This window comes from Oreochromis aureus, linkage group 15 (genome assembly GCF_013358895.1).
Source record: "Oreochromis aureus strain Israel breed Guangdong linkage group 15, ZZ_aureus, whole genome shotgun sequence".
Lineage (NCBI taxonomy): Eukaryota > Metazoa > Chordata > Actinopteri > Cichliformes > Cichlidae > Oreochromis > Oreochromis aureus.
In genome coordinates, this window is record NC_052956.1 from 38,081,888 (window position 1) to 38,153,976 (window position 72,089).

Below are 72,089 nucleotides of genomic sequence, written 5' to 3' on the forward strand. Positions count from 1 at the left end.
GTTGCCTAGCTTGCTTGTTGTCTAGTTTCCATTTTAACATTTTCTGCTAGTTCTCACAGTTGGTGTTTTTGTAGTTGGATGTTCAAACATTGCTGGTTTAATCTGTAAACAAGCATTTTTTTAAATATTTGGGATGGGTTTAAAGTTTTTTTCTGTTCGTTAGTCTAACAAACATATATCTTATGTGATTTAGAAATATATTGAGAACATGTGCATAAAAACTTGTTTATCATCATGTACATGTATCCTTCATACAGTACAGCATAAGTCTCAGTCATGACAGCTTTCTGCAATGGCAGATTAACTCTTGCCAAGCAGAGTTATAACAGATAAGATGTTTGAATTACCAAGCAGTAATTTCTGTCATCTTTATCTTGTGCTGACACCCAGCCTTGGGTGCTTTGATTGTATTTTAAGTACGAGTGCAATTCTGATGCAATATTTCAATTTGAAGCGAGCAGTAAAAGCCTTATGAAAAACACATGCATCACTGCATATTACGCTGCCTGAATGGCAGCTGCACTCCTCCACATTTGGTCCATCGGCATGCAAAGCACTGGACAAGAAGCTCTAGAATCACAAGTCTTATGGGAGTCCACCACTGGGGGATTGTGGACATGCAAGTATCTTTCTCACATTTTAACTAAAACATTCCTTTTCTCAAAGCACAGGGGAAAAAAGGGAGTTGCGTAAAGAGATGTCAGATCTAAAGAAGGCCAAGAAGATATGCAATGTCACCGCCAGACTATCAGAAACTTTTTCTTTTAATCAGAGACCCATATCATAATATCCACACGTGTCTGCGTGTTCATTGGCAGTGGTCTGAGCAGCACCTCTGACATACTGAACGCTCTCGCTCTTTCCTTGCTATAGGTCTCTGCTGATGATGTTGATTGACCCAATTAGACAAGTCCACCGGGTGATGCTTGCTGCTTATTAGTCTTTCTCATTCATTGGATGTAGTATGTGAAAGAGGTGTAGAGCAACCTGGATAAAGGCTGACACAGGCCTGTTTTCAAGGGCAAATCAAACCACATGATTGCACCAGCTGTGTTTAGTGTCCATCAATACAAAAAACAAGTGTTTAGTAGGTCACTGGTTTGGAGAAACCTCAATAAGTGCAGTAGGACTTTTGCATATATACGTGTGTGTGTGTGTGTGTGTGTTTGTGTGTGTGTGTGTGTGTTCTCCCCTGTGTCCTTCACATGCGGAGCATTTGTGACATTATTTCAAGACATAATGAAGCAATATTTTATGAGATGAGCTGTAGAGAGGTGGGATGTTAAAGAAGTGAGCAGCAGAGCATTGTGCTACAGATGCAGGTGAACTCCCTTGTGTGACGGATGGAGGGGAAAAGGTAATTTGTGAAGAGACCTACCTGCCAAGATGATGAAGAGTTCTCCTTTGTTGATTTTCCCAAAAGTGTCTCCCAGTCAGGAGTCATAAGAGAGCAGAGCTTACAGTGACACCTTGACTGGCATTTAGGGAGGGCTAGTCCTTTCTTGAAGCCTTGTGTGTGCATTTAAAATAAAGAATATCATTATGTTTTGATAGAAATTCTCTGTCACTTGCAGAGGTAATTCTTCTTCTCAGCGTGACATTGTTGCCTTTGGGCTTACTGTATGACAGTATTTGTAAATAGATTAAACTTTCCTTAAGGATTGCAGTAGGCATTCAGTAACGCAGACAACAGTTCCCTAATTTGGTGTAGAGAATACAAGGTGTTCGTGCAGCTTGTTGTTTAAACCATGTAGAGTGATTAATGTCTGGAACTTTAACCCAGAGGTTTCAAATATTCTAATGATCATTATATAAACAGTCATTATCATAAAATCTGTAGACTAAAGCTGTGTTGAAGAAAGTTACAAGCATCAGTTCTCGTCTCACTGTCCAAAGATGCTTTCTGAGATATGTGCACAGAGCAAGAGAAATAATTTCAGCATGCGTTTTAAAATTCTCTTTTGACCGCTCAACTTTTTCATTTCATTTTCTGAAATAATATTTTCTCTGGTTGCATCACGACGTGACTCACAGACAGCTTGAGGCTTTGTCTAAAGTCCAAATGTATTTTGGCCACTGCATTTTTGTTTTACTGCAATGAGTAAGGTGTTTACTGAGCTGATGCATGGTTGCATTTTTACGTGTTCAGCAAGGAAGAAAAGTGGAAAGAGGAATAGGCTTTTTTTTTTCAGAAATATGCGTGTGGTATCAAAGAATCTGCAGAAGTTACGCCACTCTGCTATGCATGTTATGTAGGTACTTTAAAGCATCTCCGTGCAATGTGATAATCTTTTCTATTCATTCTGTCCTCGTGTTTCTGAAGAAAGCGGACGCAGGTTTGATGTGAAAATTACACTTTTCTAGTTACTGGGAATGCAGTGAATTTGATGTGAACTATTTATTTAGGTCACTGCAATCTGCTATTCTTCAACTGTTTTCAAAATCCTTCCTCGCATATTTATTAAAGCATGAAGTATTCAAAGCTGAGCTGTTTGCTGTTTGATTTTCAGTTAAATTATGCTTACACTTGATGAGGTGACTTGGAACAGAAATGCCATAATTTCAGCTGCGGTGGTGTCACACTTGGTGATAGGTACTTGTACAGAAGTTCTTGAATACTGCTCACATGCCTAGTCGCAGACAGGTGTTGTTTTAACAAACAGCATGCACCTAAGCACACCCCTTAAGTGAGATGCATTCAGGAGCACATCAGGATCCCCATCTGTCATAAAGAGATGGAGGCTGGCCCAGAGGAACTCACACAAGTAGACTCAGTAAAATCAATAATAGGGCTGCATATGTAATGCGCTGTCAGACTCCATGATGGTGCAACATTCTCATTTGTTCCTAATCAAATTTAATTAGAAGTTGTAAAGGCTTTATGACACACATCCTTTGAGCAAAGTGTTCAGAGCTGCAGTAAAGTTAGAACTGCCTTTACCGATCTCAAACAAAATACTTTACAGCTATGCTGCATGTTTTTTATTACAATTATATCTTTTTGGAAGAGGTGGTGAAGGTTCATTCACTGTGTTCAGTGAAGCAGACAACTCAAAGCTGCCATCTGATCTGTACAGCAGCGACTGTGGATTTCTGTACTTTCCATAATTGCAGACCTGACAATGATTTTAAAAAATCTTTTTGGAATAATGAAAATTTTCTCTGCTACAGCATGAAGACAAGTATGCTTAGTAAGAGATATTAATGACTTGTGAATTAAACTATTGTCCTGTGTACTCGATTGGCACAGTCACCTACAATATATATATCATATGTTTGGTTGGCTGTGTCTCAGGAGGTAGCACAGGTCATCTACTAATTGAAAGGTTGGTGGTTCAATCCCCAGCTGCTCTGGTATACATGCCAAAGTATCCTTAGGCAAGATACTGAACCCAGGGTTGCTGGCAGTGTGTTAGCCCGAGTGTGAATGTTAGGTAGAAAGCACTTAGACACATAAAAAAGTGTGTATTTGAATGTATGAATGGCTGAATGAGGCATGTTGTATAAAGCATCTTGAGTGCTCAAGTGGAGCAGAAAAATGCTATATAAGAACCATTTATGTTATTGTATATATGAGGAGCCTATCTGTGTAGATAGGAAGTATATTTCTGACTACGTCAGACCGTCTGAGCTCCTTTTTCCTTAATGGTAACGTTTATTGACATTTACATTTGGGACATTTATTTATTTAAGTAACATTAACCAGTGCTGTAACATTAGAAGCCAAGAACACCTTAAACAGTCAAGCATTTAAATATTAGAAGGATTCAAATATTTTTCCAGCAACATGGCGGCCTCAGACGTGCTGTTATGTTCACCACACACGTGATTGTGCAGCTCTTTGTATGAAATCACATTGTTTGTACTGCAACTGTACAGATGTGTAACCTTTTAGGCTGAAACCATGAAAAGATTTATTCATTTATGTCACATTTTTGAGGCAACATTTCGATTATGTGGCCTGTTTCAGGTTTATTTGTAGTTTTTTGCAAAATATAAAAACAAACAAACAAAAAGTAAATGAAAAAAACAGAAAAAACCCAAATTTGTTTTATTTGTTACCCCCGATGCTGTCTGTCACAGGAGTGACACCCTCTCACAGTTGTCACAAGTGCTCTGTCTCGTGTCTCCCCTCGGACTGCATTAGTGTCAGCATGTACTCTGCTCCACTCATTGTGTGTAATCATTTCTTTGTCTCTGGCGCCCTGACACACACCTCACTGCATGCAACTTCCGCAGTCCCACCGGGTCCCCACCACCAAATCTCTTCCCGTCCCCTGCGCCACTGAACTGCACTCGCCTCACACCTAAAGGGATTGCTGTCACAGTGAAAAGGCCAGGCTTTCTATGCCTGACAACTTGCATATTTGTACACCGTGATGCAAATGTTTCCCCACTGATATTGTTTTGTCACTTAATGGTGACCCCCACTAGTGCGCCATTAAGAACTAGGCATTCCACCGTCGTGCAGAACCAAGGCATTTCTGCAAACTCGTCCCTATAGGACATTTTCAATACTTGTCCTTCTAGTTATCTGTGTGCTATTGTATGCTGCACAAACCCATTTTCTGCTTTATTCGTCCCCTGCTGAAAGATTTTGCTGGGAACCCATGGGGGGTGACAAGAGCCCTTCAACTCTTTCTCACTGAAAAACTTTCTGCTATTGTCTGCGGTCTTATTTCTGTGTTAAGATGACACCTGGGAATAATCCCGAGGGGGTCGACATAAATGGAATTCAAATTAACTGGATTAAATGCTATAATCATAACAGGCATAATAACTATTACAACTTTGGATATGTTTTGATTAGGTCTCTCATTTCATATTTTCTTGGTTTTTATGCTCACATCTGAATAAGTGAGCATTTTTTGTGGAATAAAACATTAAATGGAAACACCACAAATGGTGCAGCACACACATTAAATGAGAGTGGGACCACTCGTGTATAAGCTCAATTTTTATGAATTTTAGAAACCTAATGAAATAGATAAGATCCAAAACAAAAACAGCAGACTCTGGTATGGCATTTGAAATAATTTGCATTGAATATAAACTGTAACGGATCTACTTTCCAGTGCCGCGTGCAACATATGGAACCATATGGTGCTATATTCTTTTGCTGCCACTTAAGGAGTCGGCCTGTCTGCGTGCACATAGTTTACCTTGTTACCTGTCACCACCTCTGCTTTGAGAAAGTTTGTGTCAGCAATCACTGCCATTAGTCACATGGTTAGGTATAAACAGCAGCCTTTCACTTCTGTTAGCGGAGCTGTCACAGAATCACTGGCCAACATCATTAAAGCTTTTCTGGTGATATGTTTTAAATGTCATTTTAGTGTAGCTGGCTGACTGTTGACATCAGCAGCAAAGACACTGTATTTCAAACTATTATCTATGAAAATGCAAGTCTGAGAAGGTTGACTCATCCTTGAACGTTAATAACTGTTATTACAGTGTCTAAAGCGGTGTGTTTTTACATAATGTAGCGATCGGAAAAAAAAATTTACAACTTTTTTTTTTGTAAACCGATTTCAAGTTGCGATCAAGAGCGGACGATTGGAAAGCAAGGATTTCTTGTCATCTTCTGAAACATTTACCAGAGGTCAGAGGGATTAATTGAATATATTCCACTTTTTTCCATACGAGTGCTCTACAACTGTAAGAGGCCTTGTCTCAATTTTATGCAAAATTTGAGGATGTGTCGAGGGGGTAAAAAAAAGAACACTGTCTGTTGAAACTTTGCTGCTTTCAAGGACGTGGCATGCATAAAGCTTAAATACCTGGGGGGATACATTTTCTTTTTTTCCCCCCGCCTTAATTGTACATCTTTTACAGTATATAGAATGAAGTGCATCCTCTTTCCTCCCTTTTTTAATTAATTGTGAAGACAATGATACTTGCATACTTATGCGGACGCAGTTTCTAAATAGGTACAGGGGAGCAGAGGAGCCATATGGTGTTGTTTGACATGAAGAAATTAGGCCACCAATGCTGTCTGTTCATTGTCACCAACTTGGCCACCTGCTTTGCTTCTGCAGTGGGTGAACTAGCGTGGACTCCCTCCCGCTGCCTCCCCAGTCTCACTTGTTATATCTGTATGAAACAAGCCTCAACAGAAAACCAAACTATGTAGGGGCAAGTCGAATTTAGATACAAATTAGCTAGAAAGGCCAGTGGAGGTTGTCTGGCTTTACTCTAGAGAGTTCGGTGTTTTGTCTAATATGAAAAGTAAACAGGTTTGTTTGTGGCTTAATGTGACGATACAGATGGTTAGACTGGCCCCTGCCATATCCTGTTCGTTTGTGTCCTTGACGTTGAGATTCTGGATGCTAGTGCCAAAGCCCACTCACTGCGTGGCCTTACTTTTCAAATGGTGTCCAACCAATATTTTTGTGTGTACTGAAAGCAGGATGTTTTTCTTTGAGCCTTCCTCTTAAACAGACATGCACGCGATAATTTCAGCAGACCTTTGAGGCCACCTTGATACGCTGCGTTTGCATTGTATTCACTTGCTTGGATATACTGAGTTGTAAAATGCTGGTGGGAAAACATATGGTGGGACTAAAGCTCAGACTTTCAGTCAGCAGACACTTACTTAGGTCGCATTACAAGCTGCCCCGTACCACTCGGAATAGGGAAGAGAACAACCTCTGGGGACAGACTACACACTCTTCCTGAGGCACTTAATTTTTTTCGGTGTCTGAATTAATTTTTCATCGTTGTGCTCTAGACTCAGCAAGGCTCCTTGGTTTCACTGATCTACAGTGGAGCGAACTGTCATATCCTTTTGGCAACAACTCACAGGCTACACGCAGCTGCTATGTTTGTGGCTTTGGTACGATGACACAGATAGTTGTTTAGATTGTCCTCTCTCGTATCAGCTTAGAATGTGTCCTTGACTTTTGGATGCTGGGATGTAGTGCCAAAGCCCACACAACACCAGGCTACTTTACTTTAATGCTCCTTCCAACTAATGATTAACTATTTGCTGTCAATACTCGGGTCCATTTCGTTTTAGTGCACTGCAAAGTGAATGTATTTACTAATTTCAATACTGCCTGTGGTTGTATTTTTGGATTTTCACGTGAAAAGCCTTGAATGCCTGAATATACGTAATCTTCTTTGTATCAGAGAAGATAACCAAGGTTAAATACATCCTCTAAAAATCCCGTAACATATCTTTTTTCCATGACCTACCACAAAGCTCCGATGACCCTTCCCTTAAAACCTTTGCTGTAGACAAGTGATGAGTATTGGCACATGTCTCAGCCTTTGGATATGAAGCGTTAAAAGGTCTCCTCAGTTGATTTGGCCCCATGAACAAGTCTTCCAGGCCTTTGCTTGAACCTTGAATGTGCCAGATTCCGGCCTCGTTCTGGTTTTGCAGGGAGGTTTTTACTCACTGCGGCCCCACGGAGCCTGAGGAAGGATTAAAGATTGATGAGAGCTCTCAGAATCAGTTTATTGCTCCAGAGATCCTCGCTTGTGTTATGAGTGGGTAGATTGTGTTGCTGTTTTGCCTCATAGAAGTTCATGAGGCTGGCACAGCAAAGGAGTGTTTGACAATCAAGGTTAGATTGTTTTTTCCCCCCCTCTCTCTTTCTTTTTTTGGCACAGTCGATTGCTAGCCTTTGGATTGCTGGAGCACTGAAAGTAGCCAACAGTACAGTATATTCTGGTGTAAAATGTGATGAAATACTTGTGCTATCAGGAAGAGAAGCTTTCACATTCCCACCAACTCATGCATTTTCCCTGACTTCAAAGTTGATAAGGGTTACACTCGCTCACTATTGCAGATAATACCTGGGCCATCCTGAATAAATTCTCACTTTGGCCTTTCTTTGCTGCACTACATCTGTCTGAAAAGAACATGAACCGAATCCGCTCAGCTTTAGTGAAAGGATATAATACTTTTCAATACAGCTGAATTTGTAGGTGCTTACTGTAAGTTTAGACCCTGTGCTGTTTGCGATCCCTCATAGAAACATGCAATGCATCCAGAAGTTAGTGAGCCCATAATAAAGGGGAAAAAGTCGTTTAATATTTCCTCTCACCTCTGTGGAGAAATTGAAGCGGAGCAGAAAAACAAGCAAAAGAAAAAGAAAAATCTGTATGTTAATAATTAAGCAGATACAGAGATCTCCGTTGACACTGCATGATTACTGTAAGTGAGAAACTCTAAATCTAAAAAGTGGAAATAAAAACTTTAAATTAGAACATGAGGGCTTCACCCAGGACTTTGGTGGCCGATGTCTAATTACTTTTTCATGTGCCTCTCTGTCCTGATACATTTTGAATATTAACGCAAAATCTCATCTGTCTGTAATTTCAAAATTAAATATGTCTGCAAAATGTTATATCTGTCAAGCCCTATTGGACACGTTTGAGGCGGACCTGAAGCAGTGATAGAAATCTCTGTGGGGGGAAATAACACACTGTATTACAACGCGTTAATTTTTTGGTGTTGAGTTTAATTTTTCATCCATGTGCTATAGACTCAGCATGGCTCCATGGTTTCACTGATGAACAATGGAGCAAACTGTCATCTCCATTTGGCAACTACTCACAAGCTACACCCGGCTGCATCCAGCGGCACAGGCTGTAGGGGGGAAGGGGACCTGCTAACAACACAGGGGTTTATTACCTGGGAAATTAATGGTCTGAGAGACTAAGATGTAATGGCTGAACCATCTGCAAGAAATCATCCCAGAAAGGACCTATCCCCTTTACTATCTGTATCTGTCTGTTCAGCCATAATGCTCCAGCAGCATAAATCAATGAGCTAATTCATACTGTTAAGGTGAAGACACCACAGTTAGCACACACAACCTATTGATTGATTACCTGCAATTAGAGTTAAAGACCACTGATATTTTTTTCTGTGTTATTTATAAATAACTTACACAACATTTATATATTTATGTTCTAAAAACATGCAAATGTTTGCTGATTTGCGAGGTTGCATTCCTCACATTTTTGTCATTTTACTTTTTGACCTTTTGCAGACACACCGAGCACTATAGTGTGAGTTACTGGGTGAAGACTGGAGCTCAATGGAGTAGTTGATGTCATTACTGGTGCAGGCCTGGTTTCTATGGAATGGTTGAGCTGGGCCATACATGATTGGCTCACAGGGTGTTGAAGAGAGCCAATAGAATTGCTCGGTTTCTGGTGTGGAGCGCACGCTCACCAATAGTGAGTGAAGAGGCACCCCCTGTTGCATGGTTGTAGAATTTGCTCTCCTGGCTCCATCCTCCACCCTGCTGGGGCTCACTAGTCCATAGTTTTTAGAGATTATAACCTACAGTAACGGACCAAGAGGCCTCAACAGTATTCTACTTTGACAGCAGATTTACTCCATAAACCCCAAGGATGCTGTAGCTGGATTTTGCGGCACTGCTATATTCATGGTCTGTTCGGTGAGCTAAGCATTGTGAATTTAGAGTGGAGAGAAGGGACTCGATGAAAATCAGGCATTTTACCATGACAGGGGGAAAAAAACACGTGCCTTTCTTGGTGAAATTCGTTCGGATTATGCAGACGATCACACTATGGGGAGCCTGGCACTAAACTTTCACCGACTCAATTAATTGCCACAAGTGTCCACACTGTATTTGCAGTATTTGAAAGCTAATAATTCAGTCTTTAGAAGGTCATTTTGCAGAAAATTAAATAATATGTTATTAATTAAATGTGAAGTCCATTATTGCCTATTAACAATTCAAACGGTAATGGATCATTTGCTAACTTGCGAAGAAGGAAAATGAAATGATTTTTTTTTTCAAATTTATACAAAAACTGATTTCAGTGGTCATAACTTTTTAATCATTCTCACCAGCAGCATTCTTTTTTCCCTAAAAAAATAGGCGTATTTCTTTCTCTCTAGCTTCAGCTCCTGTAGAGTTGGCAAAATCACCCATTTCTCTTCTGCTGCTAATCATATCCTCCATGCCATCCACATTTTTTTTTTTTTTAGTGAAACTGCATTGTACCTGTTGTTTGCCACATATCTGGTGAACACACTCACCTAGAAATTCGTGTCCCTTTAATTGAGCCGTTAGCCAAGCTGCCATTCAGCCCTATATCCTACACACGTCTCCTCAGCTGACAGGATGCACAACCAGGAGGTTCCTCATATGAAAAGCTCTGACCTTTCTTTTGTGGTGCAATCAAATGGGGCTGCCTTGGTCCTTGGCTCTGAATAATTAATTCCTCCCCTCAGTAGGAGTGTTTGCTAAACAGTGGGGTCCTCGGCAGTTCACTTTTTCTGCACCGCTGCCACTGCACCCTAGGGGAGAGACGAGTGTATGCTTTAGTCAGACTTAAGATGTGCCTTTCAGAGAAAAGAGAGACAGTCAGGAGATATTGGAAAGCCTCTCTTTTCTTTTTTTCTTCGCAGAGGAAAAAAAATCAAACAAACAACTTGACGCATGAAAAAAAATAGTGAGCAAACTTTGCATAATTTGTTGCCATCAGTTGTTATCAAAACTGGCTCAAAATAGGAATCATTACACTTCCTGTTCTTTTTCTAAAATGAAGGTCCTTGTTGTAGCAGCGCATGCAGCAGCAAATTTACACTTGCAGTAAATCTCTCTGAGACGTATTTGCCAGTAACACGTTCAGGACAAGAGGTTAATTTAACTTTAGAGCCCTAATGTAACGGTCAGCCCAGGAGTGGATTGGTTTGCCTAATATCATGCCCCCTGCTGCATTTGCCTCGTAACAGCGTCATCTCCACCCCAGTACACACTCTTTCATCATCCACAGAGGAATAATATATTGTAGGGTGATGCTCCTGAACCATCCTCCACTGGCAGTGTGTGACAGGCACTTTGATCTCACTGTGAGAGGCTGAAGCTCCAGGAGAAATTATCAATGAGATGGGGAATGAGAGAGACAGGAAAGGAGAGGCAGCAGGAGTGGTCTGTGGTGTGCTGAGCTATGTGTGCGTCTTGGGCATGTGTGTTAAAAATAGCCAATCCAATTAGAATGTGAAATTCATAATTTAGAGCCCACAGCTTACAAATCTGGAAAATGAAAAAAAAAGAAAAAGAAAAAATCACAACATTAATGAAAAACTGATTTTCTCTTAAACTAGAAACATACAATAGAAGTTGCCTTTTGCGACATGTTAATTTCACAATGTCACGCTGCTGGCACCCTGCAATCACATAGTTTAGCATACTGCAAGAGAGCAGCACAGGACTTTATTACAGGAGACAAAAAAAACTTCAATCGAAGTGTTATTTAAGCCTAACCCTGTGATGGAGCATTAGCAGTGATCCACACTGGGTCTGCATTAAAGCCAGCGCATCTGTGATAGTAAATAATAACCTAACCTACTTTTCGCTAGCAAGTACCAGATGATCAAACACATTTACTGAGCAACAGTGTATTTGTCACCATAGAGTGGTGAAATGATGATGCAAATCTTGTTTATTTATTCATAAAAATAGAGCATTTGTTGTCTTTGAGAAGCTCATTTTTACAAATAAAAGTACATCTTTGACAGCGTATTTCAAGAAGTCTTGACACCGTGCTTTTTTTTTCAGGAAAGACAAATACTTGCAGTACAAATCATTACTGAACTGTGTTTTAAAGATGGGATTTCACATTTAATATAACATTTAGAAAATATGCAACAGTTTATTCTGGACCCTGTAAAAAAGGAAAGCCTGGAAAATATTTTTTTGCACTTGTCAAACCACATTCATACCTACCGCTGCAAAGCAGATACAGTTACATGGATATGTGGAGCGAAATAAAGCAGATCCTCCTGTAAATGGTAAACGACAACAAGCAGATTTTACTGACCTCTTTGTATTCTTGAAAAAAAAAAACCCAAATCAACTTGAACTATAAATACAAAGCATGCCTAAAGACAGACAAAGCAATAAAAACATAATTTTATAAGCAACCTCTAAGAAGTGTAGAGAGGAAAAAAAGCAGAACCAAAGCAAAACTGTGACGTGTAAAGCAATATATATCCTTTTGTAAAACTAGGGGAAAACACTAGTTGGCACATCTGCATATGAAAAATTGCAGTGTAATGAAGACATATTGGCCCGTAGAAATGTTATTACGGGTGGAAGGAGGGGGATTGTTTTTTCACTGGGAGATCAGAGATGGTGCTGTCCTCAGAGTTGCTTTCAGTCCTGATCTCATCTGTTTGGCATGAAGGGGGAGCTGTGGCTCCTCCTGTCTGACCAAGGTTAAAGCTCCGGGCTTCACTGTGTGCCTAGCACATTTTCTCACACTATTCTGGCTGCGCTGTGCCACATTGATTTAAATGTATCTGTTGAGGGGAAAATAATCAATGCAAATTCCCTGGCAGTGCAGCCAACAAATAAGACATGTCTGATTCATCAAGCGGACATTGCTATAAAGACCACTCTTTCTCTTTTGTCCCACTTCTCCCTCTTTCATTCTCTCCATTCCTCTCTCTCTCTCTCGTCTCTCTCACCTCTGGGCCACTCCACCCTTTTTTTACTCACTTCACCTTTCTCTGTCTATAAACTCTTAGGCCGAATTAGTGGAAGGAGCTTTATGTTCATACATGTGGAATTTCATCATAGCAATTCAATAAAGGTAGGTGCAAATAATTACATTTAAAGTAACAGTTATGAATATTACTTTGATAAAAAAAAAAAATCTGTGCAAATATTTGGTCATCTGTGGAAATGTTTTAAAAATTCACTTATTATTTATGTACTTGTATAAAACAGTGATGTGTGAGATTTGTGTGTATTTGCACAGTTATTTATTTGCATACACACATGTGGATAATTTTGTGCTTTATCTGAAAAGATTTATTTAAAAAATGCGCCTAGTTCTAAACGTTTCACAATCAAAGTAAGTCAAGATGTTTAGGAGGAAGAAAGTCTCACCTGACACCCAACCTTAACATTTTGTTTTGCTCCTGCTCCAACTTGGTCAAACAGTCTGGCTTATAACAAGGGCAGAGTGTACTCTGTTTATGTAAATTCACTACATGTGTGAGAGAAATAAAGGCAGGGGCTATTTGGAAATTCCTGTGTGATGAAAGGGAAAGAATATCCCCCAAAAAATGATTAATGTGGTGTTCAGGTACACAGAAGATTGAGTGATCCTGTCATCGTGCCATATGGTACCAATTTATTCCAGCAAGCATAAGGCAAACGCAGTGGAGGAGCTCTCACGACTGTGCTCCCAACACTTCTCAAAAAGGGGGAAAAAAATAATACTCTCTCACACACACACATATATATATCTATATCTACAGATATATATACAATTAATATATATATATATATATATATATATATATATATATATATATATATATATATATATATATATATATATATATATTACTATTTTCTGTGCATAAAATGCACTGTAGAAATTTAAAAAAAACCTTGTCTCGTTTCTTCTTCTTCCTCCTCATCAAAGTTTTGCATCATGTGAAAGTTGCCTGTATTTTGACAGGGAAAAAAAAGTCTGTCTATTTTCAAACTGAGTCCAGTAATTCCTTAAATCTCGTCTGTTATAGTGAAACCTTATTTTTGGCTTTTGGAGAGAACCTCCAGGTTTATTTGGGTTTAAGGTCACTTTAAAAATATATATACAGGTAGAGACGGAAATTTAGTTTGGATCTGACAAGCTTGTCAAATCAGGATGAGGGCTATAATTTGACACGGTTTGTTCATCCTCCTGCACTTGAATTGAATCCTTTCCCAGAAATAGATATTCTGAAGTGCAGAAGACTGTGTGTACCTCATTGACCGAATCATTAAAACATTTTAAATACGGTAATTTTATTTTAGCAATATAAATATCAAAAGAACATTAACCTTGGTGCCAAAGCAGTTTTTTTTTCAAATGATTAAAATACACAACTTGCAACTCTGTGTCTTTATTTTTTGTATACAGCAGTAAATATGATGCTAATTTTAATCGAATCGTTTTCTAAAATCGACTATCCCGTGAAACGTAACAATCACAGCGAGTCCTCTTTTACCAGGCAGCCTACAAAGTGCTTGACATTTTGTGACGTTGCTAAGATGCACGGAGTGCAGCATCTTCACATCACGTGACCTCAGTATCGCCTTCTAATGCTGCTCAAACATGACTTTTAACTCTCTAATCTTCTATCTCGAGTCATAAGCGGAAATGAGAGTTTTTTGAAAATGCAGATGGCCATTGGCACGGGGGAACAGGTTAGGGAGCTGGACTCCTACCACTTTTCTTTTTCACTACCTTGTTATTTGTCGCCTCACCCCTGCAGGGCATGCTGACAGGAACTGATAAACCTTTTTATGGGCTGAACTGAATTGGCTCCTATTATCCAAGGTGTGGAGCTGCTCAATGGTGGAAATAAAAGACTTTATCCACTGCCCATCTGCCCACCAGTCACTCTCTGCCCAGTTTTCAGGATTCCATGAAGCTGTGTCCAATTTGTACTTGTAATAGTTGTATACAGCTAGGTCGGGGAAAAACAACGCTAGTGTCTTGTGAGAGAAATATGGGGTTTTTTGCCAAATGCCTCATTTGAATACTGGCCTAATAGCTGCAGCTTTTGCCATGAAAAACAAATTGTGCACGTAAAAATGTTTTAAAATATGGGTGTAAGTGCAGTTTTATTATATAGGTGTATATTTGGACATGGCTCCTCACAATCAACAGAGAAAAAGCGATTGCTTTTAAAGGTGCACAGCCAAATCTTTTATGTCGGACATCTTTTTGGTACCTGTTGTAATACTGTAACGCTGCTTTTTCCTGAAGTTGGTTTTGGTTGTGAACGTTTTTGAGGTGCAAATTTTTCACTGTCTTTGTGAGAATTTGATAGTGTACCAACAGAGTCACGTGAAAGAGAAAGTACACACTCATTCATTTCGATCGTTTTAACATATCAGGATATAATAAGATATAACCTGGTCTTAAAATGAGGTATTGAGATTTTACACCATGACATCATTTATTCAACAAAAACTAAGCCAAAATGTACAAAGCATTACACCCGTAAGGAATTCAGAGGATAAACAGGCCGCCAGGTGCTGCTACGTTTTAAATGCACTTGATGAACTGATCGTCAGCAAGTGTGAGCGCCTCTGTAAGAGGAGAAGTTTTGGGTTTTCGGGTCCAGAGCATTCAGCTGTGTGTTAATGTAATGCCAAGGAGGAAAGACGTCAGCATTGATCTTAGAGGAGCAATTGTTGCTGCCCATCAACCCATGAAGGGTTATGAGGCCATTTTTAAACAAACTGAAGTCCCCTTTTCTACAGTCCCACTGCTACCTTTGGCTGCTCCCTCATTCACAACGGGTCGTCACAGTGGGTTGCTATGCATGTTTGGTTTGGCAGTTTTTTTTATTCTGCATACCCTTCCTGACGCAACCACAAAGGGATTTGTATCTCCTCCTGGGATCGAACTTGGGATTTTTTGTTTGTTAGTAAAATGTGGAAAACACTACACTGTTCTGAAAGTGAAAAAAGGTTATTTACAAGTGAGAAATGTTAAAGACAGTTGCCAATCTTCCCAGGAGTAGGCATTACAGCAAATTCATCCCAAGGTCAGATCATGCAATACTCAGAGAAATTGCAAAAAACCCCAAGAGCTACAACTGTGGCTCTGCAGGCCTCAGTTAGCATGCTAAATGTTTAAGTTCATGACAGTACAGATAAAAAAGACTGAAAAAGTATGGCTTGTTTAAGAGGTGCCAGGAGAAAGCCTCTTCTCTCCAAAAAGAACCTGGCAGCATAGCTAAGGTTTGCAAAGTTGCATCTGAACAAACCACAAGACCTCTGGAACAATGTCCTTTGGACATAACAGACCAATGTGGAGACCATATAATGCACAGCTCTGTATTAGGCAAAAACCAAACCCAGCATATCAGTGCAAACACTTCAAACCAACTGTCAGTCGTGGTGGTGGGATGATGATTCAGGCTTGTTTTGCAGCCACAAAACGTGGGCCCCTTTCAGTCAGAGTCGACCATGAACTCCTCTGTATAACAAAGTGTTCCAGAGTGAAATGTGTCCGACAGCTAAAGCTTGGCCCAAATTGGGTCATGCAACGGGACAATAAATCCCATGCACAGCAGCAAATCTACAACAGAATGGCTGAAAAAGAAAAGAATCAAGGTGTTCCAATGGCTCAAAGTGCAGAGCTCAACCCGATTGAAATGCTGCAGCAGTACTTTCTGAGAGCTCGAGCAAGGCTGTAAAGAAGAGCGGGCCAAAATTCCTCCACAATGATGTGAGAGACTGATAAAGTAATACAGCAAATTTATTGGCGTTACTGGTGCTAAAGGTGCCAGTGAAGCATGGGGTATGCTTAGTTTTTCACACACTGCTTCTTCAGTTTGGTTTGGCTTTTGTTAAAGGAATAATGACACAGTGTAATATGTTATATGTTGTTCTACTCAGGTTGTTTGAAGATTTGACACATATAAAACCCTGAAACTGAAAAAGGTGCATTTTCCTTTTCACAAGACTGTATGCCAGTCTGACCAAACAAAGATGGTGCATAAAAACTGTGTTGCGTAAGCTGCTTTTTACCAAAAACTAAGAAAAGCAGACAGACTGATGAAGTCAAATGAGGACTTGGGGGTGGCTGGATGCTTTCATCCCATCTTCTCTTGTTATGCTCACTTTCTCAACTATATTTCTTTATACTTAATATTACATGGCATCATTTGTCATGAACAAACACAGTCAACACTCACAAAATACAGTACTTTGCAAAATATTGGCAACATAACCTCAGAAACAAGTAAAATCACTAATTATATTTTACTCTCCTGTGTTTTAGACAATTTGCTGTAATGTAACAGGACACGTAAGTGTCTGGTGTGCACATGTTTAACACACTGTGACAGTTAGGGTCTGTTGAAGACCCTGGTGCTCAGTGGTGGCAGCGTTACACTGATTTTACATTTTGATTGTGATTTTTGTTTGTTTCACATTCAGATTCTTCAAAGAGGAATGAGTAACGATGAAACGTGTTCTTTGTACCGTACACTGTAAATCTGTGTTTCGAGAAGGTCGACTCAAGTTCATCCAGAATTATTTATAAAGGGTGTTTTACAGGAAACAGAGGAAACAATGCAAGCTTAAAAAAAGGAGTTATTAAAGATGAGATAAATAAATGAATCACAGACTTTGTTTTTTTGAGCGAAGAATGCTACACAGGATAGCACTTGAATGACAATGAATCAGTGTGATAAACAACTGCAGTTTATTAAGCAAAGAAAATGAATGTTAGCCAAGAGAAGGCAATGACATATAAAGAGTTTAGGCAGATGTTCCGGTGAATGTTAAACCTACAGATGGAAACATTCAAGTGTGTACGTACGACGAAGTAATCTAAACTTAATCAGCACTGACTGTAGCTGGGCTCCAGGCTGCTGAGTCATTACCCACATTCTCAAAATACACAAAAATAACAATAAACATGCTACAAAACACTGAGCAGAACCACTCGCTTCTAAATGCCAAAATAATTTTATCCTTGAATACAGGGCTAGCTAAATTTAAGACATACTTCACGGTGACTAAGGATTGCCGGCTGTTTTAAGCCACAGCATAAATTTTAGCAATTTGGAAGTGTCATTTGTGAAGCTACATTAAATACTGTATTACTTCTCAAATACTTGAGTCACCTTGAAATGAGATGGCTATCTATCAAAAGTGCTATAGATGTGTAATTGTTCTTATGAAATGGATGAGCAAAGCATTAAATTAAACTGACTGTACTTTAAAGTCATCAGTGGAAACCCAACGAACGAGGAGTACACAGCCAAAAAGCCCCTAAATTAATTAGGAGCTCACTTTGTGTATCTATTTTTACACTAATTCTTCAAGATAAAACAGGCTGTGACTAAAGGAAAAGAAGAAAAAAGTTTGTGCCATGCAGTGATTGTATTTCCTCTTACCTTGAGCAAACGTGTCTAAAATAAATGTAGGCTGACAGAGGTGTAAAAAAGCACTGCATCATTATTCAAGTCCGGTAGACGACGCTTTAAAGGAAATAAACAATTTAAAATATAAATGAATAAATGAAACAGATTTTGAAAGTTTGCTTTAATGTCACTTTGAACAGATGACAAAAAAAGTCGGGTTAAATGTCTGTATATTCAAGGTGGCTGGAGCCAGTAACGCTCACTTAACATTAGTGCCACTCGACTAGTTTAAGAAATACAGCTGACAAGGATCCAAATCCTTGAGAGAAGAGGGTTAGGCTGTGTGACAGGGAATCTTTCCCCCAAGCCGTGAGTATAATGACTCTGTTTGCATGGGGAATGGAACGCGTAGAGCCAAAGATGGATGTTTAGTTTACTGTAGCGCTATCTGCAGAGTTTTGGACCGCTTTAAGCGAGTTATCAAAGCCATCTGTTTGGGCCTACGGGCTGAGGCTGATTAATATAGCCACTGAATGAGAATGTCACAAAGAAACTAAAGTCACAGGGGCCGACAACAATGTTTTTTAAACTAGCTGAAGGATTTAAGGCCTCCGACTAAGCATTATGATTTTGATCCTTCACCTGGGTAGAGTCAAGAACGCGCAAGAACAGCGTGACCTGAGGTCATAATGACATGTGTCACTACAGTGCCAACAAAAATATGTTAAAAATATTCTTTGGGTGCTTTCAGGGTCATATTTGTTGAGCATCTTGTCGCCTCCGTGGGATGGTATCTGTGCGATGTGGTGAGAAAGAAGTGTGGAGAAGCTTCAAAAGAGATGAATGACAAAGTTTTGGTCTGAGCTTGTTGGGGCGATATATGCCTCAAAACACACTGATAACAGTTGCTGCAAAACTATCTTCATAAAAACAAAACGTTACAGGTGTTATGTTAAGTTTAAATTGCCACAAAGTTACAGTTAGTTAGCAATCAGTGAATTAGCACATCAGTTATACTGAGCAATTCCAAAACAGCCTTTTTCTTATTAGCATTTAGATGGGCATGCTAAATGGGATATTGCAAAGGACATAGTATAAAAGCAACACCCAACTCATTGACTCCGTGCTAACCACTCACAAATACATCAATAAACACAATCACAAGTAGTCCTACACTGCCCATCCTTGCCATTTGAATTATTTCAATTCAATTTAACTGCAGTGTCCCACCCTCTCAAGCACCACAACAACATTCGAAGTGCTCACTGAATTTCTATTTTGGACTAATAATCCAGAAAACAGATTTCCCTTTCAGACCAGTAAGCTAAGCGTCATTGATAGTTAAACGAAGACATTAGCATGAGTCGGTGGTTAATGACATTGTTTAATGGTGTGTTCACTTTGTTAATATGGCTGACAACACAGACACATTATGCTCGCAACTTTGAGTTGTTGTGAGTTCAATATAAAGAGTCACTTTGAAGGATAAGTTCACAGATTTTTAAATCACATTTCAAATGACTTCTTGCCTGCAGGCTAGTCTACGGGCCAGGTGAATAGGGAGTGACGATTGGGTTACAAGCGCTAAAAATACAGGGCGAATTGTGCGAGAGCAATTAGATAGATTTTTGAAAAAACAGAGTCTCCACCAAGTGACACAACTCTTTAAACTGTGCAAGCAGAAACTGATGTTTTCCTCTTGTAAATGAAGTTGTGGATGCAATAAATTACTTCAACTTCAGGTGCTCTGCATTTAAATAAAACAGCTGTTGTGTTTTAGTGTCTCCAAGGGACCCATATGAAACAAATACACTGAGAAGAGCTCTGATGCTATAGTGAACTTCCAGAATATCTCAAGTAATTAGGATAATCGCCGTGTGATGCATTTATCCCTCATAGTTAATTATAACACTTCTCCCGTGCATGAGTCGCAGCGTTCATGAATCAAATGCTACAACTGCAAGGGGAAGATAGAAGGATCCGTCAGAAGTCCCTTTCTTTGCTCTCTGTGGTCATCAAAAGCTACATCTCTTAGCCTTGCTGTGCTCAGATGGGGGTAATCATTATATAGCTCTAGTGTACTAATATCTCTCTAATTGTGTGATATTAGACTTTGAAGTATTCCTTTTCTTAAAAAAAACGGTTTCCTTGTATTCGCAGTCCCTTAAAAAGCATGATGCACTCAACCTTGACAATGCATCAATAATTCAAACACATCATCCTCTCATGATGTAGCTGTCTGAAATTGCGGAGATTGTGTCTGAGGGATAATATTGCACTCTGTCACATCCGACTAGCTGTCACCTGCTAGAGCACGAATAAACCCAGCTAATAAATGCAAAGTCAAGGCAAACACATTTCCATGATTTGCAGTACAGTAACTGCTGCCCTTAGCAGGAAATGGGACTTTAAGATTCTACAACATTCAGATATTAAATAATTGGATGCTGCATACATTTTTGGATTGCCCTTGAGTATAAAATTGATTTTAGGGATTTCCCAGCCCAACTTTTGCCCCCAATCCTGATCACAGTCCATTAGCACTCTACCAGAGTATCTACCACAACCAAGGCTGACCCAATACTTTAAAATCCCCCCTTCCCCCCCCCCTACACACAGCACCGAGCTCTTAGCATAAAGTAGACCAACATTAAAATAAGTAGAGCAATTTAAATATATTTGGCACATATCAGAGCGACTCAGTTGTCACAGGACTTTTTGATTTTGCAGTTTTCTGATTTTATCAGTTGAGCGAAACATCAGTTTGTTGTTCAATCAGCACTGATATTCAAATATAAAAAAAAATAGAGCACAATTTTTTTTTAAACTCAACGCGACTCTGCTCACAAGGTTTGCTAAAGCGTGCTGTCATATCATTAACCGAAACTGCCGGCTGCTGTTTATTTGTTTTGAATGCTCAGCAGTTCTTAGCAGTGTGGCTCCAGCATTTAGGGATGCACAACAGTGGGTTGGTGCACATGGCAAACAAAGTAGCCTATCATAAACTGATTGGAAGTGTGCTGATATCATGCACCAGAAAAAGTATGTGAATCGATCTGATCTCAATCCCTTGAGATAACCGGCTCTTTTCATCCCACTGAAGAAATAAAAAGTGTTTCTTGCACAGTGGCATTAAACTTCTTGAGTCTCGCCACCATCTTTGCAGTCAGAGGCTTAGATTGTATTATCAAACCACCGTGGCTAAATCTCCTTCCTTTTAGGAAGCTGTGTTGAGGTTTGTCTGTTTTTCATCAAATGTCTTTAAACCTTTTCTATTAAAGCAAAACCTTCAGTAACTTAAGTGAAGCGCTCGTTTGAGATTTTAAATTTTAAACTGGGCGTGATGCGAGATTTTGCTACCTTTCTGTGTCTGTTGAAAGGCTATCAGTGGATCTCATTAAACTGTATAAACTATATTAAATGATTCACCACTTGAACGGCGGGGTCTGAAAATCTATTATCTGTTGTCATTTCCACTGATGAGATAGTAATGGATTTGACTAGACTCTTCAAATTTGATTCATTCATCATTACGGTTGAAAATTAATACAAATTTTCGCGATCAATTTGGCTGCCTCCCAGTAACTTCTGGTACAAGATAACCAAACATGCAAAATTAGTAGATATGTAAAATCATTACCCACTGTTAATCATTACGGAGGTTTGTCTCGTTCATTGTCGTTCCAGTATCAGCACACTTGTGAGACAAGAATATTTCACTGATGTAATGTAATCAGAGATGTCTATCTCAGAGAAGTTTTGGCTCAATTAGTCCTCCTGAACACTCAAGGCTGAGTGCCGTGCTAATTTTGTCCTCTACTCAGCACCTGCAGTGCAGTCAATACAGTCTGACAAACTTCATGAAAGAAAATATTTAAGAAGCATATCTAGGCGAAGGTTATTAACGAGAGATACAGATCCTAAGAAACAGGTATTGTCTGAACTGAATTTAGTCAAATTCATAAAAGAAAAAACCCTCCAATGTCCACAGGATGATAAACACATTAAGGAGATTGCATCTAACATAAACAATCAGTGTGGTCTGATTTAAAGCACACAGCAATCCTCATCTTTGTCTATTTGATAATCTTGTTTAGTCTCCGCAGCGCAAACAATCCTGAAAATGAACAGTCACGAAGCGATAATGCCGTTTAGTTTCATTGGAAACGTGCTCTGCCTCCCTTGGGCTGGAAGATATTTGGATGGTCGAGTGAAAAATTGCTCCGAATTCTGACCAATGAATCGTTTTACACATGCTTTAATGCATTTCATAAATAATCTGCCTGAGAAGGTAATTAGTGCAGGTGTTTACACATATTTCTGCCATCAGGGTGCACAGTAGGATCACAGTTGGCTGAGTGAGTTTTTGGTTATTAAATTAGGCCCAAGGTAACAGGAAGAAGGATGAGCTACAGTTGGGCAGGTATGAGCAACAACATGTTTCCCTATTCATCATCCAACCAAAAAAAAAAAAAAAAAAATACACATTCAGGAAATTATGCAGGTTCAAGTCATCTCCCATTTGAGGAACGGACTCAGTGTTTGCATAATCAGGCCTGTATGCAGAAAGATTTTTCATGTTCAAGAGTGGAGAGAGGTCAGTAGCAGAGAGACATCTCCCTGGGGGGCTTTCCAAAGATGAAAGAAGGGTCGGACCTAAAAATGGAAAGAAATTAAACTGCTTAACTTCACAGGGCCAAATAGAAAAGCAAATTAATGTCATCACTGTCTTGGAAATAATGCAATAAACAATACAGCAGAGAAAGCCTAAGAAAAAAGACAACTTGAGGATATTACACGCTGCTACTACAAGACTCGCTCCAATAGAAGCGGTGGTGGCTTTTGTTTTGGGGAAATACTCCATCCAGCACCGCAGAAATCCGTCTGTCGCCTCCCTTAGAGTCACAGTGACCTGCTGTCTGCCAGATCCATACGTCCCACTGCAGTTGCTGTTAAAACATCTTTGCTTCTTAGTGCTGCAAAAACTACACAGGTGATGACAGGCCATTCCCTGAGGTGATGCTGATTGTTCCACTGACCTCACCCGGACATAGAGCAGCAGTCACACTATTGGTTTTTACAGCCAACTTACAGCAAACAGATGCCACTTTTGACAATGAATGCTTACATTCTTCTTGAATCAGTTTGTTTAGACTAAAACCAGAAATGTATGTCTGTTTTCTTTGGAACACAAGACGTGCGGATGTGAGGGGAAAATGCGATGCCATAACCAGGATCATGTGTCAGCTTATGAAATGTTGTAAAGAAACAAAAAACAAAAACTAGTTGACAGCTGATTTTTTTAACTAAAGATGCTGTCCAGTAGACGACATATAATCTGTAAAATTAGTTTTTTTTATTTTGTGTTTTATTTTTTTTGAAAAATAAAAGATATCTAAAAACTACCTAAAAATGCATTCGTGTGCAGTGCCCAACTGGAAATGCTGATTAGTACAGTAGCAGCTGACCAACTGATTTTACTAAGACAAAACTATAATATTCTAGAAATATGAAGAAGTTAAACACATAGCAAAGGCTGAAAGCTAAATTGCTGCTGAAGCCAAAGGAGCGACGTGAGTTTGTGGAAAAAGGAAAAGTAATAAAAGTACTGCATGCGTGTTTTTTGGTCAATGAGACTGGAAAAGACCTAGTATATTAATAAAGTGTTAACGTTTTAAAACCAGAATAGTATTACAGGTTTATCATTAAGACACTGAAGAATACGATGGATTATAACTTTTATTCCACTAAATTCATGTTTAGATGTGGGTAGGAGAGCCTATTGATATTACGTCCTGATGGTGGCCTGTTTTTACAGTCACATATTAATGGTTATAGAACATTAAACATGTTGTCAGCCAAGGACAAAAAGGATTTTTTAAAAATCAATGAATGTTATCAGGGAAAGATAAAGAATTTAAACACTATTTAAAATCTTCACCTATCTGCAGCCCAAGAGATGTCCCAGGATTGGTGAAGCTATTTTCCAAAGAATTGATGAGTCATACCTGTTTCAAATCAGTCGATCACCATTCACTATTAACCTGTGCCGCAGCAGGATAGGATGTTAACCCTAATGTTACCTCACTAAGCCTAAACCCCGCTTCATAGTACAGGTCTCTGTGTTACAGAGTTTTTTTGTGTAGTTTAATTTTGCTTTTCTGCCTAATCATTGTAATGTTTTGGGAATCAGTAACTGTTGATGGCCAGGCTACGACTGTGTATGTAACCCCGCCTCGGGGTAGTTTGTGAAATAGTCTCAACCTTTAATCTATTGATTTGTGTTGCTGGACATGAATTTCCCAACAGAATTTCATGTCCCTGAACACAACTTTCCATCAGCCTGCTTTAATATGTATTGACAAGAGAGCGAGGAAAAAGTTTTTTGAGGTTGGAGCGATGGCGGAGGAGCAAGTCATCAGACCCAAGCCCTATTCATACACATCATACATTTTACACTATTTCTATGATCTTGCTTGGCTTGGTTTCGCCATCAACAGCTACTTGGTTTAGTTTAGAAAAAATATGGTTTGGAAAAAATTACAGAGTTTGCCAGTCTGTTACAAATGTTGCTTTTCTGGTTGCTATGGTGACACCTACCTGCTTTCGCTTCAAAAGTACATGCTTTGGACTCAAAAATATTTCCTAAATGTGGGATTTTGTGTCCAAAGCTTGAACGAAAACATTCCTTTTTTTGTGATTATATCACAAACTATCAGAATTTTCACAATAATTGTCTGTAGTTCCCATCTTCTTTTTTTTTTTAAACTGAAAGCAGAGTCTGTTCTTACAGCCTTTCAGCAACTTTCTCACCATGTGGGAAAAAATAAATAAATAAATAAAAACAGATCCCCTTGCACTGTTTAATGCAGAGGTGATTTTGGTCTCGATGCTCACTTATTGGATGGCAAGAGCTGGCCTACAGCAAATAGTCCCTGGTTGACTCATAGCCCAACTGTGTTGACAATGAATGTTCTCTGTTTAGGAGTTGCTTGGGAGTTATAGTTTTGTTTCCTGTTGTGAAGATTCAGGTAAGAGGGTACTGCAAATTGCCCAGAATTGTGTCTCTATTAGTCCCTTGGTGTACTGGCAGCCCATCTAGTATGCTGTGAAGGGGAGAAAGGCTGAAATCTCTCGATTATTCCTGAATTGGAAAATGCTGAAAAACAGGATGGCCTTTAGTCTGAGGATGGTAATGTTAATCAGCAGGAAAGAGGTTCACAAGTTGAACACACTGGTGTAGCAGCTGGTGCTAATGGACTAAAAAGGTGGGTCTAATTAAAAATAATGAAATGTGTGGGTTGTTGTAGCAGTGGTCTATTACCTACTGAAATTATCAATCTTTGCTGTAACATTATGGATAACATTATTTCAAATCAATTGCAGTGACACGGTGATAATTTGGAGTTTTGGCAGGAAGAAGTGATCTCATTAGCACCTGGGAGTTCATATCGTGAAGGTGGCTTCCTTAGTGTTAATATTAAGACATATCTGTCTGTGTCACACATATGAGAGCCTGTCTGTGTGCTGTTGTACAGAAACGTACTTTAGGTTGTCGGGTGGCTGAAACGGACTTTTCAAAAGTGAGGCAACACTGGAAGAAACATTTTTTCACACTTGCTGGCACATCTTTAAATTTGATTCAATGATTCAAATACCTGCAAAAGTCAGTGTCAGACAAAATGTGACACAAAGATTTAATACAACTTTTTTATGATAAGTACAATAAATGACAACGCATGGACAGGTGTGATGATAGTGAAGGATTTATCTTGTGAAAAAATCACAATTGTTCAATTCTGTTCACGTCGTGGTTTTGAAAGAACACTGGATGGTTAGTTCGGGGTCCAAAATTGCTTGGCTTAAAGTGTAACTAGGTACGTTGGTGATCATGCAGTTAATATAACAACATCCTGTCCGATTTATAGTTTGACTTTGGGCCATTACAACTGCTTGATTTCTTTATTTTCAGGCATTCTGTTGCTGCTGTGCTTGGGGTCACTGTCCAGCTGCATGACCCGAATCGGGCCAAGCTTTAGCTGCCGGACAGATGGCCTCGCAGTGACTCTAGAATACTTTGGTATAGAGGAGTTCATGGTTGACTGTTAAATCAATGACTGCAAAGTGCGCAGCTCCTGTGGGTGCAAAACAAGACCAAATCATGGGCCCTCCACTATGAGATGTGCTGATATGCTGCATTTGGTTTTCTCCGAACGTGGCGTCTCCACTTTAGTCTCATTTGGCCAAAGATAACCTTGGCTAAATATCGAAAGATCAAAACTAGCTCAGAGCAGTTTTCCATAATGTGATGGGTATGATTTGCGTCCTTAACCTGGTGCTGGAGGTGAACACAAACATGAAGGCCCACCATGCATTCTGTCCACGTGCAAGAAACACAACAACGAGAAAACACCAACTTATGATTAAACAGGAATGGTTTAATTATAACAAAATGGGAAATATATGGTTTGGAAAACTAAAATGTTCCAGTAAAGATAAATGAACATGAAAATGTAGCTGATTTATAATAGATGTCATAAATGTGTGGGAACTATGTGCTTTGGTCAGTTTCCTTTTTTTTAATCTACCCAAGTAAAATTGATGTGTTAGGTTATAAACTTTGATGTATTGGCTAATCACAGAACAGTGAAGTATTGCCCACCTCGTAACAGTTTCTGGCATCTGGGTGAGTTGGGCACAGAGGCACAGCTGGTTGATTCATTGAAAATCAACAAAACACATTTAAGCAGTTATGTTCATTTTTTATGCTTTAGGGATTCAAACCTCCCAAAAGAAAATAGTAGCACCTCTTAGACTCTTAACAGTCATTAGAATTTCAGAAGCATTCATCTTTATATATTCCATTAATTTATGGAATATATAGATTTTAGTGTGCTGAGCGGCAAACTGGTGTTTGCATAGGAGCCACGTATGTGTGTGCAGAAGACAGGATGACTAAACTTGTGGCGTTTCATGCACTGGCCAAAGCAATTCTGGCATCACTTTTGGCTGATAATGGTTCACAGTCGGTTGTTTTTCTTCTGGAGGGATTTCGTATCATTTCTTTCAACGGAATGACAAACCCTCTGAGGAATGGAGGGGACAGGCGATAAAAATTATAATTTTGCTGTGTACTATTTTCAAATCACCGCAGTATGTAATTATGTGGCAAACATCTTAACGTGTGCTGTAAAGCTGTTAAGAACCTTAACTGCTCATTTATGAAGCTGTTTTCATAGCCTTGCCTTGAAGTGAAAGATGACGGGCTCGAGTATGCAAAAGCCTTTACAAAGAACATTTTTACCACTGTGTCTGCAGATACAGGCCGACAATAATGGGTTTTAAGCAGCTCCACCTTACTTGTTCGAAAGCAGCAGATGAACTCAAGTTTAATAACCAAAATACATACATCTACCAAAACAGCACAGCCCTCTAAATTCATTATTTTATTTAAACAGGACAAATTTAGAAAACTGCATCTGGTCCAGATATTTATCAGCACACACCTGCTCAGCTGATTGCTGCTTTTATCCTTCCTGGGAAAAGCACATGGATGAGTTGTGCCAAATTTCAAGTCAGACTGATCACCGTTTTATTATATTGCAGAAGCATCATGTTGGCAAAATGCTATCAGATTTTGCAATTATACTCTTGAAACTACCATGGCGGTTAAAATCCCAAGCGTAAAGTTTTCTTAAACTCCCACATCGGAGGTGAAGCCAAATCCAAGAAACTATGCACCTGTTTTCACTCATGACCAAACTCTCCATCATATTTTCTTTTAATGTGCAAAATGTAATTTGGAACATTCGGAAATTAAACTGCCATGTCTGCGGTGGTCTTGAAGTCGGATCCTTACCAAAAATGGTGTAATTACCTTTTCACTCATGACCAAATCCTCCATCAAATTTTCTTATAATGTGCAAAATGGCATGTGAAACATTCCCAAACAAAAACAAAGTCCAAACATTTTGGCAAATGTGCTTTGGGCTTTTGGTATGTAGATTTGTTGTTTTTACTTTCTCTGCTTTAATGTCTTTCTTTGTAGAACCTTAACTGAATCCTAAAAACCTGTCAACTTCTTTTTGACAGTGTTAAAAAAAAAACAGTCGCTAAATTGTGATATGTCTTTCAAACAGCCCGATGCTAGCATACTTCTTTGGAGTCAAAACAGTAATGCAAGCTATTGCTGTTCTCTTGAAGAGGCCCCATGTGTTATTTTGTCTGTCAATCACACTTTGAGAGAAACAGCCGATGATAACTGAAGGCACTGGTATTATTTCAGTTATATGGAAATGGATCATTTTCCCCATTGTCCCAATGGTGAACAAACCACTGTGATCTGCAAATAGTGTAAAAAGTCAGTTCAAACTGAAAGTAGCGGGAGGACAAATCCACTGTAGCATGTGAGAGACAAGTGTGCAGTGTGCCTTTCTGATGCTACATTCCTATTCCAGAACCACTACTATTAGATGCTAACAGTAGCTGCAGCTAGGCCACAGCTGGAAGGACGTGCATGCCCTTTGTAAGTGCTGTCACTCCAACTCTTATTGGTCTTTGTATTGTTCACAATATGTATTGCGTGGCTATTGGATTATAGACTTGTTATTTGTATTAGGTGCCTCATGCATAGCCCTAGAACAATAAAAGCTCTGTTCTCCAATAAAGACTATTATAAGCTTATGGGAACAGAAACAATGTGAATCATCTCATCAATGCCTTTTTGCAATAAAGCATTTTTCCCATTGGTGAAGCCAAAATATTTAGTGTTTCATTTTAATTTTCCAAATAAACACACGCATAATTTGTATCTTTCTAATTTATGCCATACTGTTTGTCTTTAGTGGAAATAACAAAACATTCACAATTTCCAAAAACAAATGTGCACCAAAAATCAAAACCAGGTTAGCTGAATGACTGACATCCAATGAATCCCTTGGAGATCAAAGAGTGCTGTAATGGTGCCTGGTTCATGTGAATCCATGCGCTCCATCAGATTGCTGCCTCTGGAATGTAGCGTCGCTTTGGACCAGGACTTTAATTAGAACAGACTGTTTTGAAGTCGGACGGGTCATTATCTGGCTAACAGAATGAGGACATACTGTATTTCAGGTTGTAGAAGGAATATAGTGTCTGTTTTCAAAGCATAAGCAGATATGTATCAAATAGTCACAGCGGCAGATGAATGTGATTCCGTGTCTCGCTTGACATTGTTGCTAAGCCTGTCTTCAACTTTTCATGCTACTGTGAAATTACTCGATTTACAGCTGCTGCAGACAGAGGCTCATGGACAAGTGAGTGGAACGTGATTGCAGGCACTGAAATTTTGTGCAGCACCATAACACAGCTGTGTTACAGTTGTTGAGATTTATCAGATAAATCAGGGAGAAATGCCTTTACGATGATAAATGAGATTGGAAGTTTAATTGAAAATGAGCCTTTATGGCAGCACAAATTTGTATGTTGCAAGAGTTGCTCACTGTTTATTCAAATTTCCAAATTTCCCTAAGCCTGACAAAAGAGAAAAATACAAGTAATCTGCTTTAGGTCTGCATTAGCATTTTTAAAACGAAATCTAAACACAAAAACCAAGCAGTCTTATGCAGTGCTTATGATTAGAAAAATTGGCCATTTTCAATTGCCACAGTGTCCCAAGTGCAAATTTATTGAGACACTCTTCGTGCAGCAGAATTTGAAATCAAAACAAAAGGTCATAAATGTATAAATTAAAATATTATGGAGTCTTTGATTTTAAGAAGACATTATGAAATTTGGTAATCGGCACGAGAAGCTTTTGTTCGTCGCTCTTCATAACGTTACAGTGGACAGCATGCTGAAAAAGTGTGGAAAGCCCCTTTTGGCCATGTGGCCCAGCGTCTTCAGCTGTGGTCTCTTTAATTACACTGGGAACAATGGGGTCAGTTGTTTCAATACAGTTCTGAGGGTACATCTTTACAACATGGAGAAGCTTGGAGAAAGCAGCTGTCAGCGAGGATTTCTCTCGCCGTCTCCCTTTATCTGCTCAGCTGCAATGTTGCTAAGCACCCGGTATGAAACGATGTTTGAGGGAAAAATCATGCAGATATGTTTTTCATTCATTCATCACTATTGGCTAAAACCATTCAGCATTTCAAATATAAGATGACTTTCATTTGCACAGGTATGTTGAGTGGGCGCTTGCCAAAGCCTGTGGCATTTCAATGGAATATTAAGCATGTCTGATCAAATTGTAGTCACAAAATTACTTACCAGAGATAATATTTATGGTAAGAAAAATGAGATCCCTTTTATTCCAGTTTGAGAAGAGGGAAGAAACATTGTGTTTCTTGCTGTTTACTATGTTACTGCTGTCCTTGATGACATTGGGTTCTGTAGCATTAAAGTGCTTCTCTATAGAATGAAGTCTTTGTAAGACCCGAGCAAACTGATCACTTTGGGGGGGTTTGTGCTTTTCTGGGTAAGTGAAACGTGCACAATTATTCACCAGTGAGAATGTTCATTTCATGTAAAAAGCACTGCGAGAGAGAATTCAAGGTGAAAGGAAAGTGGGCTAGCACAAACAGCTAGGAGCTGCTTCTAAGTTTGTCATGTCTGAAACGGCGCTACAGCTGGTGTGAAACCATATTTTCACGAATGCTGGCCAAGTAACTATTTGATCACAACAGTGGGATATCCATAGTATACCAAGCTGTGCAGCAAATACACAGCTCGGTGGGTAGTCAAACAGTCATACTTATGACATGCATAATTTTTTTCTTTTTTTGAAATAAGGTATAAGCTGGTTTACGCTTGTGGTTGCATGTTGTGTCGCACAGAGTCAAATTGAACAGAACAAAGTAGTGTCTAACTGTCTTCCCCGCAGTGCTGAAATAATGACCCGTCTTTGTGTGCATTGTGATCTCTCTCTCTCTCTCTCTCATTTTTTTTCTTTATTTTCATCCCCTCGTTCTCTCACATCTCTTTTTTTTACACCATTTTTAGCCAATTGAGATGTGGAGCTCAGCAGGAGGAAACATGCTGTATCTAGTGAAACAAGACCATGAATAATTTAAAACGGGGTTATTAATGAACTTCTAGACATTATGTTAATGAACGATTTCAAGTCTAATTTGTCAGCTAGACTTCTGTTGTCTTTTCTGTCACTTTTTTGTGCAGGTTGTGAGGCATTGAAATTAACATCAATTATGACAGCAGAAGAAAAGTTTTGCACTGTAATCAATCTGCAGTAAAATAATCCCAAAATATTTTTAAGTTTAAATATTTAATATTAAGCCAAAACACAGCCAATCATTGTCTTGCAATTACCACATGTATAAGAAGCTTATCAACAAAGAAACATCAGCACTAGCGTCTCAAATAATTGTCAGTATCAAAGAGGATCATCACAGAAATCACCGTAGCAGGGATAAATGTCTTTGAAATAAACTACAAGGTGATGCGCTCAAGGTGGATAAATATTTAATGGAGAGGCACAATATAGAAATAACATGGCAGCATCTTTTCCGGGCGCGACTACTACCAGTTGTGTGTTATCAACGACACAACGTGGTGCGAGTGAGTCTTCAGATCCCAAAGAGCCATTAGTGCCCTCTTTTTCATTGTGACACTGACTTCTTGGATATCTGCCATCCCTTGATATCATATTACAGCATCAACAGCCCCCCCGTTTATCTTTATTACTGGCCCCTAATCTCTGGTGACGGTTAATCATGTTACAAGTTCCTTGGGTCGCTTCTGCATTGTCTTCGCCGTAATATTTATAACTTCTGATCACTGAACGGTGCGTTATACAGGGTTTTCCCACCATCACGACTTGTGTCTTAATAAGAGAAGTCACCCGTTCTCCCACCGTGCTGCTTAGTCATGCTGTGATTAATGTCTTCATGGTCTGGTCAAAGTGTCGATATCTTAAACAGCTGGGCCCATCTGTCATCTTTTTCCTGTGACACCCCTGAACGTAACTCAGGTCCTATCAGGGAGGCCATCCATCAAAGTGGTAAACAGAGACGTCTCACATTAGCAGCCCTGAACACTTCTCATCGTATACCATAACAGACAAGCAATCATCTGGTATTATGTAGCGCTACAGGCTAATGTGAAATATTAACGGAAATATACAGCACACCAGCTGCCGATTGGATGAAGCATCTGTGCTTCGCGTAATTGGTGGGTAACAATTTAATATTGAGGAGACAGTAGATTGTAGATTTGCTCCACAGATTTGTTCCGAAGCTGTAAGACAATGGCCACATCAATAAAAAACAAAACACCGATTTCGGGCGTGTATCTCACACTTTTTCTATCTTTACTTCACTGTGTGTGTAAAATTAAAGGCACAGGGTCTGTTTTCTTTGAATAAACTGTGCCTGCCTTTTTACTTGTGTCACATAATCTGTGTTGCAAAATAGCAGAGAAGAGCATTTCATTTATAGCTGAAGTATGTGCTCTATAAGAGCCTCATAAAAATGACTGATACCTACAACCACCTTGAACGCAGAGTGTAATGATGCATTTGGATGCATTTATTACCTTTGTCATTTTGTTTCCTCAAGGGGGCAGTAGAATCAGGGACAGCAGGGGTGTCTTTTTATCTGTGCGATTGGTGATGGATTCACTACCATTGCTGCTCAGATAAATGCTGGAGGGTTGAGGCCATGGGCCAGCTTACGAGGGATCAACCTCATCGTTTTTTCCACTGCCCACAACCTTCCCTCTATCTCTCTGTGCGGCACTCACTCCTGGTAGGGATTATGCTGACACTGTAGACGGAGAAATACTGTATATGCACTTGGAAATCAAGATATGGAGCTTTTGTCAGTACTTTTGTCAAGCAATGGAGATAAACGTGGCTAAAATATGTGTTTCAATGTACGTCGCAGAAGCTCAACCTAACGCTCGGCTCTTTTCAAAAACCGAGGGCCACATTTCTATTTCTATTTTTCTCTCTGCTTCCAGCATTGATATTTTTCTATTCATAACTGAAACATAGATAATGGTCTCTGCAGCAGTGGGGTTTCTTAAGGATATACTTGTTAAAGTGGGAGATAAAAATGTGGATGTATCACAGTTAAAACATCAGTCTCTTAGCCCCCGGTTGCTCGCCATTGTGGTCCATTATTTGGATTCAACCAAAAGCAAACCACATGGTGTTTGAAAAAGAAAAACTCTGCTAGATAAAGGAGGCCAAATTAAGCACAGGTCTCCAGAAATTGGAGCAAGATAGTGTTTCTTTGACTCTTTGAAACCGAAGCACGATCTGGCACACGGTGAGGAGGGGAACAGCTAATTGCATCAGCACCTCTGCATAAAAACTCATTCGGTTATGAAGACATAATGGAAAACAGGATTCGTCCGCAATGCTTCACATAATACACACCTTTTTTATTTCCTCGCTCAGAGGGGTTTTCTTTTTTCCTCTATTTGCTGTGGTCAGAGCAAAGATACCCATTGTAACAGTAGGAAACATTTCACATGTATTGAGGAATGAAGCAAAGGAGGCCAATAATCAGGGCAGTTAAATGGAAATAGTTTCATTTCCTTTGGTGTAAACAAATACCCCATGTAGTCCTCGGACCAGAGCTGTGGGTAATCGGCTGCTATAACTCAACAGAACACTTTGCCCTGAGCTAAACATAATACTTCCTGCACTTAACTAAATCCATTTTTCAACCCTCAGTAGAGTTATGACACACCAATACATAGTTGTGCAAATGTCTGACAAACCTTTGCAGAGAAAATAATAAAGCAGTGTTTATTTAAAGCTGTTTACGGAGATATTTTAGAGCATGGAATATAAGGGGGTTAAAGGTGAATAGAAAAGGGGCTTACCGTTGAGTTAATTTAGGTTTCTCTGCTTTTATTCTCTAGTGGACTGAAAATAATTATATCAAAATATGAAAATAGCAATCCACGGTCTCCTCCTCTGTTTCTGCTCGCTTTAAATTGTCCATTTAATTTTAGTTAAGTCAGTGGGCCGTTGCTTTGTCACGTCCCACCAGCAGCGACTCTTTTCTTAATGCTTAGAATTCCCTTTTCATACACTGCGAAGCTCCGAGGATGACTGTGGGAAAGTTAAATGATTAATCACTGCTTTTAGCAACAGGTTCAGAGTGAAATGTATAAACCTACAAGTAGGAGGATGTGCAGCTCTGAGCCTGTCGAGCCCAAAACATCCAAAACAGAAGATTAGGCACCTGTGTTAAACCTCTATCTTGGATTCTGTTGTTTGCTTTTTTCTTTCCAAGTTCCCAAGTTCATCCTTTTGTAATTAGCACCTAGCGTCTCTGAGATGGGTTATAGTTGACTGCTAAAGAGAGGATGAAACCTGCATGACTGTAATAGCATGAATGCTTCTTTTCACCCTATCACGAAACGATGCAGGAGGTCTTTTTCACTCCTGCAGGTGGTGTGAATTCTATCGCCACACCTTCTGGAGCAGCATGGCTGTATCCAAAGCTGAGCTACACCTATGATAGCTCATACTGGCGATGCTGTTTGTACTACATGGCATAAACATTTTGCCCATTCGTTTCACTCAGGTTGTAATGGTCCTTGAATGGCTGCTAGGACCCGTGCAGTTCATACCTCAGCACTAAAGCAGGAGACGGGTTGGTCTAAGGTCCCGTTGCGAGGCACTGGTAGATAAAGCACACTCCAGGTAAAAGCATGCATGGCCACTCACCATTAGATCACTCCACATGATGTCTGGAAGATGGCGCTCTTAATTAGAAGGTCCTTGGATCTCGCTGTCTAAAGTCACATTTTACTGCCCACATTACCACTTTATATAACACAGTTCATTCCGAGCTAAGTCGAAACATCGCGGGGATGTTCAGTTTATTATGAATATAAGCTGTAATTGACACTACTTTGGAGTTACTTTATGGCTTCGTGTTGAACCCAGCATCGCCTGCGCTGTCTTTGACGATTAGCCTGTTACTCACCTGTACTTCATCCCCCAGACAATGGCCTGTTCTGCTCATGCAGATGATGGTGTGCAATATCAAAGCCAAATGAGATGGCTGCCAATTAGGGAGGGCTTCCAAGTGCATTTCAATGCAAACTCGCACCGGTAAGTGCACCCTGTAGTCTTTCCCATTCAAAGACACTTTATTACAGGTAGACTTCAACAGAAACTTCTGAAAGTATTTCAATTACTAGAATAAATGACAGACCTCATTTCAATACTTGGCTTTGGGGAAGGGGTGAACTTTGTAATGATGTCTTCCTAAATGTTCTAAGCTGGAGTTTAAACTGACTTTCTCTTTGGTTAACGGTGTGAGTTAACTGGAAAATTCATATAATCCTTCTTTTTCTGTGTTCTTGACGGACAAGGCTTGAAACGCCTGAAAGAGTGTGAGACCACAGAAATATTTAGAGTACCCCCACAATCCCCACGGGACTTTTTTTCTTGCGTTCATGATGTCTCTGTGCAGATGTCTCTGAGTTTAAATAACTAAAGTTTACTGTGGTTACATGTCTTACCAGGCAGTGTGTATTTTTGTTTCCTATTTAGTGCTCGGTGTAAAATTAACTGACCGTTTCTTTAAATGGACTCGTTATTTTATGCTTCCTAAAGTGCACTCTACTAAAAGTCTCCTTCACCCTATCACTCATCTGTACCTGAGCCCTTTTATCTAACATTCACTCTCTGACAGACTCCTTGGGCAGCTCGGGATTCAGTATTTTGCCCAAGGATACTTTGACACGTGGGCTGTAGGATGAAAAGAAGGTCTAATAAATTTTTCCCAAATGATTTTTTTTAAATGCCACACATTGCCTTTTAAGCATTATTGTAGCAATATATCAGGATTTCCTCTTTTAAACACCTTTTACTCAGAACAGGTTGGGTAGACAGCCAAAAAGTGTCTCCCTCTGAGTGTGTTTCCTGAATAAGCAAAAGCGCATCGGTGCACTACAGTGGCCTTTGAATCCAAATTTTTAGTTATTATTCAGATTAAATCAAGTCAGGGCAGACGGGAAGAGCAGTCAGAAGAAGCTCACTGCTCGAAATCTCGAAGCTCTACCTCTGTGATTGCTCAGGCCACCGTGGAATAAAGATTAGAAGAAAATCACTAATCACAGCGGATGTCATTAGCATATTACCAATAAGGGGTTGCAAAAGGGAAAAGAGGAATTGCCTTATAATGCTGGTTAAAGTACGAATCAATGCCATGTATGGATGCACACAGCTGCTTGACAAACAGATATATTCACTTCCAAACATGGGTAAAGGAAGTGTCTAATAATGATGTTTTTTTCAATGTTTTTGTCTGAGTCACTCGCTGAAGCACTTGATGCTAATATCACATTCCCCCTCTCTCTTTTGATCAGCTTTTGCAGCTGGGCTGCCCTGCCTCACTTGGATGCATCAACAAAGCTTGAAGTGGCCACTCTAATCTGGTTAAGTATTGCCTGGTTGGGGAGAAATTAGCCGAATTCTTTTAACTTTTCAAACAAACATAATACAGTCAAACTTGCTGGATGAGAATCAATTACATGAACTGAATATAGGTTCGGGGGGGAGATATCATTTCATTTCTGGAAATCATCTAATACGTCTATTCAGTGGAATATGCCTGTAGTATCACAGCGAAGCCATATTTCAGTCCAGTGAAATGAAGGAAGCAGTGGAGTATCTGTTGAAACACTGCCAGAATATGTTACACAAATCTTTTTCACCCCGTGGTAATATTGCCATTATCTGCTTTACTTCAAAAATACTTATATCTTGCCTAAATCCGCGAGACACTGTGAGGAATAATGGGATCATCATGCTTTCTCAAAGTGATCGGTTGGATTGGTGAATAGAAACTATTGCCCTACTTGTATCAGTCTATTAAACAACATCTGTCTAAATAGAAAAAACAGAAACCTAATGTGATTCAATAGAACGCAATAAATCTTCCTAAAGTGCGATACCTTTGCGTCACGTGTATAAATTCTGCAGTATATGTTTACAAAGTTGTTGATACTAAATCATGTTAGAAATCCTCGATATAGAGTGGAAACCACTCCAACAGCATAATTCTGATTTAATAGGTGACAGTTTCACTAGAGATTGATCTATAGTTTTGCATTTAAAGCTAAGAATATCCATCTATGTACCTGTCAAGCTATTGTTTCTGTAGATTAATTGCAGGGATAGTAAAACTAAAATACTTTTGTTAGACTTTGCTATAAGCGACTTCTTTTAAAATCAAGGAAAAAAACAAAAATGAATTCTTTTATTCTCGACGTGCCTAACAGATGGTTTCGAGGGGAAAAAGAATATGATCACAATACAGACATTTCTGTTGTATTGAACATTTTCTCCCATTAGATCTTTAAGGCAGATTGTCTCCATTTTTCAATGTGTCTAAACCCTTTGTTTGAGAGAGATCCGTTAAATCTGTCTTGCTTCTAATAAACTGCCATTATTCCCTTCAACAAGGCAGCTCTCATTAATAATGCTTCTGTCAGCTGCTCATTCTCTTCCGTGAAAATAGAAAATATCATTAATTACAGTTTCTGTCACCCTCTGACAGCTTAAGCAATTGTTCTAGTCCCCGAGTTCTGTTTCATTGTGCCCATACCTTGTGACCACCTATTCTTTACTGTCTCAATGGGGATGTCCAGCAAGTGAGAGCCACAAAGGCTCTGCGAGATTTCATCGCACATTGCAAAGCTTCTATCCCAGCAACACATTAGTCATCCGGGGAGCGATTGACTTAGGAGGTAGACTCAAAATCTAGTTTTTATTTTACTCTCAAGCAGAGATTAGGGAAAGATTGAATCGGTTTACTTTTCATTGTGGATTTGTTGCATTTTTGCCACTCTGAGAGATATTCTCCTTGGATAAACATAGAGGGATTTTCCTATTCATTTCATCAACTGGGGAAAGAAAGAGAAAAAAATCATTGACTTAAGATTGCAGCTGCCGAATGTAGAGAAGAGAACTGTTGCACGAATACACAAGGATCTCGTCGCGTATGAAAAATGGCCCGCCCGAATAGCAGGAAACATTTGCAGGACAACTCTCCCAACATAACTGCACACTGTGTTAACAGAGGGAGATGCTTGAATTTCTTAGGTTTACAATATGTAAACTACAGAGAAGCCAACAATCACACACCGGCTGTTCCCCAGAGTGTTGCCATGTCAGAAAAATATTTGGTTTGATCCGAGTTTCAGCTTTTCTTCAGCAAACTTAGTAATGAAGCTACAACACATTAGTCATAAATTCAGACCAGATATGAGTCTATTAAGTCTATCAAATACCCATTAAGTTGTTGTGTAGCGTTGGGTTATAGCGAGACGTATCAGCCTCCATGCAGAGCTCATTTCAGTTTGTTTATGTGTTTCTGGATTGGCTACAGGGGGCAAAATAAGCACAAACACAAATGGCTGTACAACACAGTTTGGCAAATTCAGTTTGAAGAATTACTTTGAGACTGTCATCTGATCCCAGTAAAGTCATATTTGGATGCCATCACAGCAATTATAATGCATTTAACCTGCAAATATTATATATATATAAATATAAAGGCACAAAGGTTGAGTAAATACAAAATAATTACATAGCTAGCAATGTGATGAGCCACACTTTGTGCTGTAAAGCACAGCAGGGAATTTAGGTCCACTGCACAAAAAATCACTATAAATAAAATCTCTACAAGTACTAATTAAGTATTAATTGGTAAGTACAAGGAGAATTTTTTCTTTGCAGGTTTATGTGTGTATATATATATATATATATATGTCTGTGTGTCAAAATTAAGAATGTACTTAAATGTACTTAAATCTATCAATTTTTAAAGCTCATACATCTATTTGAAGTTACTGTCCTAATTTAACATATATGTTAAATTAATTTAACTGTCCTAATTTAACATATATGGCTGTAACAATTTCTGTAAGCCCAAAGACAGGCATCATGTCTTTGGGATGTATCTACAGGGGTTTTAATGCAATTTTTGTTTTTTACATAAATGCCGTGCAGCGAAATTAACTGTGAAACAAAGTGTGATTAATAAACAACACGAGGCTAAAATAAAACCACACACTCGAAGAAAAAGTAGATGTTCTTCAAAGGCTTTTCAAGGAATATCTACATTCATGTGCTGTTCATTATTCATTTGCAGTTCAAGAAAAAGCCAGAGAATTCATTTTATATTCTGTGGCTGCGATAAACCGTATTAATGGATTAGCTGTCGAGATACCATACTGTTTCTTAAGTTATTGCTGAAATATTCTTTCACATATTCTGTCAAACACCGGATTATATGACACAATAACTTGGACCTTGGTTAAAGTTTCCCATGATTGATATGCTTTGAAGAATATGATACCAGACCCCATGCATGGATGTAATTAAACAAGGCCAAGTGATAGCAATAATGTATCATCCACTAGAGCTGAGGTCCCTGCTTCCTACAAACCAGTGTTACCAGAGACAAATGACTTACAGCAGTCACCACTGTCGCTTTTAACTTCGCATGGTGCAGACACAAAGAAAGAATTCCTCCCTAACAGTGGTGGCCTGGCCTAGACAAATGGACAGTCATAATCCCCCCCAACTGGTAGGGAATGTGGTTTATTAGAATATGATACAGTGGATGTGAATTTTTCTTTTTTAGCAGTTCTGATTTAGTTTCCAGCTGATTCATCACCACACACAAGTCATACGTGACAGCTTTTACTGTTTTGGGAGCAGCTTAGCCATCTTGGAGCTACTGCCTTCAAAGTTGGGTAAGCTGTTTTTCACGGGGAGTCTGATATTTATTACAACTGGCTGCTTGGGACCCCCCCCTGTGAGAAAAACCATAGTGTGTAGATATAAGTAGGGCACAGGATTCTGTGTAATTAAGTTGGTGGAAATGCACCGTGGATTTAACTAAGGGGAAATGTGCATTTTTGAGCGTCCTAAATTAAGCCACTTATTCTGATATTTATTGGCAAACGCTGTTTATCTATTCTGTTACAGGAAACTCTGTTTGGGCCATGCATACAGGAACTGCTGACACGGAAAGATTTAGCTATTATAGCATATCATTACATGAATAAAATATGCATATGATTACATGAAAAAGTTTGTTCAATGATTCTTCAATTTGGGTTTGTTGGGATAGAAGGGGGAGGGGGCGCGCAGCAGGCTTTGTCAATACCTTGCAAAGTAATAGGCCGATGACCTGGGTTAATAATTAACACCAAAATTACAAAAAGCAGTTTGGTAATTTTTCAATAGAGAACTGTATAGCTTCATGGGTAACATAAGCTTTCAGACACCGAGAAAGAATAACAAGAACTACAATAATTGCACTTATAACTTCTTTGTGGTTGCTTTTTGTGCTCTGCATTGTCGTGCACGTTCTCCTGACTCTTGGGGCTTCAAAACACGTTTCCTTTTTATCTCATACGTTCTGGTCATTTTCTTGAAACAGTAAGGACCTGCGGTGGTAAGAAAATCATTTATGACTTCCTATGTCCTGGCCAGTCCTCCAGGGGTCCTGCACAGTGTCAGGGGAATGTAGATGAGCCCACCTCAGCAGACTCCTTTTTGCCATTTTTTTTTTTCCGATAGACCTGCAGATGGGTTCTTGTGCACTCAGACCCCCAACGGGACCCTTTATCCTTGCTCTAAAAATGACCATCTGAGCTCCTCATCATAGACGGTTCAAGAGAGGGTGAGGCCTTTTTTCAACCCATCATGTTCCTGTTGCCCAGAAACATTTCTGATTTACATGTACTGCCTAAAATTAAACATTATTCATCTGTTTTTTTTAACGTGTCATCTTTGTCACTGAATCTGCGCTTGAAGTTTTGTGCAGGGAATTCACACACAAAAGATTTATGTTGTAATTACTTGAGCATAATTACCGAGGAAACAGTTAATCAGCATAAATTAACAAACCAAATAGTTTGAAACATGTACACGAGGAATACACATACTATCCATTATTATGAAAAACATGAATCCAGGGTGCTCAAAAAATTGTTTGAAATAAAATCGACATTACTCTTGGGAGCAGAAAGTTTCCAAAACAGTCAGTCCAATTACAAGCAGGAAGATATTTTCTTCTTTGTGTTGTTTGTGTTGTGCGCTTTGTTTCCTACAAGCATACTTAAAAAAAACGTGTAGCTACACAACATGAGCAGATCTTTTACTTCAGAATATAGTAGGAAGGATTCTAACCAAACCTTTAATTTATTCAACTCATTAAACATTTATCTTTATAGTTTTTTGTGTCCACATAAAAAACACAAAGCACAACATGCAAAGGTTTTGTCCTGAGCCCAATTCTTATTACACGTGACTTACACCGTTATACCATCATGTGTCAAACAACACTTGCTATTGAAAGTCATCCACTATGTACCTAATTCCTATTTTGTGGAAAGGCTGAAGCCTGTCCCTGGATGAAAGGCAAAAAGCACCTGCCAATCCATCACTGTGCTACCCTGCAGTAGACAGATCCACATTTGTGCTACAGGCAGTTTATTGTCTCCAGTTAACCTGAGCTGCATGTCTTTGGACTGTGGGGAGAAACTGGAGCACCTGGAGGAAATATGCACAGACACGGGGACAAATATGTGAACCTCTCTGCTATAAAGGGACAGTGGTACTAAACCCTGTGGCTTCCCCAGTGAAATCCAGGCTAATGCTGATATTTTACAGCAGCAGCTCTGCAGAGCACACTGAGAGTCTGTGTTTATGCACAAATTATGGGATTTGTTAATGCCTGCCTAAACAAAGGTGCAACAGTTAGATGGAAAAGGAAGAGTAAGAGGCCACGTGTAAGGAAACATTCAGGGTGGAGCTCATTCATTAAAATCAAAAGACCCAAGAAGTGGCTTTCAGTTATATTTACTCTAACGTTGCATTTTATTATTGATAAGAAGGGAAGAGGGGGGCTTTACGTAATAAGGAACAAATATTTTGTCTGATGCTATGTTCTAATACATCACAATATGCGAGGATTACAACTGAATTCATCTTGAAGTAGACTTTTTGTCCTTCTTTTGCAGATTATAGAATGATCTTGTGAAAGGGATTAAGGATATTTGTAGACTATGATTAAACCCTGAATTTTAGATGCTCAGAAAGAGGTTGGGCCCAAAGAGGCTCGTGTTGGGAGTCAGTGAAAAAATGGTGCATTTTATAGAGAAAGCTTCTGTGGCACTTTGTGAATTTTACATGCAAAACATATATATGACATATGGACAAGTGACAACTACTTGAGGTAAATACAGGAAAGCACCCCACCCCGCCCTGCCAGAAATATTAGTTCACATGAATCAGTATTTGATCATTTTGATACTGGGTGTTAAACGTTCCTTATTGAGGTTAAAGTTGGTAAATACTAATCAAACATGAAAACTAAGCACAGAATATTAACTTTAATCTCTGTACCTACACAGGAATTTTCCTTTAAGAATATTGAATGTGTAAGTGTGTTAGCTTTACAAATGCAGCTCAGCATAAGAATAGATTTCACTCAGCATAAATTCTCTTTCTAAATCACATGTTGTATGAATATGTTTCCTTTAGATTACAGTTAACAAGCTTTGTGTGTGGCTGAGGTTACTGCTTATGTGCTCTGACAAGGTACTGTTTGCAGTTTCTCCCAAAGGAGGCTGAGCACTGTGGATTACAAGCAAGGCTAGCGTTTAGCTGCCACCCCAGACAACATGACTCATAAGCTCTAAAGAGCTGCCACATATGTCTGCATCATAAGTCCATTTGTGATATGACAACATGACCTTTGGATTGAGGCCCATCTGTTCTGCTTCAAATGTTTAGGAGAAGGGCTTTGTGTTTGCACTGACTCAAGTTTTAGAAAACGTACAAACAACCATCTTTAAAAAAAGAAAAAATCTAATCCTCAGTGCGAGCTTTAACAAGCAGCAAATCCAAGAACACTGTGGTCTACTACATGTTCATTTTTCATCACATTTCATTTTGCTCTGCCTTCTTGGATTAAATATTTGATCATTTTCAGTGTAGTTGTGTTTCACTGTATTTTTGTTCCAGAATAATTCTGAATTTGAAGGTCCTTGTTGTTCATTTTATATACATCTTGGTATTAATTAACTGAAGAAATTGCACACACATAATTTTACAAAAACATTAAAAAGTAAGTGTTTTTTTTCTTTTTTGCTTTACTGCTTAAGTAAAGCAATTTGCACGTACATGTTTTAACATCTTGAAAGATCTGCTTCAGATGTGCTCTTACATTGTCTGTCTGAGAACTGCACTGTACGGTCCCATCATCTGTTGGATATTTTGCTGCTCTTGTTAATGAAGAAAATTCTCTATAACATGTCCTCATTGTTTAGGGTTGTAAATAAATGTATGGCAAGAATCATTCATCTTCAGGACAGATTCTGTGTCCACTTACTTCTGATTGAAAGTTGGAGTCAACTTTATTACATTCAAGTTTTTTAAAATGTTGTGTTTTGTACATTCATAACATTGTATTTATAACAACTGTATTTCTCACCCACATATTCTGTTCCAGTAATTATTATTTTACTGTGACTTTAAAATTTGTTGTGTTGTTACATTTATGCAGGCCTGTCTGTGAATTATTTAATAATCCTTCAAAGACTTTAAAGATTAATCGTGTTCTAAATAATCTACAAAATAGCTGTAATAAGGCCCAAGTGTGTGATGCACTGGAGCAACTGGGCACCTGAGCAAGCTTCAATTCAGACGTGACTCTCCTGTTTGTTTTCTGCCTGTGCGTGTGAACATCCATCCAACTACACTCCTATACACACCATACATACAACACATATCATAATTAGGTCTATGGTGACTGTGCTGTATTATACAGTGGTATGCAAAAGTTTGGGCATCCTTGACAATTTTCATGATTTTCATAAATCATTGGTTGTTTGGATCAGCAATTTCATTTAAATATATCATATAGTAGATGAAAACAATGATGTTTGAGAAGTGAAATGAAGTTTATAGGATTTACAGAAAGCGTGCAATAGTTACTTAAACTAAATTAGGCAGGTACATAAATTTGGGCACCCCAACAGAAAAATTACATCAACATTTAGTAGATCCTCCTTTTGCAGAAATAACAGCCTCCAAACACTTCCTATAGCTTCCAATGAGAGTCTGGATTCTGGTTGAAGGTATTTTGGACCTTCCAAGGATGGACAGCCCGCTTTAAATTACACCATAGATTTACAATAATATTCAGGTGTGGGGACTGAGATGGCCTTTCCGGAAAGTTGTACTTGTTCCTCTGCATGAATGCCTTAGCAGATTTTGAGCAGTGTTTAGGGTCGTTGTCTTGTTGAAATATCCAGCCGTGGCGCAAACTGACAAACACTAGGTGTTATATTGTGTTCAGTGTTTTTATAAACCTTAGAAAAATATGCAGCTGACAATAAAACAACTACAAATCCAAAGATTAAAATAAAAGAAGGAAACATTGGTACTGTAAAAAAAATCAAAATGCAATGAGACAAACAGAGAAATTGTAAATACACCAAGACGTTCAAAGCCGTAGTGACACCACTGCAGCAGTAGAAAGATGTTTTTTACCATCTGCCACAATTAGTCACCAGCACAAATACACAAAGTATAAAAAAGGGTTACCTTAGGTGCACTTTACACTCATGGCCTGCATCCAGCATGAGGAATTCTTTTATGATGTGCTGTATACAAAAGTAATATGAAACATCAAACATTCAACTAGTTAATGCAATATTTAAATTACACCACACTTACAATCATAACACCAGCAGCCTAGACTTTATCTGAGAGAGACCACGCAGGCCTGTAGTGCTATTCATCAGTGAAAGGAGAAGCTTTGTGTGTTTGGCATTTATGCCCAATATGCTACAGACTTAATTCAAGGTGGACATACAGACTACACCTTCTTGCAGGTTACACGGCTAGGTAACTAGTTACACATGGTTATGGCCGTATTGGTTACTGTGGGGTTTGACCAAGCAACCACCTCTGTGTGTTGACACAAACACAGGCATTTTTTAAAGAGGAGGTTTTGCCAGCCCTGAGACTGGCGACGTGCCCAGGGAGTACCATGCCTCCTGCACTATGATAGCTGGGATAGGCTCCAGCTTAACTGCAGCCTGAATTGGATGGATGGATGGATGGATGGATGGATGGATGGATGGATGGGCTTTTTTTTGTACATAACCACATCCACATGAGCATCATTTTTGAAAAATATCTGGCCATGCTGTCAAGAGTAAAGTAACAGGTGGTGATATAAGCCTAACCTTACTGAAATATTAGCCAATCAGAAGAGGGAGAAAATGTTCCTGAATGTTCTGAAGCTCACTCCGATTTCTCAGTCTTTGTAAATAAAGACCCGGTAACTGTTTGTGTACATGTAATCAAGTAAAAATTGCAAATAGTAAGATTAACAGTAATAATATTTTGTTTATATCTGATATTGAAGAAAAATGCCAAATGCACACAATAATCAATAGCCTCATGAGAAAAAAGAATAAAGAAGAATAAAGGTACACTAAATCTTTGTTTTTCTTTTCCAAATGAAAAGGAAGGTCTGAACTCTCCAATGAGTTTTTCAGGAGCTCTTTTTTCACTAACCTAAAATGCCATTTATGTGTAGAAAATGCATAGAAAAAGCTAGTGCTCCAAAATACCTGTGTACATGTGGGCAGACTTGTTTTAGCATATAATGTGCCCAACGTCACTGCATTAAGCTTGTGTGGATCATTTTTTGCTTCACAAAAACTCCGGAGGACTTACTCATCCATCTGGACAGTGAAGTTAGGGTTTACCCTGCATTGATTAATAGATGTGTAGCTGATTAGTGTCTGCTAGACCTCACCTTTGCTAAATGGAGTCACTGAACTGGACCTCTTTGAGCTGTGGGTAGGGTGACCAAGTCCAGACAAACTAAATGTGGGGCAATATTTCCATGGGACTAAGTGGGATTAATTAGCAATCACTTAGCAAGCATTATTCATTGCTAAGTGAATACTGTAGGAATTAAAAAGAAGCTGAAGTTTATGCTTATGGTCTCATGTGATAGTCTTTATATATGTGTGCTCTTCTTTGAGGTATATCCGATCATTTATCTGTGTCACCATATTTTCTCCTGTGTGAAATTGAAAAATAAGCCCACCCTTTGTGGTAGTTACCATCATGTTCAACAAAATCTACAAAGCTTGTGACTTATGGGATAAAAAAGCATTCCCTTCACATTGAATAAAAGACAAATTTCAGAAAAGTCTTTGTCTTGCAGAGCCAGTCAAAATGTAGAGCACTGTCTCAACATGTAGGACGGGGGGACAAGGGATAGAAATGTTGTGCAGTCCTGCAAAAAGAGGGACGCGTGTTGGTGACAAGTAATGCAGCTTGCTGTGTGGTGCAGTCCAAAAAAACACTTTATTAATTATTAAATTAATTTGGTCAGCGTCTGTTTAAATCTGCTATAGAAATAAAGTCACATGACTTGGGTTACATCACACTGGCTATGTCCATCATGTATATAGACTATAAATTCAGCTGTGGACAGTGCCGGTGCTATCCTCCCATTAGCACGTCATTGTACACTAACTCCCTGAAAATGGAACTACCTTAAGATGCACGATCTGTGGCACAATCAACAGAGCACCGTGTGCTTTTTCAAATGGATGGAGCAATAATAATAACAAGAAGAAGAAGAAGATGTTTTAAATAAAAGACTAGACTGTGGGACAAGTGTAAAATTGCTTTCACCCCTTCTGTGCCAACCAGCAGGCCAGGTCATCGCTGCAGTTCCACCGTGAGAATATTTTGTGGAAATCAACTTTAAAATGAGAGTGGGAAAGTTACATTTGTGTGAAGAACAGAAAGACTGACTAAAACGAATACTAATTACGGTGCAAATAACTTTTTATGCTGGAAAAAGTTGCTTTTTTCCTCTGTATATATTTATATTTTTCTACAGGCCATCTTATGTTCCACATGCGCTGTAGAAATCTGTGTGTTTTGACATCTGAAATAAAGACTACATATATTAAAGCTTCGCATTTCCCTCATCACTCGTATCAATCAAAGGTGTGAAAAAGTTTAAATATACAACGCTGCAGACATGAGAAACTAGCTGTTGACATATCTCAGATAAATTAGACCCATAAACAAACAGTTCCATGGGAAATCATCTGTTAACTTAATGAGTTTGGTAAGAATGTATTTGCGTAGTTAGTGTCAGAGGGCACTCTGCTGTTAAATCAATCGGTGACCATCATTATTCTTAACTGTTTAAGGAAAGCAGTTTGTTCTCTGCCAAATATGCCTGTATTCTTCATCTACTACACGACTGCGGAAATAGTTTTGCAGTAAATGATCTCTCATTTACCTCCTCATTTCCTGATTTGATAGGACCCGTTTGAGCTTGACATTGCCATAAAGCCGTAGTTAAAATTCTCATTTAGAGCAGTAACTGTCTTCCAATAGTATGAAAAACGTCTTAACAACATGAAGATCAGCAAACAAATCTCTAAGGAGCACATCCTGCCATATCACTGGCTGTCAGTAAGACCCATCACAGTTTACTTATGTGTGGCATTTATCTGACTGAGGAAACGGATAAGAAAATAAGTCTTATGGGAACGAGTCCTTAGATAGTGTTAAGGAGCCAAAATAGTTTTGATTCCTCACTGTTTGTTTCCTGAAGACATTTGACCCGAGCACAGGGGTCAGCAGCTTGTCACAATTACCCTTTAGATCCTTTGGGTCCACATTGGGAAAAAAATGGCATCTCCGGGACCTTTGACTGATCATAAGTGTCACAGGAAGCGAAGAATCAAGTTGGCAAAACCTTTATCAGCCCATCAGCACCACTACATGACGCGGGAAGAGCCAGGCATTCTTCTCACAGGAGATCGGTTTCTTGGCTCAGCCTGTGTTTAAGTGGGTCCTGCCACTTCACTGTTGCTGATAGGGACCCATTTGGCAGCCAGGCATGACTCAGCTGTCTGGTGGTGGGCTTAGGTGGATGGAGTAAGCAAATCCAGTCATTGTGAACTTTATTGCAGTCATTTTAGGAATGTTATGTGAGCGCCTCATTCGCCGTATTCAAAGAGATAAAACCCGTCTCTCACTTAGATCCATTCTTTTCAAACAGGGATCAAAAGGTATGATTATTGGGAACGCTGCATACTCATAATATAAAAGGCTTCAGTGAAGGACAGTGCAACAGGGCTCTCTTGCTGTTGCAGGGAGCTGTCGCTGTCACTGTAGACAAAGTCTTTCATAAAACAAAACTGTCAGCGTAATCCCCCCAGATTCCCCTCGTGTATTTGCTCAAATCCTGCGTGTAGATTTCTAAAAATTGTAAATAAATGGATCCACTACAACATAAAGTGCAGAATATAGAAACTTGCCTTTTTATGCAATCAAATCTTTGGATTTTATTTATTTAGCAAGAGCAATATGAAGTGCATATACTGTACCAAATTTAGCTAAAAGAATCTGTACTGTGTAATGAGGCACAGATAACAAAGAATTTTAATGGATCAAATTCCTACGTATTAAATGCAACCAGACTAAACATTTAAATAGAAGTATGGCTCTCTCAGATACCCGAGCATTACACCAAACCTGAATACACACCAGTAGTGTTTTCAGGTATAATTAGATTATTTTGATATCCCATAAGTCAGCATATATCATCTCTCAATCTGACACAAAAAGGATGAGTTTTGCTACCATACTTGTAATTTCTGCCCAGATATGTGCCAGTTTGTGGCTAATAAGCCGACAAGACATCAATAGCTATTCGCTAAAAGCTAAATCTTGCTAAAGTATAAGTGGGTCATAGATAAAGCATATCATTCACTCTCTGACAGGATTATCAGTATGCGTAACATATCACTGATTGTTGTTAATCAATTTAACCTCCTGAGACCCGAGCTCATGTTTGGGATGCATTTTTAATTTCTCCTAGCTATTCAGGATTAAGTGGACCTGACAAGTATATAAAATAAACTTTCTCTTTGAACCCATTATGATAAAGTCAGTGTTACTTAATAAAGTGTGAAACAGTAGTAGAAACAGAAGTAATATTAATAATTGGATGTGATGTCTGCAGTTCTCTCATGCAAATCGCATGCATGCAAGATCCATCCAGCAAATACTGTAAAGGTAAAGGATGAGTCAGATCATTCAAATCTTATTCTTATAGATCTCAGTGAATTAAAGTGTGTAAATCTGACAGTGTGGAAATTAGTTGTATGCTTTTAGTTTTTGTCCTTTTGATCTTTCACAGTAAATGTTGCTAATTTTACAAAATAAATAAAGTCTTCTTGTCAAAATTTAGAATAACAGATGGGCCCAGGCCCAACTTTCCTTTTAATATACCTTTTCTTTATCTATCCTATCACCAAATAAATGATCTCTTTTAAATTATATTTATCTATTTATTCCTGCAACTGTTTTCAGGGAAACTGGAAAACTGAGCATGATCGTGCTCATGAAAGCAGACCTGCTGTTGTGTTGTGGTGTTTGCTGCATCTTCAATGATATCTGTTACTTTTGAAACACGGCTCTGCTTGCTCTCCAGAGGTGATCCAGTCTGCACATGTGCTACCGTGCACTCATCTAGCCTTCAGTGTTGATAGGCTGTTATTTGTGACATAATCACATCTGCTATAAACAGAACATTGCTCAACTCCAAAGATGGAGCAGAATGAATGATTTGGGTTTTGTTTAATTTACCAGAAATTAGCTGGAAAAAATAATGACATGGATAATATAAAAACTGAATGTGGCCAGGTTGTAAAACATACATGTGTGTGTCCCATGATATAAATCATGAAATGATCAAAATGTGTTAGATAGATTAAGATGAGCTGTATTTGAAGGCTGTATTTCACATGGATGCATTCTGAAGACAATAATGTCCTGAACTACTCGCCTGGTTTACACCCTCAATCTAGCATCTCAGTACATCTCATTTTAATTCCCACTTATTTTCAACCAGTGACCACTAATCAATAGAGTTTTGCAATTTTTCCTGGAAGTGGCAGCAGTTTCCTTTGAGGATGCAGTCGAGGCATTCAGAAAATCAGCACAGTGTTTGCTTAACAATTTGTGGGCAGCCCCTGTTTATAAGCAACAGTGTGAGTAAAGCAGGACTGTTTGCCACTATGATTAGTTTGGTTCTGTGTAGGCTGCAGATTGGAGGATTATTGGTCCAGGGACAGATGTTTAGAAAGTCAATCACAGCCACACAATACATGCAAATGTCTGCATAGCAAATAAGCAACATAACACGAATTTAGGTGGTAAAATAAAGAACGGACATTGAGTCGGATTGTGTGGTCTTGCATGGGCGTGTCTATATTCCTCTGCTCCAGTTCTTCATTCATTCATTCATTCATTCATTCTTTCATTCATTCATCTTCATGTGATCAAACAATGGAACCACCCCAAAAATGAGCTTTGCTGTCACCCTAAAATTTCACGTTTAAACACACATGTTTAGAATAACCATTTAGAATTTCATGAAACTTGTAATGCTTAAAACTTGAGGTGTGTTTTTCCTGTATTTTCATGTATGGATGGATTTGTTTATGTTTTTATTTATTTATGCAGGCAAAATGTTTCCTTGCCTAGTCCCAAAACAATTAGTAAAAAGAAACAAGCGCATCATTGAGCAGTTACTCTAAGAGATACTTTTCATGAACTGGAAATATGAATGTAAAGTTGTTCATGTATTTCTTTTGATAAATCATAGCTAAATTAACTGACTTGAAAATGTCACAAATTATGATTTGTGCGCTTAGCCTGAGGGTATTATGGATATGTACGTTTTGTTGTGATTTATATCCATACATTAATATTTAGAGTTTATGCATTTTTATGTGAGAAGTGGATGGTGAGGTTTGTGGTGGACATGCAGGCAGAGCAGCAAATAACTGAAAAAAGTGCAAAAACAGGCAAATATCTGGGAGGGAAAAGCACCCTTCTTTTCTTAAATTTAACCAAATCACACCAAGAATCTTCTATCAGTGACTTATTTTGCATTTAGTTGCAATTAAAGAAAACCCAGCTAAACGTTGCAAAGTTTAATCAATATTAAAGAAGTCATCTATTTTCTTTCATAAACAAATAGTAGTGGTCTAACGAAGCAGCGAGGAGGGGAATGTTTACCTATCTCAGCTTTAATTGAGGACAAAATCCATTAGTCCTTGTCCCGGCAGAACCAAGGTGCTATAATGTTCTGCTATTCTCATGACAAGTTTAGATCCAGGACCTCTAGATCTTAAACCAATATATGGCTTATTAATAGAATTTATGTGCCATATACCATCTTCTTGGATGGGGTGCCTAATTATCCCCCAAGCTGAATAATATTGGTGTGCTTTATTAATGTTCCACGGTATTGCCAGGGACAACCAATAAATACGGCACTGGGGATTCTGCCAAATGAAATGGGAATATTTCAGTCTTTTAATGAAGCACTGTCAATGCACACCACATATACCCTTATTTAAATATGCACAAGATCCTTCAAAGACATATTATACAAAGGATGGGTAAGTGATGGCAGCTGACTTTCCTTTTACAACCGAAGAGCTGCTTTGAGCCACCTTGGGTCCCTCCTTATGAGAAAAACAACCTCACTGCATATAAGCGAGATTTGGGGCATGCTTTTTATTATCATGATATTGTTCAGCAGGCGCACGTAACGAGCACCTTGGTGCCTAATCCCATCGGAAATGGCGGGAAAGGTTTACATTACGGACGTGAACTTTTACTGTCGTGGGTCAGGAGATCAAGACACCGGGCTTGATTTCTCTCACCTTTCATTGGAACATAATGGAAAATCAAACATCATTATCAGTACATCGAGCCATAAAGACAAATGTGTGTGTTACTGCTTACATTCTGTTTTCCTCAGTGTTTTATGTCCTCCCTAAGGAGATGTTGAGGCCTGTGGCAGATCGGCCATAAATCCCAAACTTAGTCTTTTTTTTTATCGCAGTGGGAGGTGGCTGTCTGGCTGAAGATTGACCATGTCTCAGGGCTGGATAGAGACCTATATGACAGGCCCCACTGAGGACTGAATGGACAGCAGTGTCTGATGAATGGCCTGCCTCTTTCTTAATCACAAAGCACTCACTACAAGTAAGACTTCAACAAAGGCAAGTGTGGTTGTACTGGGCAATTTCAGGGATCTCAGTGTGTCTTTGGTTACGTTTGTTTGGTTTATCTGTGTAAGACTTCTTTAATGAGTGGTGTTGCTTAGTCAATGGGCTTGTAATCCAGGCACTAGAGATCCTGAATTATCAAAGAAGCTAGTGGCACCAGGAACAGCCTTCCCTCTTGCAATCTATAACAACACTCGAGGAGGTCTTCGAGGAGAAGGTGGGAGAAAGGGAAGTAAAGCAGATGGAGGTACAAAAGAACCAAAAAAGACATTTTTATTATTATTAATCTCTTTATCGCTACAGATTGTAGCAGGGTCCCTACTGTGGGTTTGTATGAGCCACTTAGTCACAGTCTATAGATCGCAGATCTAAGCAATGTATTGCTGTGGACACTGTTAGCAACAACATTTATTTTATCTGTATCAGTCAAGCGTACACTTAAAATATTTATCTTGCTGTCAGACCGGCTCTTTTCTAAAGGGAACTGAAGCCATTATATTGCCCTCTTCAAAGCCACCAGACTCCTTTGGTGTTTTAACACGTTCTAAGCTAACCCTTTAAACACCAAAGTTACACAATAACACAAACAGACTAACCATTTGAGGCAGCGGCAGACCAGCAGCTCCCTTGTTCTGTGAAGTAAAATGACTGTTTTCATCAAAGGAGCAGCGGTTTTCAGGAGAGCATAGATGTGTACGCTCTCTATTGGAAAGCGAGGTAAAATACTTGTATGCAAGTGATACTGCAAATTTGTAGGTGGAAATGGTTAAAATATATTTTCCTGCAAAGCAGTAATTTGCTCAGCTTCTGTGCCAGTACCCTCTACAGTTTGAACCGACCCCACAAATCCAGTAAAAGCAAAAAACTAAAAATCTAAACCCAAGAGAACTAAAAGGGTTGCTCTTCAAACCTTTTCTGTAAGCACCTTTCGTGTTAGACAATAATAAACATGTCACTAATAAAACCAGCAGCCTCTTTATGCCTGTCTGCGTGTCCTTCATCTGTCTCATCAGCATCATCTGATCTACTTCAGACTTGGTGGGTGTATTGCTGGGGACCTGAGTATGTCAGTGTCAAGTTTGAAGTCACTCTGATCAGAAGTGCTCCCATTTTTGAGGTCCTCTCCCAGTTGCTAAGCAATCAGTGGGCGGAGCCTGTCACTCATTCTGCTCAGCATAATCATCAGCGTCATCGTCATCTCAGGACGAATGTCACATGTCACGTGATGGTGTTCAGATAGGACCGTAGGCTCTCGTGTTTGATGTGTGACCTCACAGCTGTCACCGATTCAGATGGCTCATCTACCTCTGATGATGCAAACGTGCTTTTGACAGCTGCGCTAATTTAAAAGGAATACAAATTCTGTTTTCAAGAATTGGATTTGATGTAAAAATCCTTATGTTATTATACGCTCCATTTAACAAAATGCAAAATGTAAACCTTAATAGGAATAAAACAGCCTTGTGTCAGGGGAAAAAGATGACCCTAAATACATCTTTCAGTGGCTGCACGCTGGTGAGTAGAGAGAAGCAAAATTGTCCTTCAAAGGCCGTTATTATTTGAGCAAGTTATTGCAATGCACGGTGCACAGTGAGCCCAGAGCATGGGTTGCATTTGCTCTACACTCCACTGCAAAATGAGACTAGTCAAGCCCTAATGTAACCAGCAAAAGCTGGATAAAAATCTATACAAACTCAATTATGAATCAATTTGAGTTTGTGTCAGACAGTCTGGTGCCAACAGAGTGGATTTTTTATTAACTTATGGTCTGGGAAGAATGAAACACTTTTCATTTGTGTACTTCAGTATGTTGCTTCATGATTCAGAGGAAGGGTGTTCACACTTTGTCTTGGAGGGATCTGTGATGGGGTACCAGCGTGAGAGGCTCAGTGTCTTGTGGCTCGATTGTCGAATCGAAATATTTATTTTAAGCGTGTTACTTTCCTGCTTTTTACGCCGCATTCGCATCACAAAGACGTGAGAGGAGAGTAAACCTCTCTTTTTGTAAAGCAGAAGGTAGCTCAACAGTTGATTGAGTAATTACGATTAAATCCCTCCCACATTGATTCCTATTACCACATTGCTGTGGTACATTTGAGTTCAGATGGATTTTTACCCTGCACCCCACTGTCCTGCTCTAGCATTTCAAACTAGGTCACAAGCTTGAATATTCATGATCCTCTATGACAACTCCCCGCTATTCCATGTCAAGACCTATGTTAATTCGCAGATTTGCACATTTGAACCTACTTGAAACTCTGTAACTACACTACCTCGAATTTTGAGCACTCTTAGAGCCAGTTTGACAACTGTAGCCTTCAGAACAGAAAATATTGTGCTGTGCAAGACTTATTGAATAACATCCAGTGTTTGGTGTAGATTTAAGCAAGTTATTTATTTGCTTTTACTGGACATATGGCTGCCATTTTGGAGGGTGGCTCACTCTACAGCTGTGGTAGGCTGAGTTGTTATTGATTTGAACGAGATAGCCAGGTGGCCAATGAGATTTCCAGAGAAAGCTGTCACATTGCACGCAGATAGAGTTGGCTCCATTTCTCGTGTGTCAGTGGAGAAATGACAGACGATACTTGAATATTCTGAAATATAATGGTCAGCAGCTCCTCAGCACTGCAATCTATTACCAAACGTCCATCACGTTGTTATCGTTAGCCAAATGCCAGCTCACTTATATTGTAATGTGTGTGTGTGTGTGTGTGTGTGCGCACATGGAGGGGCCATAGCATTCTCACATTCACAAAAACACACATAGGTCCCATTGGTTCCATTAAAAGTTGCCCTACAGTAGTTTGTCCTTTTCGGTCCCTAACTCACACACCTGCCACTTGCCAGGAATACCTGGCCTGTCCCTTAAGGTCAATAAAGCACTAAAGAATTGCCCAACAGAAATGACAGCATTTTCCCCTGACATTTATACCCAGTGTGTGATGACCTCTCATTAGTAAGAAAGTGGGTCATATAGGATCTAGGTAGTTATCAATTCTTGACTGAGAAACGGAAGCTGTGTATACTTCATCTTGGGAAATAAAACAACCCTCTTGGTAGTCATTTACTACTTTCCTGCCAAGAGCAGCATCATTAATTGGAAATGGAGTGGAATGCTTGGCATGGTCCTTTTCTAACAAGTTGACTGAGAACTGAAGCTTTCGCAGCCAAACTGTGGGTGCGTTCAGCACAGAACCAGTAGGGAGGAAAGCAAATGTGATGGGAGTGTGCCATGTAGATAAAACATGGGGAGCATTTTCCATAGGAAAGGTGCTTTAATTCTACCTACGGTAGCTAAGTCGTGTTGTTGTTTTTTTCCTTTCTGATCTTTTCCTTTGTCTTTGCCGTTTTTCTGCTTCTCTTTTTCCCAGTCATTCAAAATTACAACTGCCCTGTTGATGTATCTTGAAGATGATTATCCTCTGAGATTGGGCTTCTGTAGCTGAACACGCCCAGGGGAGCCTCATCACCCCCGCTGTAATAGACAAGAACAAAAGGAGTGAAGAGGGAAGGAGAGGAGAGAGGCAAGAATTCCACTGAGCTACAACAAAGAAAACAGTCAAATCTTTACCACCACCACCCCCACCCCACCCATCCCAGCACACCATCTACATCAGCCATTCAACCTGCTTGGTGTGAAGATAGCTCGATCCTCATCTTACCCGGGGAGCGAGATATTCTGAGGCATATTGATCATAGTCTCCTTACAGCTGTCATTAATTCAGACAACTCGGAGCTTAATGAGAAGTTTTATTTCTACCTCTCAGTTGCTTTGTTACTCGCTTGCGTTAGATGTCCTTCCCCCACCCCAAGCCACCCACCCACCCCCACTTAGTGTGACATAGATGCTGCCCCTCCCCATCTCCCACACAACCACCACCACCACCACCAAATCCAACATTTAAAGATTTATCTCTTAAATGAGAACCTTTGGTAAACAGGCTAATCTGTTTGGCAGCACTCACGGTCATGGCTGAATAAAACATTTGACAACACTAAGCTCCTGAATCTTCCTATCTCTCCCTGGCAAAAGGCCTCTCTCTGCCTCCCTTCAGGGTTCCTTCATTGTTAATCCTACCGATCACATTCTTCTAGCTTTTTGCTGTGCTGCAGGGGTGTGGCCGGACTTTTGTCTCGTCTGACAGAGAGTTCATTATGTGATTGGCGAGGAGCTAATGCAATAACGCTCATCACGTGCCGCTACCGGGGCCAAGTCCACCCATTCATGCAGCACTCTGTTCTTCTTCCTCTCCTACTCTTTCACTGTCTAGTGAAGGCAGCCTGCCACCTCTCCTGTGGTGACAGGTTCCCTCTGAGGTATTTAACCACTTGTCTTGCAAAACCCCTTTTAATTGAAATTACCCATTGGCTGATAAGCTTCTGGAGTCTTATCAGGGAGGAGATATAGTGGTTAGGGTCTTTCATGCTGGAAGGTTTTGCTGAGGCTTGCTCCCCTTCTCATTGTATTCCTCTCTGTTCTCACCTCTGGTCTGTCTCTTTTTTTGCTGAATTGATGTTGGCTGTTTGTTTTTGTTTATTTCCGCCTGTCGGCCATTGTGTTTGCTGGTTTTTATTCCAATTTCATCCTCTTTTTTTCCAGGTTTGAAAGTTGCACAGTCAAACACATTGCCCTGTCTTGGGTGATCCACAAGTGTTTTTTGCTTTTAACTGAAACGCACAGACAAGTTAACAAAGCCGGCGCTGTTTGGACCAGCGTCACTTTCTCGGTTTGCTTTCAGGCGCGATAGATTTTCAATGCACAGACTCCTAATTTATCATTCAACTGGTTCAGGCACATTACCTCAAATGCAGAAGTACCATAATTAGGTCAGCAACAACTGTTATTTAAATTCTGTCACAATCAAAGCTTGACAGCTTCCCTCCCATAGGCACTGCTTACACACATCAGCACAGAGAGACATCTTTGTGAGACAGCAGAATAAGCAGCGGCTGAATATTTCTTTTTTTTAAAGTGACAGGGGGAATTTGGTGATGACATCATTTTGTGTTAAACAACTCATCCGTTTTTTCACCCGGGTTCTGCCTGGCTAACACCATCTCTAAAGAATGATCTTCTTGGATTGGGTACCTTGAAGCATGCAGATTCTTTTGTGTAACACTGAAAGAAGAATGATGTTATCAAGTCAGAGACTTCTACAGTGCATTGGTTTGCCAATAGAAATGCACATTAGCTTGGTTCAATATCGCCTCTTTCCAGTTGCAGCACAGCACACTGCATTTTTGAATGGGCTCCAACTCAGCAGGTTAAATTCAATATGAAATGCAATGAGCATAAAGCTAGGCAAACAACCACAAACCTATTCTTATTTTTCCAAAGGTGACATGAATGCATGCACAGTAGGATGAGCTTATGAGTATGCACAGCTCAAAAGATTGCTTGTATGTTTAACAAAGCACATTGCATCTACCTGAAAGCATACAGTCAGGGATTTTTTTGTTTGATATTCAAATATTTCTCTTGTGAGGTAGTAAATAAACTTCAGCCTCTGCCCTACTGAATATAATTTGAAGGCTATGGCCTGCCGAATATAATTTGATGAGCACTTACTATGCTGAAACCCACATCACTCTTCAGGCCATGACACAAATGAGTAATTCAGTGGTCATTTATAATGAAGAGGCTGTTTTTAACACAAGTCTTCGTATGAACAAATCAATGTGACACCAGTGTTACATCTGAATTATTCATAGGTGGTTATTAGGCCCTTTCATTTACATGTACTAATTGGAACGACTGCTTCGTACATGCCCGTATAATAATAGTTATGCTTAAGCTGTCAAGTGCATATAATGGCCAACAGAGCTCTCGCATGTTGTGTTTTTATATGTATGTGCTTAACGATATGATTAGCGGAGAGCATTTGATTCACATTAACGCGTGCCAAGTATCAGCAATAAATGAGATCTTTTTCCAGTTTTTGTTTCTTTCACAACATTTCACACGTGTGCGTTAAGTAAGTCTTGCAACTACTTCTGCAGTAGATGAAGTTCGAGTGAGAAAATGCTTTAAAAAATTACAGTGTAGCTCTAGTAAAACGTATTTTAACAAGCTTTAGTTTTCACACAACTTTTACATTCTATGTGAAAGAAGAAGACAACAAATGAGAACGGTCTTAAACTTTTTTTCCTCCAGCCAAAGATTGATTAAATGTTTTCATGGTTACGTTTCAGTACTCAGCACCTGGTTAAGGATTGGAAAATTCTGTGACCTTGATTAAATATGAAAAATAATAATAGTAGCTTCAAGTACTGTGCAAAACCTGCACTTTATTAACATTTAACAAAAGAAAAACATCATCAACATCATCCAGATGTAAATCAAAGTGCATTTGTCACCTTACAGCAACCAAATCCCACAGGATGTGACTCATCAGCATAAAAGTCTTCCTCTTTTCTTCTTGTCTATGTGACATATCCCTCCTACACACAAGGAAAATGCAGATTTGTCTTCCACAAATGACTTTTTGGCATTAAGCTTAACAAAGTCAGGTGAGTATAGACTCAGAAGGTCAGTTTATTGATAAGGGTGGGAGTTTCTACAAATCTCTGTGTATTTTAGGGCATAACGTGTCATTATTTGTACTAATATCTGAGCTGTGATCAAAAAGATTCAGAAACTCAAAAAGACAATTTCCTGGTTTGAAGTTAACCAGTTTTTCCTTCAAGGTTGTTTTTTGGTGCCTGTGGCTGCTATTTTTAAATTGTTCATTGGAAGTCCCTTTCAGTCCTCTTTCACTAGCTGAAACTGACATTGCAAATTACACAACATGAAAACAGTCCTGAGCCATCTACACATTGCACCTAGAGGAGCTGCTCAACCATGGAGACCCATGCCATAAAGTTTACAGTGCACGGTTTTTGTGCTGATGTTAACGCCAGAGGAGGCTTGTAGCTCTGCGGTTATTGATTCAGCAGAGCGTTGGCGACTGTTCGCCTCAGCACTCGGGGACCCCGCTCTGCAACATTACGTGCTCTGCCACTTCCTGGGTGAAACACTTTGGTTCCTAAATGCTTCCACTTTCCAATAATACAACTTACAGCTGATTGTGGAATATCTAGAAAAAAAACTTCACAAACTGATTTGTTGAAATCTGATTCACTGAAAGCGACTCTTTCTTTTACAAATGCTTGTCGAGGCAGACTGTACGGCTGGGTGCTTTATACCTCTGTGGCAACAGAGGCATAAAAGACTTGAATTCAAAAACTAAGAGGTGTGTCACAGTGTTTTTATCCATCTAGTGTACAGTAGCCTGGGCTATAAAGGCTGTGGTGTTTGGTACACTTCCTGTTAGATCCTTGTTCCTTAATACATAAAAAATACACATGAACAAAAGTCCATCAACTATAATATGCAGGGGACCCAGTACTTTTGTCCTTTAGGTGCATGAAAAGATGCCCTGAGAAAAATCCGATAAATCTGAGACGGACACGAGACCAGTTCTGCTAACTTTTTTTTTTATCACTGTGGATCTCGTATTAAGTGTGTCTCAGTAAACCCTGAAGGCAAACTTCTCCCAAACTACCTTTGGTGAAAAAAACCAAAAGTAAATACATCTGCTGGTTAAAAGTCATTATTCCATTTTCTATTCCACTGTGTTTCATGGGAAAATATTGGAGGTTTTATTCCACTACATTAATCTGAACTTAAAATATAAGGATCAAAGAGGTCAAACTGCTAAACATTTCTCACAAAAAGCAAACATTAAAAAACTCAGACACAGATTTGTATACAAGAACTTGGTTTTTCTTTCCTCCCACCCCATTAATCCTTTCATGACTGGGATGACAGACATATCTCATGACCTCTTGAGGAGGGAACGACCCCTACGTGAGAAACCACTGATCCTAACTATACAGTTGCACTGCTGAAGCCTCGCTACAGTGAGGTACATACATATTGATGCATCTGTAAATATCTCATCTTCCATATGGAAAAAAAGATGACACAGAAACCATTTTTCAGTGTCTGTATTGCTTTTGAACCTTTGGAAACATTTGCTAATGATTTCCTTTTATTTTTCCTTTGTTATTGCTCCTCCAGTAAAGGGCTGGAGTCCTTTACCCACAACTAAATATAACCCAGCATAGCTGTGTAATGGAGGAAGTGTAACCAACAAGCTAAAGGGAAGAATTGGGTAGTCATATTTGAAATTTATTCAGGAATGTTTCAAGGAAAATAATACAGCTCGGGAGTTCAGGTGGTAAAGTAAGCAGACTAAAAAGCTTAGTAAACACAGGGAGAAGAAGGAATGTCCTGCAGATGGAGGAAGGGTGGAAAAAGGCCAGCACTCTGGACAGCCGTGACCTGAGACACACCATGTGGAGGTAGAAAGGCCCACTGGAGCCACCTGAGCCTTGACGCTGTCTGAAACAGGAGTGCTTCGTTGACAAACCATCACTTGGAAACCCTGACAGGGCTTTCAGCAGACCTTACTGGCTCTTCTCCCCTCACCAACCGCTTGACACACAGCTCCCAAACCCTACCCTCCAGTGCATGTCAGCACTGTTATTAGAGTAATTGCCGATTACACACACAATTTTCTCACCTACGTCTGCCAGACACATATCAATCTACAAGTAGGTTTTCTTAAATTTGTAACGATTGTTAGGGATCTTTTGCTTCTCGAACAGAGTATGTCTTTGTCCACTAATGTGGATTTTCTTCTCTTTTTTTGGATTGAAGATGTGATTAAAGCAGTCGAATGTATAATATTTATAACATTTGCACCCTTCCTTGTCTTATAGAGGAAAGGATTACATGAGTCATGGCTGGCCGGACGTCACAGGCGCAGGGTGGAAACTTGAATGCTTTTGTTTTGAGGCCTGACGATGGACAATGTGTTACAGGCAGGTAGCTGTGAAAAATTGCACTTGTTATGCCTGTAGACAGTCTGCTATCTGTGGAATTCAAAATACTGAAATTCCTTCGAGGTAGTTTGACAGTCTGTCCTCAGTGGAAGTAAGAAAAGTATTGTGTTCATTCTTTATTTTTTCTGTTTGAAGCGTTAATATTGTAACTGTCAGGGAATTAGCACAATAACACCTGGTTACGGTTTTATTTCTATGTTAAGTTGAATGCTTTCCCCCTGAAACATTTTTAAAATGTGTAGAACCGACATTACATTGAATTTTACATTTTGTTTATTGGGAAAAGTCAGAACTGAAGATTTCCTGTCCAATAAAATTAAAGTACTGGAGTCATTTTACTCGATGATTTGTAGGACGCTGCAGAGACCCTTACATTAAATAAGAAAGGACGTATTTTGTGCACGTTGCTGATGAACACAAACCAAATCCAGAGGTGGCAAAAATACAGACTTTCTTTACTTAAGTAAAAGTACAAATACCAGCGTTAAAAATACTCCAGTAAAAGTTGAAGTGCTGAAGCAACTTTTTTACTCCAGTAAAACTGAAAATTACAAATGCAATTGAACCTTTTGCTTTATTAATATAATAATAAAATGATATTAATACATTAGAACAGAAATACTATTCAAATTTAAATTCTAATTCTAATGAATGTGCTGAGTTTGAATCAAACCTAAATCTGACCATGAGCACCACAGTCACTGTGCACCAGACCAACACAGTGCTTTACTGGGAATTCTCCACATTAGTGCAAACTAACCTGTTTATACTGGGCAAAATTACCCAGTGCAACATTTGAATAATACAAAATTAGTTTAGCTTAGTTGGATTTGCAGGAAGTTTCACAATATGAAAATACATAATTTATCAAATGTATCTTTTCTTATATATATACATGTACCTGAAAGTTCTACATAAGTACAGTAACAAAGTATTTGTACTTTGTTACTTCCCACCTCTGACCAAGTCTAACAGCAAAAGTGTGATTAACTAAGTTCATCACGAGTGCAAAAAAGTATTCGTTTCACAAAGAAATGTCACAAAATGTTGTTTTCCTTACTTTTTTTTTTGCTTCTTATCAAATTTTCAAATGACTGTTACTTCTCTTTCTTTTGTTTCTTCATTGCAGGATGTAGCAAAACACCACCATAGGATGTGGAGGGGTTGTCATGAAATACAGACAATAAAGAATACACACAAACACATGCTAGTGTGTCTTCGTTCCACGAAGACACAAAGTTCACAACACAAACCGCGAGGGGACCATCACAAAAACGTTCCTAACATACATAATCAGACACTTAAATGACCATCGCCCTGCTGAATATAGATAATCGAAATAAGCTAACAAAGGTTAAGTGATTAAAGTCAGAGCCAACCACAAGCCAGCAGCCTCAGTCTGAATCTGTGCTGGTCAGTCTGAGTGAGCAGTGAGAGGATGAAAGTCATGGAGACGACTGAAAGAAAAGGGTCAACGTCCTGTTAATATACTGGAAAATTGTGTAATGTGTAATATGTCAGGTAAAGTTGGGTGTACAGCAATTTATTTTTATTTAATCCACTACTAGTAATACTAGTCTCCAGTCTAGTGGAATCTAGCGTTACTCTCCACTAGCAGACCAATTTTTTTTTTTTTTTTTGAGTGAGAAAAGTAGCACCTGAAGTTTGGGAGATAATTTTGAAAAAATGTCTGAAAATCCATTTAGACTGAAGAAACGTTGATGTTTGTATATGATGTCAGTCATATACAATATAATGGTGCAGTCTTTACACTGCTAAAACAACTTCTTTGCAAGCTGTACAGCCTGCTAATGCTCAGCTGATCAAGACCCCAGAGTGACATGAAAGCTGAGTTAATGCTGACCTCAGGCCAGCAGCCACAACCTGAACTTCAACAGGTAACAAACTGATGAGCTGTCGGGCTGCAGCCTCCATCTCTACCTGTTCATGTTTCTATGGCAGAATCACCATGGCGATCGGTTTAAAGTCTCTTAGCGCTGGTTTTGTGTTTTCTGCTTTGTGTTTATGTCCAACTACTAAAGAAAGAAAGACCATATATGTGTCCTCATTGGGTACGGGATTTGTGACGGTGTGTGGGGCTGCAGCCTACAGGTTTACATCATTAACTGGTAATTATAAGACAATTTGCTTTGTGTTATTTTACGAAGTAACACGAAAGTAATGTAACAAGTAGTGCAACTAATTACTTTCTCCTGGGAGTAATGAAGTAATGTACTGGATTACTTTTAAGTGTGTAGCATGTATAATAACTGCTTTTTTCAAATAAGAGGGGAAATACCTTAGCTCAAACATTTGACCACACAGCATGGGATTAATTTGGACAAAGTCAAAGTGGAGCCAGTCAGAATCTGTAAGAGAATCAATAGGGAATCGAAACGATAAGTGATATCGTTAATGTAATCATGCATGTAATATTTTTGAGATTCTTCTTGTAACAATTTTGGTACAGGACAGTAAATCAAAGATCCACGAAGCTTGGCCAGTTTGATGTAAAATATCTGCACCTATGGAGTTAATGCAGAGGCTCCTTAGACTCCTCAGTCTATCAGTTTGATTAGCTCATCGAAGGGCAAGCATAATCAAACTGATGAATATTTCAGTTCTTATTTGGGGATTTAAATCAGCTCTCCTTTTTAAAAATGCATGATTTCACAAAAGTTCCACGATAACAATGTTAACAGATTCAAAGAAATGTTCACCTTTGCAATTAAACCCGAGAAATGTTAAAGGGAAGGCATGCTGTTCTGGCCTTTGATATTCAGACTGCGTTTCCACTTCCTTATAATATTGATTTCAGGTAATCACACTGAATTTTCTTCAAATGTTCTATTTATGGCTTTCTGTGAACACCATTTGAGGCTAGATTGCTCATACTTTTGCGCTCGGGTGTGTGGTGAGGCCAAAAACCAAAAGAAGTGATGAGCGGAGAGGAACAAACGTGTTGTTTGAGGTGAGCGGTCTTCCATCAGCGCGAGGTGATGAGTTTATGCATCCTCACTCCCCACAGACCCTGAGGCCATGACCTCACATCCATCCCCTTACGCTCGCATTCATTTCACTTTCATAAGCACCAATAATGACTTTGCTCCAATGAAAGGGAAAGAGGGGAGGCTGAAACACTTGTTGGGAAGAAGTGGAATCTTCTTCCTGAAATGGCAATTGGTTGTGCTCTTAGAGACTGCGGCAAGCAGATATATAGCTATTACCAAGGTCACATAGGAGAAGAACAACAATAATTTTCAGCCTCTCGTGAAGAAACGCTGCTTCATGCAGCTGGCACTCAAACAGATTGACACACGCCTAAACATATACATGCATGCATAGCGACTAATCGCTCGTGCTCGCACAGTGGCGAATGCACCGATGGCTTGGCGCATTGTAATATGCTCGGGAGTCTGTACAGGGATTAGCAGCTCATTTCAGTGGCTGCACAGTTGGCCCTGACAGTCCCCCAGAGGAGGGAAACAGCTGTGTGGGAAGTGCGTGTGTGTGAGTGTGCATGCGTGCCTTCGTGTCTGTGTACGAGGGTTGGATTGGCAGGGGGTTGAGTGGGGGGGGATCAGTCCAGAGAGTGGGTAGAAGGGGGCGTGCGCTTATCTGACACCAAGGGGCAAATTTGAGATGGTCCAATACCAGCTTAACCAATACACACCAGTGCACCTAACTGAAACGGCAGCTGACTGAAATGGCTCTCGCCTCTCAGGAGAGGTCTTATCACATTGCTCCTCACTTTAAACAAACTACAAGTTTGAGGGGATTTAGAAAGGCTTCAGCATGGGAATATGAGGAAGCACGAAGGCATGTGGTGGAGAATATTTGCGATTACTTAAAAAAAACAACAAAAAGAGCGATCCGGTTTTGTTTTAAAGTAAGTTAGAAAAGAAAGAGCACACACAATGGTCTCGCTCTCTGTCGCTTTTTTTTAAATAACATAGTCAGACGCACAAGGCCCTTTAATTTGTTTTGACAATTACATGTGAAACCCCTGAGTTTAATTATTTTTTCACAGGACTAACCGCTCTGCCGGCTTCTGGTGATTGGATCCAGGTTGAACTCGGGAAAATATGAGACAGATCTTGAGTGAAGAGAGGTCATGTGAAGACGTGCAGTGGGGATCTCACACGCCAGATCTCACCTGGGAAGAAGCAGAGGGTATCCGCTAAACACAAATAAATATTTAAGTGGAAGTTAGCTCCTCTGTCATCTGGAGGCTCGGTTTCTTTACTCATGCTTCCGAGGTGACAGGGTGTGAATTCTTTGATTTGGTGACCTGAACCTGAGCCTCTCTGGCTCTTCCAGAACCCACTCTCTCTGTTTATGTAGCCTCTTTTTCACTATTTGCTTTCCACGTCTCATCCTTTCAACCGTACATGAGAGGCTAGAATAAAACAGAAGTTTACACTTAAACTTGCCAGCGTGTTTTTAACTGTCATTGTTGCCAGTAGTATAAATGCTGTGTTGAAGTAACTTTGTTGTTACAGGTTAAGATTTCATGACTGCTGGTGGGCTCGCTTCCGGAATCCTAAAACGTCAGCTGTCAGCTCCAAAACAAACACTGCCGACTCCAACGAAAGGGAAAAGGAAACACAGAACAAATCAAGAGTTCTCTACTCCATGAAAACCGCTGGCAGAGTAATACAGTATGACATGAGTCGAGGATCATTTCTCTGGTTATTTCCCAGGCACTCCCAGTGCATCAGAGTGGAGAACTTAAAAAAGAAAAAGATCTTGGCCGACCGATGTCACAGCTAGTAATTTTTCAGACAAAGGAACTTTTAACCGTGTTGTATCCATTCTATTATATCGAGCGCCATGAACTGTTGTGGCATTTACATGAGAAATGGGACTGGTGGTGAGCTTAGGCTCCATCTCACAGTTAGCCATCTCTCTAATCCAATCTACTGCAATGGTGCTGGCACCTCACTACTAGGGCTGCAGCAGCAGGGGACTGCTTTGTTAGGAGAGGAAGGGTGTTATAGTTTTGAGACCCCCAAACCTTACAGAGGTCACTGGCTTTGCTTTTCTGGCTTCCTCTTACTGTGGCGACATGCGGCATCAGATGAACTGTCACCGGGTATTCAAAGGCAACTCTTACTTTGAGCCAGATGAGATATCCGCACAGAGAATAGGACTAATAAATAAAATATTTCATTTTGTTTGAGCAGGCTTTCTTCCATTGATGGTCGTCGTGTTATTTCGGTGCCTGTGAACAAGGACACACAAGTGGAAGCCTATTCAAATAAGACCTTCCTATGTCCTCACACTCGTTTCCAGACACAGAATGGACAGAAAACACATAAATATTTACTAAGCTCTCAGAGACAAAGATGCAATTGCTTTTACTCAGGCCTCCCCCTATTGTCGACTCTCCCCCCACTCTGCAGAACATCCTCAGCTGAGGTTTCAATGTTTGGGTGCTGGAGAGGTTTCAGAAGCACCCTGGCCTCATTGTTCAAAACACAACAGCTGTGACTTAATGAGTCCATTCCAGTGATCACCCTTTGCCCAAGTCTGAGCCGCTTGCTCCGCCGCCTCCACATTGACCACATGACCATTGTCGCCGGGGTATTCACTGGGTTTTAATGGTAAGACACACAAGAATGCAGCAGTGGCTGAGCCTTTGCCACCTCGGAGAGATGGTGGGAAAGCTCCTGAGCTCAGTTCTAGCGGCTTATGTTTACCATGGCAAAGCGGTGACCTATAGGTTCACTCTAGTAATTTGTGGAGAACCTCCCGCACACACAGACATATTTACTAATCTTTCTTCTTCTCTTTATCCTCAGAAGATTCGCAAACGCTGTTGGCTTCATTTGGAGAGCCAGCAGCATCTGAAGCCCAACGCTTCTTTAACGTGGACACAATAACGAGGATGAACTTCTTAGCTGTCAACAGCATATCATTAGCCACATAAATGCGCTAACTTCTAACTGAAACCGGCTTCTCTGTGATCTCTGCAGCAGCAGTTTGAGTGGAGCTGAATGAAACGTGATGCAGAACAAACCTGCAGTCTGGCAAGGGATGTTAGGATGTTGCCATAGCTATCGAGATGAAATCCACAAGTAGTTGTTTAATTAAATCCCGTCCCTTTTGTAGATTTGACAGTGAATAGTGTGACAACAATAGGGGCATAATATTAAAAGTCTATCATTAGACAGTTCTTGTGGAGCCATGCAAGTAAATTCATTTCACTTCCACAATGAAGTGATTTGACTGAGACTGCTGGAAACAAGCGTTTTAGGAATAAATTATTCACACAGATGTGGCTCATAACAGGATTGCAAAATGGCCTTACATGACCATAACCCCTTCCCACTGTCTTTTATTCCCCCCATTCGCTTCAGCAGAGTTTTACTTATGTTACAAGGCTAATGGCGTCGAGTGGTCGCTATGAGTTTATCCTTGAGGAGGAAAAAGAGCGGCTGTCAGCTCGCTGCATATGCATAGAGAGTGGTACGCCTCGTTCTTAAGGGCGACAGAAACAAGGCTGTATTAAGACTGGGAGCAAAGACAATGCTGAAGAGCCTGGAGTTACACACCCTTAACCCCAGGAATAACACAGCACGGAGCTGTCATTTGAGTCAGGTATCATTATCGCAGCAGGTCTGCGTTCTTAGTGGAGGCTGACAGCTTTATGATTTGATTCACTAGTGCTGTGAAGTAATTAAAAAGGAGGGTTGCATTAGAAAGTCTTGAATATAAAAAGGTGACACCTGAAATGGCATTATTCATGTCTCCATTGAGGAAATCTATATGGAACACGTCAATAATCAGTCTGCATATGCTGAAAAAAAGCAAATATATTACACAAACAGCACGCCAACCAGCACACATAATTACCTTTTAAAGATGTTTTAATTAACATTACCCATTGCGTATCACACCCCCGTCATCGGAGATCACGCTGAGAACTGAATTCCTGTCATGCGTTCTCCATACATACTGAGACAGATAACTCACAGAAAAGTCTGTGTGTGTTTGACCCTGGACGCGACCCTTAGGGGCAAAAAACGTGTTGAAAGCCAGCTGGGCCAAATTCCTGATAACCTTTCTACCCCTGAGGTTCCACTGGGGATGCACATGTTCCTGTGCCTTCCACTCATCTCCTGGACATGCAAAGTGAATGACATGATATTAAAGCACTTCCTCATCAAGATTGAAAGCCGTACATTCCTTTTTTGCCTGCAAGCAGTCAATTATTTGACAAGTACACATAATGAACAATGCAAGACTAGTCGGAATTTAATCAAAAGGCAGAGACAGGGGCCCAGTGCAGATGGGAAATGATTAACACAGTTAATCAAATATCCCAGCGTTAGGTTAAACATGGCAAGCCTATCCCATCGCCTGAAATATGGATGGGATCCATTGCACATTTCCATTTTTCCATTTCCTCTTGCCTGTGGAACATTTATTGCATTTATTATGCTGACCCCTATTTATTCTGCTTCTTTCGTGAGAAGTATTTATGTTAGTCCTGACATCACTGACTAATTTCTCCTCTTTGGCGAACCCTAATGCAGACAAATTCGAGGTGGCTTAAAAGGAAGCGGTATGAAGTAGCATGTTTCTGAAGGTTACGTCTGTGAGGTTTGCTATTGAGAACATTTGTGAAAAAAACACACCCACACAGAGTTTGTAACACAGCCTCACAAGAGAGAATTCAATGCATCAGGCAGGTCAAAGCACAATAGGTAAGAGGCTGCACAGATGCTGAGACCTTTAGCTTTTCCTTTTGCATCAGATAGACAGAAACTATAATTATAAAAAGAAAAAATGGGGATAATTTTATCTCTTCTGCCACAGAGCTATTGTGTTAAAGTCTACAGGCACAATCTGTATTTAACTTTCAGTATCCTTTATATCAGCATCCCACACGGACATATTACATTGATGTTGATATATTAACATTTTATAGGCATATAATAATTTGATAGATGACACACACAAAAAACAAGAGCAGTGTTGACCAACTACAACTGCAATCAGCCATTAGTGGATCTGTGATGATAATGATGATGTGTTGTTGTTTGCCAGTGCATAAAAGGAAAAAACCCAACATTTCCATGCAGATTGTCATTTCCCAACAGTCTCGTGTGTGCTGTAATGGAACTTTTATTTTCAAAATCTTTGAAATTTCTCTTTATTTGTGCAAACACGCAGAAAGTCTGGAACAACCGCTATTGTTCTTTTCCCACTTTACCATGCAACAATAATTTACCATGATTACAAAGTATCTCTTGAGAAATTGGGACAGAACAATTTAGTTCATTGTCCTCAGAAATTAGAGTTGCCTTTCCTCGTCTTTTCCCCCTATTGGATTCATCTGTTCTTCACTGTGCCAGGATGAACACACTACTAATCAAGCAAACTATTTGATCGGCTTGGAAAGATTTCATTCGGACTAATTTGGCTTAATAAACAGTTGTGTCGAATGGCTGCGACTGGTGCCGTTCCAGACCTATTAGGAAACGTGTATTAAAGGATACGATTTTGTTGCATTTACATACGACCTTGTGCATTTGCACACAGCATGTGTTTCTTGAAGCGTGTGACTGGGAGCCCACCTTTAAAAAGTAATCAGCCCTCAAGAGCAATTTGTTTAGTCATATGTGCAAGTTTTGGCAAATTGAAAAACCTTCGACACTGGTTGTTGACTTAGTAATAAGTTTAAGCATCTGAGGCAATAGCCAGCATAAATTTGGTCATCTTTTTATGCCTTGGTGAGCAGCCTCTGTATTTAGAACAGTAATGTTTTATGGAAATAAGCTATATGTATTTAAAACTTATAATTGTGTTCCTTTATACTGGCACAAAGCGGTTACTTTTAAATTAGCTGAATTAATAAGAATGCAAAATTGAAGGGAGGAATGTCTGTCCACAATGATGAATGCTTAAGTAAGATTTTGCTTCAATTAAAATTTCAGGCAATTATTCTGAAAGATTATTGACCTCTAAAGGGACTGGTGAGGTCACTTATTTTCCTCTGTCTTTGTAGGGTGGTATTCATCTTAATTAGAGAGAACAATTGCGGGCGTTTCCTGCTCATGCTAGAGGGTATTAACGCCAACAGATTATCCTCTGCACAGTTCACTAATAAAGTTGATTTCTATTATTGTCTGTCCAGGTAAATGGAGATTTTGAAGCATTGTCTCCTCTCACACTGACCTGTCCCTCTTCATCGGGACTTTTTAGACTTTGTTGTCCTCTCAGCAGCCACAGGAAGATCATCTTTGTGTCTGTATGTGGATCGCTGTGTTGCTGTTGCTCTTTAGCCAGTGGTAACAGAACCCAGACTAAGCAAAGTAGCTTCTGGAAATGTGTGAAAATGAATAACTTTTATTTATTTACTTGCTAAACTTTCTTCCAGATTTGTTTGTTTTTTGTATTGTTCAAAACACATTTGGGGTCTTTATCGCTGTGTGAGTATTTCGCATATATTCAAAAACTTTACAGGAGACAACTGAAGAATAGCTGGGCTACAATACAAAAGTACTGTAGCCTTCCCTGAAAATTTCAAAGGTGAAAAAAGAAATGTTTTTAAATGATAATAATGAAACTTGATGAATTGTGATTGTGAAAACAGAAATTGGGCATAGCAAAAAATAAACGTTAGCTTCGAAGGCTTTGCAATCACGAATAAATGGATTTTTCATTCAGCTGAGTCATTTCTTATTTTTTTTAGGTTCCCAGCTCAAAACCCTGCAATTTTTGTTTAAAAATATGTCCACATTTACAGAACGCAGAGTACCATGCAGCAAAGTGAAGCAAATTGGAACTGCTGGCCTCTGCTGAACTATATTACTGGTGACCATATATCATTTTTTATAGGTCACAAGTGAAGCACATCTGTTTCCACTTGGCTAGGATTCCATATAAAACATTTGAATAGAGATTGTTCACCTATATCTGTTGCTCCCATGTGCTTGTTTAAACCAGCGGGTCTCTCATATATCAAACCTCAAAAAGAGCAAAAGTTATTTTGTATCAAAAAAGTGTATTTTTTTAGACGGTTTGAGAGCAGGACAAAGTTTAAGGGGTGCTACGATTCCTTAATGTTTACTCCGTGACACAGTTTGCTTTAAAATGATTTGTTTACGTAACGTGGTCTTTTAAAAGTCAACTCATGTGACAGTTGTGCAAGCCAGACCCCAACATGCTTACACGGGAATTTTCTTTTTCCCTTTGTCAAAATTTGATCTCAAAGCCCCTCATGTGTTTGACTTCTTTTTAGACTTCTTTTTAATTGCTTCCTGTCTGCTGGGTCAATTATAAGTCCTAGGCTCTTTAAGGGGGAGCTGGGGGAGGGAGGCAACCTCAGCAGCATTTTTTTTTTTAACAGACAAAGTAATTAAATAACTGAAATTTGAGCAAAATGGTGAGATCATTCATGGGGACTTGATAAGTTTGTCCTAGGTGTGCCAGCTCTCAGCACAAACATGTTGACTTCTATTAAGAGATTTCTCGAGCGCCTTTCTTGGGTTTGTTTAATGAAAAGAAAAAAATAGTCGCAAAAGACAAACAAAACTGTATTGATTTAAAACAACAGTCATACTCTTTTATTAATTATTGACTCGGGCGCGGTTGCACGGTGGTGTAAATACCCCACTGATAATGTACTTAACACAAAATATGAGCCTTGAGAAAAACACTCAAAAGCTGTCAGCAGGCAAATTAAAAAGGCATAAAACAAGCTTTCATTAACGTATGGTAATCCATTCATTTTTAATTAACCCAAACCACAAAGTAAAAACAAAATAAAGCCCGAGTGTCACACGGCACTTTCTAGTTTGAGGAACATAATGGTGAGTAATATTATTGCTCTGTTTAAAACTTCACAGCATCTGCTGAGATCACATTGGCAATCTTAAAAGGTGACTTTGACCCTCATTAAAAAAAGCCTGTTGAATGAAGGCGTGGCTCCACTTTCCAGTCATGCTGAATCCATACATGCAAGGACCAAATTTCAGTAGAGAGCTTTAAACTATTTGCCAACCATTTCAAAGAAAGATATTTTAATTTTTCACACTAGTAGAAGGTCTGTTAATGAAGGCTGCTGCATTATATTCAAAGGATGCTTGTGTGTTCTGGTTTACTTTATTCCCGTTTTCATTCCCAGGAGTCTTTTCCATTCTGTTACAATTGAAAAATCTGCCTTTGAAAA

At 39.4% G+C, this 72,089-nt stretch overlaps 1 long non-coding RNA gene across 2 annotated transcripts; it reads left to right on the forward strand.

Moving 5' to 3' along the window:
• Positions 1 to 12,497: 12,497 nt before the first annotated feature.
• LOC120433284 lies at positions 12,498 to 40,603 on the forward strand. Of its 2 annotated transcripts, XR_005608461.1 has the most exons (5): positions 12,498 to 12,588; positions 34,420 to 34,538; positions 34,843 to 34,952; positions 36,215 to 36,283; positions 39,846 to 40,603. It is a non-coding gene; the product is annotated as an uncharacterized LOC120433284 (long non-coding RNA). The 2 variants fall into 2 exon arrangements; XR_005608460.1 differs by lacking the exon at positions 39,846 to 40,603 and having other exon boundaries at positions 36,215 to 36,654.
• The last annotated feature ends 31,486 nt before the right edge of the window (positions 40,604 to 72,089 follow it).